This window comes from Perca fluviatilis, chromosome 24 (genome assembly GCF_010015445.1).
Source record: "Perca fluviatilis chromosome 24, GENO_Pfluv_1.0, whole genome shotgun sequence".
Lineage (NCBI taxonomy): Eukaryota > Metazoa > Chordata > Actinopteri > Perciformes > Percidae > Perca > Perca fluviatilis.
The window spans coordinates 16,119,643-16,191,484 of NC_053135.1; the positions used below are offsets into that span (position 1 = coordinate 16,119,643).

Sequence of the window (71,842 nt, forward strand, 5' to 3'; positions counted from 1 at the left end):
GGACTGTGGAGGACCAGAACCAGCCATAAAATCTGATCCAGATACACATTTACAACCAGACACTGATGCCAAGACTGGAGACACTTCTGAACCTGGGACTGATGAAAGTGATGATTGGAAGAAGACCAGAGAACCTCAGTCAGGTTTAAACACTCTGAATAATGATACATTCCCTGTTAGTGATTCAAGACGTTCTACTGGTAAGAAAGCATTTAGCTGCTCCGAGTGTGGGAAAAGATTTGGCACCAATAGAGATGTGACGAGGCATATGAGATCACATACAGGAGAGAAACCATTTAGCTGCTCAGTCTGTAAGAAAGCTTTTGCAGGGAAAGGAAGTTTACATAGACACATGAGAATCCACACAGGAGAGAAACCATTTAGCTGCTCAGTGTGTAAGAAAGCGTTTACAGAGAGTGGAAATTTACAGACACACATGAGAATCCACACAGGAGAGAAACCATTTAGCTGCTCTGAGTGTGGGAAAAGATTTTGCACTAATGGAGATGTGAAGAGTCACATGAGATCTCATACAGGAGAGAAACCATTTAGCTGCTCAGTCTGTAAGAAAGCATTTACCATGAGTGGGAGTTTACAGAAACACATGAGAATCCACACAGGAGAGAAACCATTTAGCTGCACTGAGTGTGGGAAAAGATTCAGCACCAATGGAGATATGAAGAGGCACATGAGATCTCATACAGGAAGATAAACTATTTAGCTGCTCAGTCTGCAAGAAAGATATTGGACAATCCACAAAGGAGAGAAACCATTTAGCTGCTCATTCTGTAAGAAAGATTTTGGACAGTGAAAACTTACAAGCACACATAAGAATCCACACAGGAGAGAAACCATTTAACTGCTCAGTCTGTATTAAAGCTTTTACAGAGAATGGAAATTTAAAGCGACACATGAGAACTCAACACGTGAGTGTTACAAGCTCCCCCCTTGTATTACTTCTCCCTGTCTGCTCTGCTCAGGTGATCCTGATTTGATCGTTAGTGGTTGGCTCCTCCCCCTGTACTTAAGGAAGGCTGGAGGACTCTTTCAGACAGAAGCAGCTGTGCACTAGTGTGGTTATTTTTTGGGGGATGGTGGTCTGAGGGGTATGGCACAAAACCTAAGTGATATTGTACTATAAATACAGATGTATAAATAATTGATAATGAAATAATTGAAAGAATCTATGAAATATTATACGCAATATCTCATCTGAACATTAAAAAACTCTCGACCTAGTTTAAAACTTTTACAGCCAACTTATTAAAATGTTTGGATTTAATTGGGCGTGAGTCCATTAAGTCTAAATGTATTTGAACTGTCATTTTTTCTATTAAAACGTTTTACAACACTTCCTTACATTGTACAGTGTTTAAAGCCCCTAATAGTCTTTAGAAACATGTATATTTAATACATATATTATGTTTTTAATCCTAATGTTTTTATGACTGCTCTGTCATGTCGTGTTTTGCAAAGTGCTTTGTAGCGTGTATTTTGAAAAATGCTCTATTAATGAAAAATTACATTCATTGTTATTTCAAGCTCTGCATGTATGATATTGTTGAAGTTAGATATCACTGTGAGCAGGGTTCAAACCTGCGTGGGGAGACCCATTTGTATTTCAAGTCCAACGCCCTAAGCACTTGGCCAGGAATGGGAAAAAACTGAAATGCAAAGTTCAAGTGCCTAAGCTGTGCCACTACCACTGTAGCTAAGACAAGGGGCGTTTCTCAATCTGTGTTCTATGGACTTGTGTCCCTGTGAAACGTCATCTTCTGTGGCCAAAGTACTGTCCCAATACACAAGTTTGCATTGAAAACAGTTCAAATTCCCAAGGATGCAATGGTTGGTAACTTGTATGAACTGCACGGCAGCATGCGTATCCCAACATTCATTTCGGCACTCAACGAGGGTCGGGTTTCTGGTGCATAGGACCAGCAACGGTAGAGTTTAAATTTTCGCCATCTTATTCATCACTAAATTCACTTCTGAGAATGTTTTACGCAAGCAATCAACTGTGTAGATTTAGAATATAGGCAGTCTTACGAAAATCAATGCCGTATTGACAATTGGCTCCAAAGTTTTTGGAGTTGAGAAGCTCCATAAAGCGATGTGACAGCCAGCTAGCGCCTGCCGGGCCAGTAGCTCATCTCTGGGACAGTCACGCTCTGAGACCCTACTGTAAGCTGGAGGTCTCTCAGACCGATCTCATTAATTAAGTTAAATTAAGGCTTTTTTTTTTTCGTCGATGGATTGTTTGTTTAAATATAAGAACACATGTCCATCATAAGATTAACAGGAACTTATGGTTAACTGCCTTTTATCAGATTCAAACTTCACAATCGCCTGCAGCCTAACAACCCCACTGGCCAGCAGTTACACACACACACAGACAGCGTAGCAGGCAAAGGCGGGGGAGAGAGATACCTGTTTGACTTCTATCTATATAGACTATATACATTAAATTTAGTATTTAGTTTGTACTTTTTTTGGTGTATTTGTTTTCAGCTATTTTTTTAAATTCGAAGTTAAGTCTCAATCTGTATGATAAATTAACAGTTGCTCATAAAGTGGTAACATGCTATGGCATGTTATGTAGGTTAAAGGGGAGACCCCAACGTTTTTTGTATTGCTAATTTCCTTGTTTTCCCGGGGCGTATACAGTGCACTACAATGATATAGAAATGATAATTCCACATAACAATAATAGGGACACCTAGGACATGCCAGTGTATACCCAATCAGAGAGGCATACTTATTTTCTTTTTTACTTATTTTTAACTGACTAAAACTAATACACTAATAATAGTACGGCTCACGTTCCACTCTTTTGAATAAGTAAGGGGTGTTTGAGCTAAAACATAAACAAAAAAATTAGGGTTTCTTGTCCAGAGCTTGTTTAAATATAAAGCGGTTATATTGTTGTGGTATTGTTGTGCTGCAGTGTCCTGTCTGAAATCCCCCCCACAGCCTGCGGTCTACAGAAGGTAAATTCACTTGTGTGCAGTTTTAACACTGCATCAATTTTATGGAGTTTAAATTCAATTTTATTCATAGTATCAAATCATAACAAAAGTTATCTCGAGATACTTTGCAGATAGAGTAGGTTTAGACCACACTATAATTTACGAAGCCCCAACAATTCCAGTAATTCCCCCAAGAGCAAGCATTAGCAGTAGCTATTGCAACAGTGGCGAGGAAAAACGCCACTGTTTCTTCCTAGCCTTCCTAACCTAGGCAGACCCAGACTCTTGGTAGGCGGTGTCCACAGCGACAGCTGCGCCCAAGACCCAGATCTTGGTGCCACCCTAATCCAAGGCAATATTCTGGGCGAAAAAGAAACCCAAGGACTCCGGGGAGTAAACTCCCCAGGGCTAGGTTAGTAACAAGCATTTCTGGGACAAGGATGCACACACAAGGAAACAAATGAAAAGAGAGAGGAGAGAGCAGCTCACTGTGTGTATTATTGATTATATGATAGATGAATCTGGTGACTATGAAGTGAAGCAGAGAAAAGCAGGGGTTCTGTGTCTGAAGCTATACACCCTGCCCCGCCGGTCTAGGCGTATGCTGCAACTCCTCACTCTCTTAACTATAAGCTTCATCAAAGAGGAGGGTTTTCAGTTTATTCTTAAAGTGATGGTTCGGAGTAATTCACCCTAGGGTCCTTTGCACCATGACCTCGAGCCAAACACCCCAGAAGCTTTTTTCACCTGGGTCTAACATTAGGAGAGTTAGCGTAGAGTAGCGTTATCAGCTGAATATCTTAGCGCAGGGGCTAATGGACCCACGTTTGTATCTCGTTAATTACCCCACTAATAATGCCCGAAATGATACCAAACGTCTACAAGTAGTACAAATAGGTTATGCTCTCATAAAACGATGGATTGGAAAGTTTGTAAATTACAACACCGAAAAGAGATGCAACAAAAATATTTTTTAATTTAACTTTTTTTTTTAAGTAAGTGCTGTAGTATAACTAGCAGGAGACAAGTAATAATTGAGGTAAGTTTGGAGACATTACCTTATTTAGTCATTAAATTAATAAATATTTTTGTTCTAGATATGATGGCGCTTGACCATTTAGATCTTTGTAGGTCAGGAGAAGGATTTTAAATTTTACAAAAAGCCAATGCAGAGAAGCTAATACAAGATAGATCTCTTTTCTTAGTTCTTGTTGGAACACGTGCTGCGGCATTCTGAGCTAGAGAATCTTAAGGGACTTATTTGAGAAACCTGATAGTAAGGAATAACTATTAGCATTAGTTACATCAACCTGGAAGTAAGTAATGCATGGACATGGAGGTTTGTTTTAGATGGGCGTTAAAGGGTATATCCTGGTCAAAGATAACTCCTAGATATCTGACAGTAGTGCTGGAGGCCAGGGCAATGCCATCCAGGGTAGCTATATTTTTAGATAGTGAATTTCTGAGATGTTTAGGGCCCAGCACAATAACTTCAGTTTTGTTTGAATTTAACATCAGAAAATTGTAGGTCATCCAGGATTTTATATCTTTAATACACGTTTGAAGTTTAGCTAACTGACTGGTTTCGTCTGGCTTGATTGATAAGTATAATTGGGTGACATCTGCATAACAGTGAAAGTTAATTGAGTGTTTCCTAATAATATTGCCTAGAGGAAGCATATATAAGGAAAATAGAATTGGTCCAAGCACTGAGCCTTGAGGAACACCATGGCTAACTTTAGCGTACTTAGAGGGTTCATCGTTGTAATTAACAAATTGAGACTGATCAAAAAATAGGACTTAAATCAGCTAAGTGTGATTCCTTTAATGCCAATTAACTGTTCCAGTCTCTGTAACAGGATGGTATGGTCAATAGTGTTGAATGCAGCACTAAGATCTAATAAGACAAGTATGGAGACAAGTCCTTTGTCAGCCGCAGTTAGGTCATTAGTAATTTTCACCAGTGCCGTCTTTGTGCTGTGATGTATTCTAAATCCTGACTGAAAGTCCTCAAATAGACTATTTCTATGTAGAAAGTCACGTAACTGACTACCTTCTCAAGGATCTTGGAGAGAAAAGGAAGGTTAGATATAGGTCTATAGTTGGCTAAGACCTCAGGATCGAGGGTGGGTTTTTTCAGAAGAGGTTTTATCACAGCCACTTTGAATGACTGTGACTACGTTTACAAGCTGTCAATTTTCGGGTTATGGTCGGGTTAAGGTCACTATTCGGGTTTCTGAAACATTCGGAATAACCCGTTAACATGCGTGAGCAGAGAGAGTTACTCCTACATGGAATTTGTAATCAATTGGCAATATCCCGACGTAAACGGCGACGCACGGTTAGCGTCTGGACGTAGCCTATCAATAACGTTTCGGTCACTTTCTTATAAATCTCACTATCTCGGTATTTTCTGCCGTCAACAAAAGACATTATATTCATGGTTTTCACCTTACTAATAAAGAAATTGGTTTCCTCCTCGCTCCAAAAGTGTGGTGCTGTGCTGCGTCTCGCCATGTTTACCTCTACTTCTTGTTTACTTCCGGTATACTGCGCGCAGGTTTTCTGCATTGACATATATATAACTATATTATTATAGTATATAATTATTATTATTATAACTGTGTTTTCTGGCGCATACAAGAAGTTTCTCTACTCAAAAGACCAAGATTCCTTGCAAATAGAACATGCGCAGAACAGAAAGCAATGTTCCTTTTGATGGGGATATGCCGATACGCGTTTACATGACCAAAATTTCGGGTTAGAAAAGGGGTAACCCAGGTAGCATATAAGGGTTTTTAAAAACCGGAATGGTCGTGCGCGACTGGGTTATTGCTAATATTCCGGTTTTGAACGGGTTATTGGCTGCATGTAAACGTAGTCTGTGATACATAACCTGTTAATAAGGACATATTTATCATATCTAGTAAAGAAGTGTTAACCACGAGTAACGCTTCTTTAAGTAGCCTCGTTGGGATGGGGTCTAAGAGATGGGTAGATGGCTTAGCTGAAGACACCTTAATATTAATTGTTGAAGGTCTATAGGATTAAAGCAGTTGTGACAGGATGAGGTTTGCCCCTCCCTCTTACCTGTGCATGGAAGTGCGCACCAGCACACCTGGGGCTCATCCCCTTTGATTGGGAGCAGGTGGGGGCTCTATTTAAGCCTGTGTGTAGACTTGTTCTTTTTCTGTCTTCTCCTGTTGGGTGTGGAGACGTGTCTGGGCTGGCGTGCTGCATGCTTTTTGCCACTGCCAGAGGTTGTCAGTTGCTGCATCCTTCGTGCCTTTCATTGTTTGTATTTCCGTGCGGGTGGCATTAACGAGCGTTTGTTTCGGCCGTGGACGTCCCTGTGTGGCCACATGAACACCTGGGCTGCTGGCGTTGTGTGCCTCGGTAAGTTGCATGCCTCCCTGTTTCGACCCATTTGGTCTTTATCAAAGATCTGACATAGTCTCATTTGTTATAGTTGGGTGCTGTGTGGTTGCACGGATTGCGTGCACCCCTGCTGGGGTCTGAGGGCGGCGTGTCCTGTAAAGCGGTAAGTGCCTTGTCTGCCTGTCTGCTTACAATTTAATACGCTCCTATTTTAATGGTGCGTTTTATATTACAGCTGCAAAGAGCTACAGCCTTGTGCATGCTGTTGTGGAGGCTGCCGGGGGCCACAGTTATCTAAGCGGCCAACACTCCCCGGCGCATTTCTCCTCCCACTCTTGCTGTTCTGGATATCGGCACAGGCTGTTCTGGATACTGGTACAAAAAGTGTCTGGAATTATGGGACTGTTCTGGGCGCATAGAGCTGGTTTGGATTGATACGGCTAAGCGTTTGAACACCCAGACATTGACTTTGTAAATATTGGTATTAACCTTGTATATATTGCATGTGGGTTTTTGTCCTTCTTTTCCTTGTGTTGATTTTGGTTTATTTTGTTCCTTTTAATTATGCATGCTGGTTTGTTGTTTTGAATTGTTTTGTTTATTACTTTTCCAATATTCATTGTATGCTTTCTTCTAACCTAAAAGATTCTACTATTTTAATAAATAACATTTGAAACATACTAAAATAAAATTGTATATTTTCTTATAAGTATATTATTGTCTCTGACCCCTAATTTTGGATAAACGGATCTGTGTGCTTTGAAGGTCTTGGGCCTATCCCAAGTGGCGTTGTCGGAAATCTTAAATTACCTGATGGTCATCTCAGCCACTCGTACTGCCACACAGTCTAAGTCAGGTCTTGTCGTTATTTCTAGCACTCCTGCGTTTAAAGGTGAGGGCAGAAAGTGATGAATTATATCTCTAATTGTTATAATTTTATCATTAAAGAAGCTCATGAAGTTGTCACTTCTAAGAGCTAGAGGAATAGATGGCTCAATAGATCTGTGACTATCTGTCAGCCTGGCTACAGTGCTGAAAAGAAACCTTGGGTTGTTCTTATTTTCTTCTATTAGTGATGAGTAATAGTCTGATCTAGCATTTCTGAGGGCCCTCCTATAATTCTTCAGACCGTCTTGCCAATCTACACAAGATTCTTCCAGTTTGGTGGAACACAAGTTTTTGTGAGATTTTTTTTAATTTGCGAGTTTGGGAGTTATACCAAGGTGCTAGTTTCCTTTGCTTCATCATCTTCATTTTGACAGGAGCAACCGAGTCCAAAGTTGTCCGTAGGCAGGCCGTAGCAGCATCTACAAAATTATCAATTTGGGAGGGACTAAAGTTAACATAAAGGTCCACTGTTATATTAAGGCATGACATTGAGTTAAATGCTGTTGGAATATCTTCCTTAAATTTAGCTATAGCACTGTCAGATAGGCATCCTAGTGTAGCAACTTTTATTTAATTTTGTATAGTCTGGTAGTAAGAATTCGAAAGTTAATAAAAAGTGGTCTGATAATAAAGGATTCTGCGGAAATACTATTACTTGAGTACATATTTTTGATTTAATACTTTTACTCCAATAAATTTTTTATGTGCTGCATAGTTACTTGTTACTGTTGTGAATTCCTCACGCTATGGAGACTGTGTAGGTTAGTATGTTAGTTACGTACGCTAATCGTGTCGTGTTTCTTTTCATTACGGTTACCCGTTCAGAAGTCAGAGACAATGTAAGTTTGTACTCTTTCTATTTAGCTATTGTTGCAGCAGATTAATCTATTCCTGAGTTGTTTCAGTCTGCAGTGAGTCCTGAATGTTAATCATTTGACCCTGTGATGTGAAGCTGCTAGTGTATCTGTATGTTGCTAGCTTGCTAACTTTAGTATTTGTTAATATTTGTTATTTTCAATATAATTAATATTTGTTAATTCCTTTGGCTACAGCCTTAGGCTAAACATTTGACATAATATAAACAATATGATATTCAAACTTTTGACTGCTTTCTTGAATAACTAAATAACACAATACTTGTACTTTTACTTTCAGTACTTGAGTAGTACATTTTAAAATAAACTACATGCAATACTTAAGTACAAAAAATGTTTAATACTTTAGAACTTCTACTTAAGTGGGGTGCTTAAAGAGCACTTCAACTTCTACTCAAGTCACTTTTTTAATAGAGCCCTTGTACTTTTACTCAAGTATGGGTCTCTAGTACTTTATACACCTCTGATTACCATAGACTTAAGATGGTACATAAAAACACACGAAATGCAGAGCAATTATAGATTTGTTGTGGGCATTTTTAGGCCTTTATTGACAGGACAGCTGAAGAAATGAAAGGGTAGAGAGAGGGGGGACTGACCATAGATATATACACTAGGTGTCGCCTTGAGGTTCTAAGCATGCAGCCTAAGACAGAATGGTGATCGGAAGGATCTTAAACGTAGTCCGGGACGACCTGTATGTCGATTTTGGCGGGAAATTCCGCTGCGTTTGCCGACAGCAGGCGGACGGAGAGAAGCTACAGCAGGGCAGCAGAGACTGTCTGCGGCTGCAGGATCTGGAGCTCCCTGCCCGCTTTCTGGGAGCCAAAACCGACACCACGCAGCTGGAGGCCCAGGCCGTACTGCTGAACCCGCTGGAGGGAAGAGAAGCCCGGGAGAACCCGAAGCAGGACTGAGTGGAGCGGACTGTCACAGCTTGCTGAAGTTGAAATCACAGGTTTCCTAAAGGGAGTCTGGTGGGACTCGGACTGTGGACGACGAAACATGACTTTAAGTATCGTTAAATAAATAAATACATGCAGAAATAAATAGTGGAGGAGTGAGCCTGGACATTTCAGTCTATTTAAACTTCACTTGTGAAGCAGAAAATCTAAAAAAGTTCAGAAGGGTGAAGTTTCCCTTTGGACTCAGATCTGTGAACCGATTATAGTAAATATTCTTTGTACTAACACCTTAATAAGTCTCTTTGTTTTGTATTGTATAGTTCATCTTTACTTCTTTACTTACGTGGAAGCTGTATACATTACAGGACAGAAGTTTGGACACACCTTCTCATTCAATGCGTTTTCTTTATTTTCATGACTATTTACATTGTAGATTCTCACTGAAGCCATCAAAATTATGAATGAACACATACGGAATTATGTACTTAACAAAAAAGTGTGAAATAATTGAAAACATGTCTTATATTTTAGATTCCTCAAAGTAGCCACCCTTTTTTTTGATAGCGCTGCAAACCCTTGGTGTTCTCTCAATGAGCTTCATGAGGTAATCACCTGAAATGGATTTCACTTCACAGGTGTGCCTTGTCATGGTTAATTTGTTCCCTTATTAATGGGGTTGGGACCATTAGTTGTGTTGTGCAGAAGTCAGGTTGATACACAGCCGACAGCCCTATTGGACAACTGTTAGAATTCATATTATGGCAAGAACCAATCAGCTAAGTAAAGAGAAACGACCATCATTACTTTAACAAATGAAGGTCAGTCAATCCGGAAAATTGCGAAAACTTTGAATGTGTCCTCAAGTGCAGTCCCAAAATCCATCAAGCGCTACAACGAAACTGGCTCACATGAGGACCGCCCCAGGAGAGGACGACCAAAAGTCACCTCTGCTGCTGAGGATAAGTTCATCCGAGTCACCAGCCTCAAAAATCGCAAGTTAACAGCAGCTCAGATTAGAGACCAGATGAATGCCACACAAAGTTCTAGCAGCAGACACATCTCTAGAACAACTGTTAAGAGGAGACTTTCATGGTCAAGTAGCTGCTAGGAAACCACTGCTAAGGAGAGGCAACAAGCAGAAGAGATTTGTTTGGGTCAAGAAATGCAAGGAATGGACATTAGACCAGTGGAAATCTGTGCTTTGGTCTGATGAGTCCAAATTTGAGATCTTTGGTTCCAACCGCCGTGTATTTGTGCGACGCAGAAAAGGTGAACGGATGGATTCTACATGCCTGGTTCCCACCGTGAAACATGGAGGAGGAGGTGTGATGGTGTGGGGCTGCTTTGCTGGTGACAATGTTGGGGATTTATTAAAAATTGAAGGCATACTGAACCAGCATGGCTACCACAGCATCCTGCAGCGACATGCCATCCCATCCGGTTTGCGTTTAGTTGGAACATCATTTATTTTTCAACAGGACAATGACCCCAAACAAACTTCCAGGCTGTGTAAGGACTATTTGACCAAGAAGGAGAGTGATGGAGTGCTGCGCCAGATGACCTGGCCTCCACAGTCACCGGACCTGAACCCGATCGAGATGGTTTGGGGTGAGCTGGACCGCAGAGTGAAGGCAAAAGGACCAACAAGTGCTAAGCATCTCTGGGATCTCCTTCAAGACTGTTGGAAAACCATTTCAGGTGACTACCTCTTGAAGCTCATCAAGAGAATGCCAAGAGTGTGCAAAGCAGTAATCAGAGCAAAGGGTGGCTACTTTGAGGAATCTAAAATATAAGACATGTTTTCAGGTATTTCACAATATTTTGTGAAGTACATAATTCCATATGTGTTCATTCATAGTTTTGATGCCTTCAGTGAGAATCTACAATGTAAATAGTCATGAAAATAAAGGAAACGCATTGAATGAGAAGGTGTGTCCAAACTTTTGGCCTGTACTGTATATAGCTATGAAGTGGAAGAATGTGACTACTAAACCTAGGCTTAGGCTACAAGCACTAGGCATTACATTTTGAACAAAGTAGATTATATTAATATCAAAAGCTTACATTTTCTCTGGACTCGATCATAGATACATGTCTGACCTTTGGAACGAACCACAAAAACTAGAAAATCGCTTGAGATTGACGATTTATGGTGATTTTATTTCCATTAGCCCTTTGCCTACATTGACGCTGATGCATTAAAGAGGAGTGACTCCCCTGTTCCAAGATGGCGGCTCTGTTGACGCATTCGTTCCAATGAACAGCAGTAGCCAGGCGACATCTAGTGTATATATCTATGGGGACTGACAGCAAAGGACCGCAGATTGGAGACAAACCCGGGAGACAAACCCGGGAGACAAACCCGGGCCCACTGCGTCAAGGCGTAAACCTCTATACCTGGTGCAATGCAAGTTTACGCTACAATATACACTTAGTTTATTCATCAGCCATTTCTGTTCATTTGGCCTAATTATGCTGTTTTGATAAAAACATAATTTTTTAATTTGATAATTGATTATTACCTCTCCTCCACTCTGTAAGGAAGAAACTCATATCAGGCAGTCAGCCCCTTAAATGCCTTGGCCATTAAAGTTCAAGTTTATTTCAACCCTGACACAGCATCACGTGCACCTTAAACCACACCCAACAGTGATGTCACATTACATGTCATTTAGCTGACGCTATTATCCAAAGCAACTTGCAAGTACTATATATGTCAGAGGTTGCACGCCTCTGGAGCAACTAGGAGTCAAGTGTCTTGCTCAGGGACACATTGGTTGATGTATCACTGTGGGAATCAAACCCAGGTTTCCCAAACCAAAGGCATATGTCATATCCACTGTGCCATCACCACCAACATGGTGGGCATGTTACAGGGTCCTAGTGTACACCTGGGCCACGTTTAGCCCCGACAAAATGAGCGAACAGTTTCTTTTTAACTGTAAGAGGCACTGTTGCTTAGAGGTTAAAGCGCCTGTCTCGTAAACAGGAGATCTGTTATGGCTGTATATATGGCCCAACGCACAGAGACACCTCACAGGACACAGACAATTCAAGTGTTTATTAGATGACGATAGGCAGTGGAGACGAACAACCGAGGCTGTGGTAGTAGTTTTCCGGGAGTAAACTGAAATCAGGCAGTGGCGGATCTGAAGAAGGTCCACAGCTGAAACCAGGTGAAGCAGGTGGATATGTCGGAGTTGGCGTGAGGCAGGCAGGCAGCACGGCGGAACACGGCAGGTGGGGAGCAGGTACAGCAGGATCTGCACAGAGGAATAGTAGTTTGACAAGACAAACGTAGAGTCGAGAGAGTTGCTAGCAAGGATACTGAGCCAAGTTACCACGTCAGGGTATGTAACGATCTGGCGCTGAGGAGGTGAACAGCCCGGGTTTAAATACTGCAGGTGCGAAATCAATGAATGAGCCTCAGCTGTGCCAGCGACAGAGCAGGGATGAATGGCCACGCCTCCTGACCCAGTTCCTCCCGACACGCCCCCTGCCACTCCAGGTAAAAACAGTACAGACAGACACAGAGAGGAAAAGGGAGACACAAACACACAGGAAGGGGGAACAAGGCAGCCGACCCACAACAAGATCCTAGGTTCAAATCCCAGCAGTGCCTGATTATCAGTTCATTACCTCAGTGCTTTGTTACCAGCATTTACGTACAGTTTATTGACAACAAACTTAATTTCTGATTCCCCAGAGCCCAAACATTATATGTAACATGAGGATATAAAATGTACAATATGTAATACTGACAGCTAATGTTTAAAATAGGTACCACAGTACAAATTCAAAATACTGGAGAGAGTCGTCTCCCCCACCCCCTCCTCTCCAGACTCGAAGTTCACGGACGTTGCCAGGCTGAGCCCGCAGCATTCACAACAGTGTTGCTAGATGCTTGTCTCATATAGCCAGACATTACTTCACAGCACAGCGGAGTAGCTAACGTTAGATGCTGGCTATATTGACATAAAAGCCTGTGTTCCCACGGAGCTCTGTACCCAACTGATTTGTTGGCTTAGAATTACGGTAGGAACCGCTAAAACAAACACAACAACCTCCTCGTACTCTCCACCCGATGGACAGACACACTTCCTTGGCTTAGAATCATGGTAGAAACCACTAAAAATAAAACTACCTTGCCGTCCTCTCCACCCGACTGAATATGGAGTTATATTCCTAACTATTCAAGAGCGCATTCTTTCAATGTGAGAGCATTTCTCACTGATATTACATTCAGATTTTGTAATAAACTCCCTCAAAATCTTGCTATCACACTCAAATAGTCACTGCTCGCTTCACCATTGTGAAACAATTGTTTTTCCCTCAATTGTATTTCCATCATACTAATCATCCCCCCTTTTACACATGGTTTTTAACCCGTGTCAACTTTGCAAAATTAGGAAAGAAAAAGTTGGATAGCTTTCTGTTAGGGAAAATGAGCTCTACTGCTTGTACTGAGAGATGAGATGGCAGAGGTCCAAATTGGATAGCATCAGAATTAGGTACAACAGAGAAGCCCACACGGTTCAGGCCTAGTGCTAGAGTCTCTGGAAGAAGAACTGTTAACCTAAAAACAAAATGAAATCAGGGTTACTGAGAGGTCAGGTCATGGTATTCAGACCACCTGTAGCTCTGCAACACCATTGTTTCTCTCTGTCAACTGGTGTGTGGAGAAGAAAATCAGTGCATCTATAGGGTGACATTTTGCAATCTAACAGAGTAGTAATATCTAAGGTACCTGGCCACAGATAAATAGAGTTTTTCAGACTGTGGAACAGGACGTATTTAATGCAGAGAAATTTGCAACCGGACGGAGTTTGTCGCTGTGGTGTTGCAGCAACACAGAGTCACGCAGCTTTTGTGCTTGTCAACGGTCCGCATAAACTGTTTTTAGGGATCTGGCAGTCCCAGCGTCGGGGAAGACTGCAGAGCCAGTTTCATATTCACGAACGCTTCATTAGCTTCGGCAGCAAAAAGTCTTACAGTAACATCAGGAACGTGTACAGACATTTTAGGTGACAGGCTCAAGTAAAAATCCTAATTGTTAACACTAAACTGAAAAAGTTGCTAATCTGTTCATTGTACATTCAATTCAATTCAATTCAATTTTATTTATAGTATCAAATCATAACATAGGTTATCTCGAGACACTTTACAGATAGAGTAGGTCTAGACCACACTCTATAATTTACAAAGCCCCAACAATTACAATAAGTCCCTCAAGAGCAAGCAGTGCGACAGTGGCGAGGAAAAACTCCCTCTTGGGAAGAAACCTCTGACAGACCCAGGCTCTTGAACAGTGGCAATAGTAGTCACATTAATAATGGAACAGTGACTTCATTGGTAGTTGTAGTAGTTCATGTCATATCAAGGCGCTGCAGGGCGTTACAGGATGTAGCGTGGCCCAGCAGAGCATGGATGGATGTAGCGGAAAACAGCACTTTTTTTTTCGAGGAAGAAAAAAAGCAGATGCAGCCTTGAGAGATGTAGAAAAAACACAAGCTGGGCACTAAATCAAAACAACATTGGTTGTCAGTCAAGCATGAAGCTACAACACAGTCAGTATCAGTCCAAATCAGATGTGAGGTTTGTCAAACTGTCATTTTATGTCTCTAAAGAACCGTTTTGAGCATTCTTCATCAGGCCCTGTAGTAACATGAGCTGTGTAATGCAGGTTGTCAGGTTTCATGCAGTCAGAGGCAGGGCTGATTACAGACGCCGCCTCAGTGAGGTCATTTTAGCCACACTGTAATTAACAAATGTGGTTATGTCAGATGCATCATTACGAGAAATTCTCAATCCAAAAGGTGTTGAGGTTAAACCACTGTTAAAAGTGCACATTAAATCACAAAATAAGTGGACATAAATCAGACACCAAAAACAATTTCCCATGTACATGAGAAAGGAACAGAGAATTGTTCAAACTAGCTATTAGGCTAACTGACATAAAACCATGCCGATCTCTAGGTATGATGAAGGGCATGTGGTGATGTGGGGCTATTTTAATTCAAAGGCCAAGGGAACTTTATCAGGATGCATAGTATCCTGGATCCATGAAAGAACTGGCCTTTAAAAATAAAAATCTGCCTGCCTCTATGGGTATTTAACATAGGGGTGTACTGACTTTTGTTGCCAGCGGTTTAGACATTAATGGCTGTATGTTGAGTTATTTTGAGGGGACAGCACATGTACACTGTTATACAAGCTAAACAATACTTTACATTGTAGCAAAGTGTCATTTCTTCAGTGTTGTCCCATTAAACGATATAATGAAATATTTACTAAAATGTGAGGGGTGTACTCACTTTTGTGAGATGCTGTATATGCATCTTCAGAGTGACAGCACACATGCACTTGGCTTATTATGACGCTACAATTTTTACAGGCAATCTGATACACATGAAGACAATCAGGAAAAACGCAAGAAACATCTCGGAGCCATCTCACCTCCTCCTTCCTGTACGACTTTCCCCCTTACATCTTTTCCCATTACAGCAGTTCCTTTTTTTAATTAATACAATATTTTGTTTCAGTTTCTTCTTCCAGGTGTGACTGAAGTACCCCTGTTGCAGCTGCACTTTGTGCATGGACCAGTGTTGTGCAACCACACTACTGTGTTGTTCAAGTCAGAACATTACTCCCAACTCAAAATCCTATTGGATCCCCCTGTACTCACCTGTGTGCAGAGGGCAGGCAGCAGTGGCACAAACCAAGAATGTTGACAAGTCTGATAATAATGTAATTGAAAAAAAATAAATAATGTAATTGTAAAATCATGTTACATACAGTTATCTATTATGTATCTTGCTTAAATTAACAGGGTGCACAACCAGGCCCGGGGAGAGAAAATTACTGTGGTGTCCACAAAACCAAATGATGTTAAAGAAAGCTATGTAAACCTAATATATTATGTGTTGATGTCTATGTATATCTATTTGCAGGCCAGCTGACAGTCTTGCTTGGGCCCGGGACGAGAACACCCGTGCCCAGATCTCTCCTTTTCCCTTGCTTTTCCTCTCCTCTTCTTTGCTCTTCCTCTCCTGTTCCTCTCCTCTCCCTCTCCTGTTACTCTCCTCTCCTCTTCCTCTCCTGTTTCTCTCCTCTGCTCTTCCTCTCCTCTCCTCTGCTCTTCCTTTCCGCAGCGGGCAGCGGGCCCCTCCCGCATCACTCTCTCTGTCACCTGACTGCAGCTGGATCTCTCTCCTCTCTGTCTCATCCTCTCTGACGGAGCTACCAAACTCAACTGTTTCTGTCAAAGATAACGTGTTGTGTCAGGCTTTTATACAAGCTAATGGACATTAACATTAGAGCTTGCCTGTTAGATTACGTTACAAGGCTCGTAAACTTTGGCTGCGCTGTTTCTTACCTTGCTCTACGTTGACTTTACTAGTTCCAGCTTCACTGTCACCACCTTTTTTTAAATATGTGTTTAGAAAATCTCTAAGGCCTCTATTTTCTTCTTCTCTTCTCTTTCCTTTTCTGAGCACCGGAATTGTGCTGACCGGACATTTTGAGCGTACTGAACTTCAAATCAAGTGACAACATCAAATTTTGATCAGTGGCCAAACCATTTTTGTGTTTTCTTGACCACTATTTCAAGGACAATTAGGAATGAAACAAATAAAAAGCTTTTATGTAACTCAAATATTAAATATTTTTTTGCACAAATAGGCCTATTTTAAACATCTTTTAAAAATGATTCCATAATTTAATGAGGGCCCAGTTCTGGGCCCCCCCCCTACCCTGGGCCCGGGACAACAGACCCGTTTGTCCCCCCCCCCATCAGCGGGCGTGTCTATTTGTCTTAAATAGAAGCACACTATACAAAGACAACAGTGGAGAGTTGCTGGATCTGTCGGTCCTCAAGATGCCAGAAATCTACAAGGACTTCACCCGTTTCTGAACAAACTATTGTGTTCTCTGCTTTCATGAATATGTGCCTGTAATGTCTGCCCACATAAAAAAATCAATTAATAAATGTTGATAAGTATCACTGATATTTCTTAAATAATTGTAGTTTTCCAGAGCAATACGATACAGATTATTAAAGCCATGTTCATATTTGCAACACACTAATACCCTGATCAAGGCAAATAGTTTTTTCATATTCTGTAACCTTTATAAAAAAAACAGTACAATTAAATATACCAGAGCCGACACTTGGTAAATGGCTTTAATTTACTTGTCAAAACAATGAGTAATTCATAACAAACTGCACAATATTTGACACACAAAGTGTACGGGGCTCCTGTGAAGCAGTACACTTTGCCTGTAGGATTTACCAATGCAGGAACATTGATATTGGCAAACAGATGACCCAGGTACAGGTGAGTTTGTGAGCAGGGTTATGATATGAACTAAAATAAAGATAAGATAAGCCTAGTGTTCACAAGAGGGATGATTCCGGTATTGCAACATAATAATAATCAAATATAATCAATAGCATGGAGTCATGTCAACAGTGTACACCAGAAAAATACATTATATACTGTGATTAAGTAATGATACTTAGGGCCCTATCTTGCACCCACTCACAATTGACTTTGTACGCCGACGCATGTATCATTCCTATTTTGCTGATGCACAGTGGACTTTTCCCTCCACAGACGCACATCGGTAAATTAGGAAATGTATTTGCGCTCCCGGGGGCGGTTCAGCCAAAAGAGTAGGCGCGTTCAGGCGCAAACGTTCCCTGGTGCAATTTAGAAAAGGAGCAGGTGGTGCGTTTGGAGGCCCACGCTCCATGGCTGCAGCAATCCTCTCCAGACTTGAGGAGATGCGCCCGAGAGGCCGCAGCAACATCGCCACCCGGTCCAGACGGGTATTTATTACTTTGCCGCATCCCGGACAGCTCCCGCTGGCGTGCGCCAGGCAAATCCACCGTCATAATAGCAATCCGCCATGGAACATGCGTGCCTGCTCTTAAAGGGAATGTGAGATGACGCTCTGATTGGTTTATTGCACGTTACACCCAAACCACACCTAGCTACTTCAGACCAACCCATTTTAGATTTGTGAGAACCGCCCACAAAGCTACTTGCGTTTCACATTTGATACTTGCGTTTCAGATCGTTAAAATAGGGCCCTTAGTGTTGTCTGTACTGTGAACAAAACAGAAAAATAATATAGCGTATGATGCAGTAAGGAGAACAACCGAGTCCCATATGACCCCAAGAGACTTTAAGTGCAGCGGTTGATGATGTTCACTACAAACAAAACTTTCAGATGGTTGTAGTCTGTAGCCAGCCGTACAGTAGGTAGATCTGGATCAAATGGTTGTAGTCTGTATACCAGTCATACACCATTTTACAACTTATCGCGCTGATGTGACCGAGCCCGACCCGACTCCGACCATAATTTCTAAATATCTGTCCGAACCCGGCCCGTCGGGTACCGTCGGGACCCGTCGGCCTCGGGTCGGGTATCCATGCCTTACTGGCAACCCGACTTTCTGCACAGACCTGGCTCACCTGACCTGACATTTAAATGTCAAACAGAGGCTTTAGAGAACAGAGATGCCTCATTTAGTACTGCCGGAATCTGTGCTGTGCAGTCAATCCAAGTCAAAAAGTACAATTCATTAGAAGTATAAAGTATGATAATACCTTAAAAGTACAGTACATGAGCAAATGTCAGGGCCTTGTAGAGACCTTTGGACGGGCAGGTGCTCAAAGTATAAAAGGGGCACATGGAACAAGGCTTTAAATAGGGCTGTGCTCAAAATATCAATACATCAATATATTGTGACACATTTCTTTCTGATACGTGTATCGATACGGATGCTTCTGTATTTATATGGCAGCAAATGTTATGCAGTTTTGAAAAATAATCAGAATAGAAAAGACCATTTTAAGGTCAAAAGTTTAAAAAATATTTTCTTTGCACCTATTAATAACTTTGGAATTACAAACTGAAGTGTCTTAAGTTGTCCCAATCTGAAGGCTTTTTCTTCTCTGTTATATAGAATAGTAAAGAATAGCTGTTATAGTAAACTCTGTCTAGGACATCGTCATTATTCAAAATCAACGTGGCCCGTTTCGTACAGTACAGTCTAGTTTTATTTAATGCCTTATCAGCAGGGGTTAAATTGGGATTTGTTATGTGGGGGGAAAAAAATTTGAAAAATAAACCGCTAAATGGCACTTTCTGGAGAGTTTTGTGCAAAGAAATGGAGAAATTGAGTCTTATATGATATGTGCAAAACTGCAAGGTTAAGAGCCTATACTTTGCATTGTTGTAGTATCAACAGGTATTAGGGCATTTAGCATTTACATTACTGTTAATCAGTCATCACTTGATTACACAATGTATTACCTTGTTATGATATAAGAAGTGACCCATACAATGTGCCAAACATAATGTGCTACATGAAGAGTGAAGCATATGACAGTAGCAACAGCTGAGAAGATTTGGGTCTGTGGTGACCAGGTCCACCTCACACAAACTTCCTTCTCCCATTCTCTCTCTTTACTACAACACACACACACACGTGCGTGCACACACACACACACACACACACACACACACACACACACAGCGCCGAGTGGGGCTCTCCGTGGCCGGCTCGGAGCCCTGCTGCTGGAGGAGATGCGACAGCGAGGACCGGTTCAACGGCTTGGTCAGCGACATGAACTCGTAGCAGCCGCTGGAGCTTCCAAGCACCAGGCTTCCACCGCTGCAAAAGGGTTTTTAAGCTTTAGGAGAAGTCATTTTATCTACCGACGGAGACACTTTGGCGTTATGTAGTTGACCCGCGTTGAATTGTCTGCAGTTCTGGGCGGGTTGTTGCCGTGTTCTAATTGTTCTCATCTTATCTCCGCCGAGACAAAATTGTGACATATTTAGACTGCAAGCAGGCACATCTGGACAAACGAGCAGGCTTATGTGCCGGGGCTGAGCCCCGGAGAGCCCCGGCCCGATTTAACCCCTCCACACAGCAATATAAACAACAGCTCCATGCTCTCCTCACGTCGTTCTTGTAAAATAATAATAATAATAATAATAATAATCAGTAAACATTACAAACACTCCGCTTCGCTGAGAACAGCACTTACCAGCAGCCGCGGTATTGAAGATCCTCTCCTTCTGGTAGTAGTGCGAGATATTGAAAAACGTACGTGCGGCAAATCATCCCGATCTGGATGAGGTCGTCAGGTGAGAGGTCATCATGTGGTTCATTTTATTTACGAATAAATTATTATTCATTAATTTACTAATAGTTAGATTTGGGCAGGCCTTCACAAAGGGCCTTTAATTACATTTCTTTCTTTATTTTGCCTTGACAAAAGGGCAATTTGGGCATCAAGGGGCAAAGGGGCAGGTACTCAAGTTACAGTCAACCACTCATCTTATTTAAGGACAGTGGGTAAAATCGACTCTTAAAACAATTTTATTTTGAAGGGCAGTGTGTAGCGGAAGTTGTGTTTCCGGGTCCCGCAAGACGCTACGACCTCCGTCCCATTGTTTGCATTTTAGCTCGTGATGAGGATGGCGGAGTGAAAGGCGCCAGTGTTTGGTGTCCTTCCAGAGAGAAACATCCCAAACTGCTGCATGAGATTTTAAAACCTGAAACGGAGCTACAAAGAGCAGGTCTGTTTTCTTTCTCCGACCGGAAACGCGTTTACTGCTGTTGTTGCAGGGAGTCCGCGCGCTAAGCTAACGTTAGCCGCAGCTAGCTACTGCCAACGTGTGTTATTGGATATGTTGTGAGCTTAGTATTTTTCTCGAATTACAGGTCGGGGAGAAGTTGAGGAGAGACACTTCAACATGAACTCTGAGAGGAAACTGTCAGCTGACCAGTGGAGAGGTGGGAGACGTTTACAATGTTCTATATTCTTCTTATATTTGTTCTTACTTAACGTTAACGTTACCATGTTGGGGGAGATTAATTGTTGTATGAGCTGGCTGTGGTTTATAATTCCATATAAGGTTTATTATTATCTAGTTTGAAAGTCAGTCATAACTGAAAAAAAATATATTAATAAGTAAAAGCTGCTGTCAATGCCTGAATTGGAGACAGGAGGTGCTCCACTTTTCTCCACTTTTTGCCACAGCTGATAAATTAACCACACTTAGTCCATGGCGACGCTCTGCTATGCATAGCAACTGTCTGTTATTCTTATCAACGGTCTGTTATCAAGAGTGAGCAGAATGCCGTCGAACCAATGTCAGTGAACTGTATTACAGCCTCATACAGGCTCTGTCTCCCTCCTCTCTGTCTTTTTTTGTCAACACTGAAATGGCTATCATATCTAATGTGATTAAACATCCATGGAAAGGGGAGTACTGTGTCTAAGCATCCAGTGTGGGAAACATTGAGTGATGATCGAGCCAGAGACAGAGCTCAAAACATACAAGAACTATTTGTTTTGTTGAGGTCAATAGTTATATATTTAATCAGCAATGTACAAGTCTACTAGTGCTATCTATGTAGATTGTAAAACAGTAAAGCTTTATTCCACAGGAGGAGAAAAAGAAAAGAGAAAAAGTGGCTGTGTATTGTTGTTTGGCAAACAGTAGCTGTTGCAAAAACTCCTGAGGAGACGTGCGTTTCCACATAAAAGAGGCGATGTTTGCGCCATACGACCAATCGAAAAAATGGATAAGTGTACCAGAGACGCATATTTTACATAAGAAGAGCAAACGATACATGAAGAACACAGACACGGTTTTACAGGCAGAAAGCAATACAGCCGCTGCTTCCTAACCCAGGAAGGAAAGCTGGCAAAAATAGCTGACGCTGTAAATGCATAAATGACAAGACTTATCAATATTACTGCCCCATCAGTCAGGCAAAAGATCTAACCATAATTACACTTGTGCATTCCGTAAACTTCCATTGCTGTAGCCTATGTTCTTTAGGTTGCAACCCTGGCAGTTAATTGATCGTGGGAGCAAAAAAAGTTATGTGTATATAATGTGTGTGTGTGTGTGTACATACATACATACCATACATACATACATATGTAATTCAAACCGATGGCCGTATTGGCATCATACTGCCAAGAAGCTGACAAAGATACGTAATTCCCTCCGCTTAAAATCTATCATTCATGAAGAAAACCATGGCAATTTAACCCGGTAACGTGATACACAACCTTGGGTAGAACCTGAAGTTACCTCAGTAACCCCAAATCTTGCTTCGTAGTACAGGCCTCTGGGCAGTTCAGTGCTTGTCTTTGGTGTTTTAAAACTTTCTTGTAGCAGTGACAGAGGCAGTGATGTTTACTTTTACTGTACGGGACTCGTAACGGCCACCACCCGACTCATTCTACTGCGCTGATGACATCATCACCACCTTTTTTTATTTTGTATCTCTTTCAGGGCTCTAGACTTTGACCAAATTGTTTGATTTTGGGATAGTACTGTGGCGTGAAAAGCCCCTGGGGAGAACCAGAAAAAACTGCAGCGGCCTGCGGTGAAATGTTGAGACCGAGTCAATCTGACGTCACCCTGCGGTGGCCAGTCGTGTAACTGTCGCTCAGACTTGGCAGTGTGTTTTGATGCAGCGAGAGAGTCCTGATAGTAAACATTACTGCCTCTATCGCTGCCACAAGAAAGTATAAAAAAAAAACTTACACAACAAAACAGTCTGTCTCAATCTCTCATTTCTTTCTCGGTAAATTAAAGCTGCATTCAAGTGCAGTCAGGAATTACAGTGCAGTAGGCCTACTCCACTTACCATGGAAGTTTCATTACATTAGATATGATTGCTATTTCAGTGTTAAGACAGAGAGGAGGGAGGCAGAGCCTGTATGAGGCAGAGGCAATAATACAGTAGGCCTACATGACGATAAAAATACTTTACATTTCTGAATGTGCATTTGTTAAGCACCATTAAAATAAAGTTACGTGATGTGCGCATGCGCGATAGTCACATCGCAGTACGTTGCGATGTTGGCGCTAAAACTTTTTTGCCGCTTGATAGAAAAGTCAACTTTCACAGTTTTCCTTTTACATGATTGTTAGCAGCCGACCCTTCCCTTTTTAAGACAGGTGGCATGTGGGCAACGTGTGTATGTGACGTAACGTTAGTCCAACTGTGTTTCTTATGGGAAGTGTGTAGAAAAGTACCGTAAGTGGCAGCTGCCACTGACACAGTGATGCACATCTTTTCCATGGGTAGTGAAGCTACAGTAGTCCGTGTTTTATGTTCGCTGCAAAGACAAACTAAATCATCTGATTAATGCAACTTAATCACGACATCTCCCGGCCATTTTTCACCGCAGAAAGCTGCTACCAGCCAGGCTAAAGCTAATATAGTTAGCTTAAAGAAACAAGGCGTCCGTCCCAACTAACCTTACGGTTTGGAGCCACGGCGCTGGAAACGTAGTCAACCAGTGTATTGAACTACCTAATGTCCCTCTCCAAAATCACTTCAGAAGAGTAGTCACAGCCTTACTTGCTTTGGTGTTTTGTAAAGCATTAAAGTTCAACAAAGAATGGTTCACATTAGGGATGGGCATGATTACTTGACGATCGATAATTGATTATTAAGAATTTCGTCGATCACGTTAATTTGTTATCGATTACACTAATGCTGATTGCGTTACGTAGTGTGAGTCTTGAAGCAATTACATTAATTTCACAGTGTGGCAGCAATTAAACATTTGACCACCTGGGGGCAATATTTGACTCCATACTCAGTTACCTGGCTGCGAGTTTCCGTTTCGATTTCAAAAGTAATCATGAAGAGGACACAGCCAAGTGTGGCGTGGGACCATTTAGATTTTTTTTTTTTAAACAACTTAGTTCACTGCAAACGCTGAGATGCATTGTATAAGTACAACACGGCCACAACTCAAATGATGTAGCCTACCACTAAACAAAGTACACCCAACCATGGTTAATGTTGGTGGTGGCCGCGGTGCATCCTGCTCTGTCTCAACCTAGCATAAACTTGGCGTTAGCACGGAGGAGCTGCGATGCACAACGAGCAGAGAAACTTACCCAAGGGACCTGCAAGTTCATTGACATGGATATTGGAACCAGCATATCACATTCCGTCACGACGTACCATCACCAGACTGGTGGAAACTCACTACGACGAACGGAATAAGGTTCCCCGGGCTGGCCAAGTTAGCGCGGAGGTAGGCGACCTGTGCATCCCAGCAATGCGGGTGTTTTCGGCGGCTGGACTGACGGTCACCAGGTTGCGGTCGTGTCTGACCCCAGATGATGTCAACATGCTTATCTTTCTCAACAAAAATCAGTAGACTGGTGCAGAAGTTGTATGTGAGTTAGTCTACTGTTAATTCTTTATTAGGCTTTGTCCGTGCCTTGGATAGTTTTGAGTTACATTTTGACAAAACCTGTCAGATCTAAGTATTATGTTTTTGGTTAAGTTATTATTTTGGAACAAATGAGGGACTCTGTTTAATAATGCTAGCTCGCAACTGCAGGTTCTGCTGCTTCAGAGCACCACACCGCAGCGCCTATATCTATAATCTATATCTATAACCTCCAGTTTAACTGCCACAAGTTTTTTTTCTTGTAATTAGGAAAACACGCTGTATTTTTGTATTTTCATTGCATTTTTAATTTATAAAAAGTTAAATAAATATTTAATTTTAATATAAAAATAGTAATGATTAATCGATAGTCGATCGTTAATTCTCCCGACGATCGACAAAGAAAATTGAATCGAATGCCCATCCGTAGTTCACATTAGAAGAGTTACTTTTTCATTGTTATTAGGGCCCGAGCGCCAACAGTGGCGATGGCCCTATTGAAACTGAAGGAATTCTTCCTTCTTCTGGCAAATTAATCGAGCCTGGTGAAAATTTACATATTTTAAGGGAATAGGCGCACAAAAATGGCTCGCGTGGCGGCCATTTTGAGCATTTATCGATGAACAAACAAGTTGTTGTAACTTGAGTGTACATTGTCATATCTGCCGGAAAGTCAAAGGGCCCAGAATTGACTTTTGGTAATAGCGCCCCCCTGCTGGCAACAGGAATCAGCCTTATACGACAAACATCATCCGATTTACATGAAACTTATGTGTGGTCTACTTGTGATACTGAGCCACCCCCTATATACTGTCAAATATGGTAATAAGCTACTTTCCCCTATTTAACAATTTCATTTTTAAAATCCGATGACCCCAATGTGTTCCCCATCCCAAAAAACCCAGGGAGTATCCTAAAGTCTTCACAGGTACAAAGCTAGTTTACTTGTAGTTCTTCCGGGGTGGGTGGGTTTGGCTCCTGTTTTTCTGTTGTCTGCAGTGAATGGGCTTCATTCCATTTCAGATAGCTGCCTCCCGCCGGCCGGCCGAGCAAACAATAGGGCTACATGTGACAAATAAATGAAACTGTATTTTATTATTATACGTTAGACAAAAAAATAGATATTACGAATATTATGTATTTGTATCTTTCACAGAGCGGTAATTACTACGTCACTTCCGGAATATTTCAGATTTTTAAAAAACGTTATTACGGTGCATAACTTACTGGAACCAAGCTGAGCAATGTGTTGTTGCTGGTGACAAAATCACTGATTAAATATATGTACACTGAAGCGATATTGTCGTTAAAAACCCGCTGATTGCTGTCCGATTCTCTGATATGAATGCCCAGCTCGGCTCATATCGTAGTTTTCTGTTTTACAGAATACTGTAATATTTCAATGGTAATAAGACCAAAATAATATTATTAAAATAAAGAAATGAATACCATGATAACAGCTAAATAAATATTGATAGATATAGCGCTATAGTTTTAAAAATATCAATAAACAAAACAATCCAGCTTCCTGGCCGAAATAGACCGAAATAATAACAATAAAAGAGATACATGTAAACCATGATAAGATCTGGTGAATAAATGTTGATTAAAACAGCAGTTACTGGGCTAAATATACCAATGATAGCAAAGCTGTATACAGCTTCTCTGCTGCAGCCTGACTGGCAGAAAGAATTTGTGCTGTGATCACGAAAGATGCTTCCCATTGAAATACATTAGTTTAAAATTTGTGCCGAAACACATGAAAAGACCGAGATGAACGTGTCCGTGTACACAAATCAATAGATAAAATTTCGTGACCATATCACAAACTGCCATGAGACTGGGTTGGTTGACCAAGTAAATGTTAATGCAATATACTGGGGGGCGCTGTGTAACTGGCACATTGAATTGCCAATTGAAAAAGAGACCAAAATAACATGGCAAAATGAAATGCAAGATTTCATTCTAATGTTTAGTCAAAATAGTTTTAACTGAATTGAGGATTGCATTGAAAATTTGCAAAATACATTGCCATTAAATGAAGAGATCAAAAAACTATGGCAATATGAAATGCAAGTGAATGCGCTTTCATTCAACATTTAATGCAAAATAATTTAAAAGGATTGCAGATTCTAGATATTTTAGTTCTGATACTAAGTCAGTAAACCATTCACCGACCATTCTTTCAATCGTCGATTAACGATCGCCAATCAGCACACAAAGGAAAATGGAACCACGGGTTGCTCTTATGTATGGCAGGAAACAATCACCACAAACTCCTGGGCGTTCAGTGCTTGTTTGTTTTTTACCTTCATAGTGTTAATCCTTGTGTTGTCCTTCGGGTCCCAGTGACCCGAAGGACAACACAAGGATTATGTACTTCCGTTTACTTTGTTGAGAATTGCTCTCTAAACCCTGTTTCTTGTAAAGTAAGTAAAGTTTATTTCTAGAACACATTTAAACACAGTTTAAGCTGACCAAAATGCTGTACAAACAAGAACTAAGGTGATGTATTAACCCTTGTTTAGAGAGCAATTCTCAACAAAGTAAACGGAAGTACATAATCCTTGTGTTGTCCTTCGGGTCACTGGGACCCGAAGGGCAACACAAGGGTTAAAATCTTTTTGTGGCAGCGGTAAAGGCCAAAATGTTTCATGGTAAGTTAAAAGCAGACTGACCAGAATGATTAGCAGTAACCTAATTGTCCACCATAGGGTGACTTTGGGTTGCTTTTCTCCAAAAGATGAATTTTCACAACTTTTTGTCGCAGGCATTCACAATGAATGGAAAGACCTGTGTTTTTGCCAGATTGTCTGACAAGTAACGCAGTATTTGTAAATAAATGTGTATCCAGCATTGGCAATATGCTGCTAATCGCAGCTCCTCCAAATTTTAGACATACCAGCTAGCAGGGCCGTTTCTAGCCATAAAAAGGTCCAACTTCTTATTAATTCAATTCAATTTTATTTATAATATAAAATCATAAAAAGAGTTATCTCAGGACACTTTGCAGATGGAGTAGGTCTAGACCACACTTTATAATTTACAAAGACTCAAAAATTCCAGTAATTCCCCCAAGAGCAAGCATTTAGTGCTTCTTAAGGACAACCATGTTGTTGTAGTGCTGGGTGGTATACCGGTTTGTACCACATATCAATATTAATTTCCCGTATGATATGAATTTTTCATATACCGTAATTGCATTGCATTGCCACAGAGAGCTCTCCAAGTGACTTGAGAATGGGAGCCCTGTTAACTGCTTACCCTTCTCCCTCATGGTAGTAACTTTATAACAATTAATAACCCACATCTAACTCTCTAACAGGATAAAACACCATAGCATGCAACAATTTGTGACGTAAGCTATTTCTGACACTAATAATTTTACATTTACAAATTTACACCGCCGAACGGCATGCAGGGTAACATTATAGCTGCTATCTAGCTAGCCAGGTAGCATAACAGTCTGTTGAGCTCGGAGAGGCTCCGGTCGCTACTGCAGAGAACAGAAGAAGAAAGTTAGAGGATGAAGAAAGACCGGAAATACACCAGAACAACATATACTCAAGAGTTGTTCCGAAGTTTTTTCTTTAAAAAAATCGGACATAATTTAGCCACTGTTGTTGCCTGTCGCTTTAACATTACTTTGTTGCGCTAATGTTACTCAGCCGTGCTAACGTTAAAGACATGTCACTTCAAGCATGCAGCTGAGGAACATAATGAACGCAATAACAATCCACCTACGGTCCCGCTACAGACAGTTGAGAAAGACGGGTTCAGAGTAGGGCTGCAGCTATCGATTCTTTTTGTAATCGATTAATCTAGCACTTTATCGATCGATTAATCGGATAATTTTGTTTTTGCATTTTTAAACAACCCAAACAGGCAATATTTTCGGAAAAAGCAACATTTGTATTTCCTACGTTGCTTACAATATCATCTCTCAAAAAACTAAACATTAAGTGCATTTAAGTGCCATATTACATTGTTTTTAAAGATTTTTTTTTTCCAAATATCAACCTCAAACTAAAGCATACATTAAACCTACACAAACATTACATTAAGTTGTGCAACTTAACTTTCAGAACTACAAGTTTCAACCTGAGAATCATCTGTATATACAGTAGGCCTATATGTAAATATTAGTTATACTCAACCTATTTTCATTTATATATTTGATTATAATGTCACACAGCTCTGTTACACTTATGCTATTAGATCATTGATCAGCTGTTTCTCCAGAGAGAGAGAGATGCGCAACAATCAGCTGTTTTTCCGAAGGGATAGTCAACGCGTCGGCTCATCAGATCGTGGTCACCACTACGTATTTTCTTGTCTTTGTTTTTGGTAGTTGTTGTGTTTGGTGTAGTTTCATCGTCCATATGACTCTGTGATTTACTTTAGTCAGTCCTCTTCGTGGAATGGATGATTAAGTTAGACGTCGTGCTATTATCGTGGTAAGCTAGTTTGATTTTGCAGTAGACATACTGTACAGAGTTTTAATTACGTTTGAACTGATTCCAAACTTTGGACACTTTCTGTCGTTTTCTCCAGCCTGTCTCTTCTCTTAGCCCCCCAGACTGAGTCTGTGTGACAGTAATAATGCTCCGTGCAGAAACGCCGTCCGTCAGCGATAAAACGTTGGTAACATTGATTTAACGAAGCTTCGAGGCAGTCATTTTGCATCGAGGATTTTTTGTAATCGAATTATTCGAGTTATTCGAGGAATCGTTTCAGCCCTAGTTCAGAGCAATGAATAAAACACTGGATTTAAGATGTCTTGCCTCGCTGAAATACATCCGCCAACCTACTAACATTATTCAAACAACGAAGGAGGCTGACAGCGGGAGCTATGTTCACTCGCCCACTTTTCTACAACCTAACTTACCTGTGGTCAAGGTAGTGTTTATACAACTATCTTACAACTATTTTGTTTTGAAAGGGAAAAAATGTTAAAGTTGTTTGTATGTGTATTCATTCAATTTAAGTTTATTTTACTACTTTGTATTTTAGACAATAAAAAAATTGTTAGGATTCTATAACTGTTTCATGCATTCTCCTTCATATAACGTTATATAATGTTGTGGAGCCAGGCAAACCCTTTAGTAATGAAAACTTTTACTAAACATGATAACATTGAAATGATTCATTTTATATTCTGACAGTACTGAAAACTGACAGTAAAATAAGCCATTATAAACCTATATAAAGACCCAGTCGAGCAAAAGAAAGAAAATACAGTGATATACCGTGAATATCTTAAATACCGTGATACAAATCTTTGGTCATACCACCCAGCACTGAATTTAAACAAAAAGGTTGATCATATAATCATTTCAAAACAATCAAAATTGTTAGTTATTTCTCTTTCAAAAGGCAGCTATATATAAATTAAAATCTACAGTTTTCATGTGATTTCATACATTAGCAGTGAAATAAATGCATAATAATCACGAAACAGTGATTATTTTTGAGACTATAATCGTACCAACAAAGTCTATAATTGTTGCATCCCTAGAAACAACAGAACTGGACAATCCTTATGCTTCTTTTGAGCTACCAGTGTGACGTCATTTTGCATTCCCCTGTGAGTTATGTAAACAAACATTTGTTAAAGCTTGTTGGCTCCGACTGGACTTCATGGTGCACTCAGCTGACCCTCTGTAAACTCATATTGCATGGATGTCCCCCTTATTATTGGTAGTATCAGTGCTGGAAAAAAGAATCTTTACATCGAGATTTAATTGAAAATCCTGACACACCTATTTATAAAGAGTGAATAACGCTACTTATCAAAGTATTAAGATTCACATTAATACCTGTTAGTTTTTGTTTCACTTTTACTTTCAGATGTCCAGAAAGTGATTGTTGGTGAAGAACATCAGCAGAAGTGGAGCACCAGTCTGGACCAGGAGGACACAAAGCACCCACACATTAAAGGGGAACAGGAGGAACTTCGGATCAGTCAGGATGAAGAGAAGCTTCAAGGGCCCGAGGAGGCTGATATCCCCAAGTTCACATTCACTCTGGTCCCTGTGAAGAGTGAAAATGATGAAGAGAAACCTATGTTCTCACAGCTTCATCAAAGACAAACTGAAGAGATCAAAACGGAAGCTGATGGAGAGGACTGTGGAGGACCAGAACCAGCCATGAAATCAGATCCAGATACACATATACAACCAGACACTGATGTCAAGACTGGAGACGCTTCTGAACCTGGGACTGATGACAGTGATGATTGGAAGAAGACCAGAGAACCTCAGTCAGGTTTAAACTCTCTGAATAATGATACATTCCCTGTTAGTGATTCGAGATGTACTACTGGTGAGAAAGCATTTAGCTGCTCTAAGTGTGGGAAAAGATTTGGCACCAATGGAGATGTGACGAGGCATATGAGATCTCATACAGGAGAAAAAACATTTAGCTGCTCAGTCTGTAAGAAAGCTTTTACAGTGAGTGGAAATTTACAGAAACATATGAGAATCCACACAGGAGAGAAACCATTTAGCTGTGCTGAGTGTGGGAAAGGATTTGGCACCAATGGAGATGTGAAGAGGCACATGAGAATCCACACAGGAGAGAAACCATTTAGCTGCTCAGTCTGTAAGAAAGCTTTTACAGTGAGTGGAAGTTTACAGAAACACATGAGAATTCACACAGGAGAGAAACCATTTAGCTGCTCAGTCTGTAAGAAAGCTTTTACAGAGAGTGGAAGTTTACAGACGCACATGATAATCCACACAGGAGAGAAAGCATTTAGCTGCGCTGAGTGTGGGAAAGAATTTGGCACAAATGGAGATGTGACGAGGCACATGAGATCTCATACAGGAGAGAAACCATTTAGCTGCTCAGTCTGTAAGAAAGCTTTTACAGAGAGTGGAAATTTACAGACACACATGAGAATCCACACAGGAGAGAAACCATTTAGCTGCTCTGAGTGTGGGAAAAGATTTGGCACCAATGGAGATGTGAAGAGGCACATGAGATCTCATACAGGAGAGAAACCATTTAGCTGCTCAGTTTGCCAGAAGGCTTTTACAGTGGGTGGAAATTTACAGACACACATGAGAATCCACACAGGAGAGAAACCATTTAGCTGCTCTGAGTGTGGGAAAAGATTTGGCACCAATGGAGATGTGAAGAGGCACATGAGATCGCATACAAGAAAGAAACCATTTAGCTGATCAGTCTGTTAGAAAGAGTTTGGACGGAGTGGTCATTTACCTTTGCAAAGGAGAATCCACAAAGGAAAGTAACTGTTTAGCTGCTCAATCTGTAAGAAAGATTTTAGACAGAGTGAAAAATTACAGGCACGCATGAGAAACCACACAGGAGAGGAGAGAAACCATTTAACTGCTCAGTTTGTAAGAAAGCTTTTAGAGAGAATGGAAATTTAAACTTAGTGTAGTTTTAGTTGACTAAATATCATAAGAGTTTTAGTCTTAGTCTAGTCTTAAAATAGCCTGGGTAAACCCTGACCAACTTCTGGCAAATTTGAGATTTGCTCTGCAAGTCTGTCTGGCGAAGAGCCCATTCAAACCCATTTCCAATGTCCCCAAAATTGAGGCACCGATCACAACCGCTGAGGCGGGCTTTCCACCAATCACAACCGTTGAGGCGGGCTTTCCACCAATCGCAACCGTTGAGCCGGGCTTTACGTGACGACGATAGCGCAGGGACGGCGAGCAGCTTTATGTTTACTTTCAACATGACGACTACCGAATCCGTGCTTCACCATGACCGACCACCGGCAGGTCAGCCTGACATATGCCGATTTCATGCCGGTCAATGCTACAATTAACTGACAACATAAGTTACAGTTCTCAAGGACGCACGCAACAGCACAGTCTCTTTTTCCTTTCTCTCAACTTTTCCGCCGTGTGTGGCGCGTACCCGCTCGCAGTGTGAAGCACATTGGAGTCTCATATTACACACACTCACACTGTCTGTTACATGCCCGGACGCGAGCCGGCTGCAGTGGCTGTAACCAAGACAAAATGTTTCGACACTTTCATTGTAACTAGTGTAGTTGTAACGTTACCCTTGGGACATAAAAAACCTCCACCAAAGAATCACAACTCAACTAATAGCTAGTAAGCGTGGAGAGTGAACCCCTGCAAGGTCCTCTGCCAGTGCCTCTGCGTTAGATCCACAACTCCTGCTCCATTGTCCAATATACACATTCTAAACACTTTTCTCTGGGCCAGTAGGCTATTCCGTTGTACAGTCTGGAACACTGCATTTACAACCGTGGTTCATTTGCAATATCCTTGAAAAACTTCCAAACTTTGTTCTTTCTAAAGTCCTACACAGCACAGCTCGTCTGTGAAATCCTGACAGAGCTCCAGCTAAGCGGGTCTGTGAAGGGGGATCCTAAAGTGGTTGTGTCCCTCAGGCTGTGGCAGGCAGATACATATTTAGCTGCCAGTGGAGCTGCTGTCACCTCTCCTAGGATAACTACCAGCTTCTTTTTTTGGCTATTTTTCTAAGGTGTAAATCTCTTAGTGAAGAGAGTTTTTCCCAGTGGAGGAGGAAGTGCACCTCTGTCTGACCCAGTTGGTGGTGAATATTTGGTTAGCATGTTAATTTACGGTGTGTGCCCCTAAATTTTCTGGTTGCGCCCCTAAAATTTTCAGTTGGGGGACCACTGTGCTCCTAGTGAAAAAAGTTAGTCTGGAGCCCTGCTTTGTCCAGTCATATACAACACCACAACATCTACTATAATAGTACACATTTGATTCAGTTTGAGGACATTAAATATTTATACTCCTATTAATTCAGCGAGACAATCTTCTAATCAGGCACTACCTTCAGAGGTAGTTTCCTTTAGCTTCTATTTTATTCCAAGTTTAGCTAGCGGAAACACTGTGGTTTATCTGATAAAATAACCTTAGCGTGTATGCTTAAGGCCGTTTTACAGTTGTGCGGAGCCTACATAAGTGGCCTGATGTTTATACTTGTGCGCTGGTGTGTGCGTCGAGCTGCGTGTGTGTGTGTGTGGGGGGGAGTGTGTGGTAGAGGGAGAAGTGAGAGAGTGCCGGCGATTAGCTTCGGTGCGAGTAGCAACTCTAGAGTCATAGTGAGAGAAACAAAGTGTCTCCCCTGTGTTTTCTGACCACGGTGGAAAATCTGGAGCAGTAGAAGTTAACTCTCTCCTTGATTTCACATTGTTTATGGAGAAGGAGAACCAGGAAATGAGTCGGGGGAAATGCAACGCTACCAAGCCACGGCCGAGCGACGTGCGTCACCGCGACGTGTAGTTACATTTTTCAAGAGGTGCACGTCAGGCTACGGCGTAGGGTCCGGCGTAGAAGCAGACGCAGACCCCTGTGCTGTCAATTTGACGCACAACTATAAAAAGGCCTTTACTTTTGCATCTATTTCTGGATGAGTCGTCTGTAAATGTCGCTTCAAGATTTTTGCCTCACGGCGGTCTTGATGTCCTATGTGAAGTGTGACCAGATGTCAATTCTTCGTTTTCGTCCTAGACCTAGCTCTGACATTTCTGTTGTTCATGAGACATGTCATTGCCCTCGGACTGGGTGCACTGCAAAACGTTAGCGTGTTGCTAACGAGCAAAGTCAACGGAAATCAGCCAAAGCTGTGTAACTAAGACTGTGTGCAACTAAACACAACTAAATATAATGTAAACAACCTCACTGTTGTGAAAACGTCCTCGAAACTGTGCGAAGTTCTGCAAACTCATATTTGTTTTTTCTTTCCAACTTGTCCCACTAAAAGATTAGTTCTGATTGGATCTCTTCTCCATTCATGCCTCTCTAACATTTTCGTCTCATTTTTATTCGTTGACTAAAGTGTCCGTCATCATATCTGACTTTTTATTTAGTTTTCGTCCGTGAAAAAGGTTCGTTGACGAATATTTTTCGTCATAGTCTTCGTCAACAAAATTAACACTGGTGTTACAAGCTTCTCCCTGTCGCCTTTACTCAGGTGATCCTGATTTGATTGTTAGTGGTTGGCTCCTCCCCCTGTACTTAAGGAAGGCTGCAGGACTCTTTCAGACTGAAGCAGCTGCGCACCAGTGTGGTTATATTTTTGGGGAATGGTGGTCTGAGGGGTATGGCACAAAACCAATATGATATTGTACTATACATACAGATGTATACATAGTAATTGATAATGAAATAATTGAAAGAGTCTTTGAAATGGTACACTCAAGATCTCATCTGAACAGTCAAAAACTTGACCAAGTTTAAAACTTTTACAGCCAACTTATTAAAATGTTTGATTTTAATCAAGCATGAGTCCATTAAGACTAAATGTATTTGAACTTTTCTTTTTTCTTTTAAAATGTTTTACTACACTTCCTTACATTGTACAGGGTTTAAAGCCCCTAATAGTCTTTAGATATATTATATATATATTTTTTTTAATCCTGATGTTTTTATGACTGCTCTGTCATGTTGTGTTATTTTACTGTTTTGTAAAGTGCTTTGTAGCGTGTATTTAGAAAAATGCTCTATGAATAAAAAATTACAATCATTGTTATTTCAAGCTCTGCATGTATGATATTGTTGACGTTACATATCGCTGTCAGCAGGGTTCAAACCTGCGTGGGGAGAACAAAACTGTTAAAATTCTCGGAAATGTTCTCGACGCCCATTTTACCGAGGATGCATTGGTTGGTAACTTTTATGAACTGCACGGCAGCACCCGTATCCCAACATTCATTTCAGCACTCAACGAGGGTCGGGTTTCTGGTACATAGGCGGACCAACAACGGGACAATTCAAATTTTTAACTGTAGATTTAGAATATAGGCAGTCTTACGAAAATCGATGCCGTATTGACAATTGGCTCCAAAGTTTTCGGAGTTGAGAAGCTCCATAAAGCGATGCGACAGCCGTCCTTGAAAAAAACTTTCTAAATTGTTAAATTTTTCTTCTGCACATTTTCAGCACTTATTTCTACGTCCCATTTTTTCTGATACAAAACAAAAATTTTAAACGGGTCTATGTGACCCAAAGTCAACACAAGAGTTAAACTCCACAATCACCTGCAGCCTACCTCGCTGGCCAACAGTCACACACACACAGACAGCAGGCAAAAGCGGGGGAGAGAGATACCTGTTTATCTTCTATCTATATAGACTATATACATTAGATTTAGTATTTAGTTTGTACTTTTTTTGGTGTATTTGTTTTCAGATTTTTTTTAAATTGGGAGTTTCTACGTTTCTAATTTGTATTGCTAATTTCTATCTGTTGTCCCTATATACAGTGCCCTAACTTTTTTTTACTTATTTATAACGGACTAAAACTAATACACTAATAATAGTAGGGATTGCGTTCCACTCTTTTGAATAAGTAATGGGTGTTTGAGCTAAAACATTAACAATAAAATGAGTGTTTCTTGTCCGGAGCTTGTTTAAATATAAATTTGTTATATTGTTGTGGTTTTTATTTCTAGCTGTTATTTTGGAGCACTGCAGGCTGGCCTCTGTGCTGGGGGGGTGTTGCACAATAACAGGAAGAACGCATCGTCTCAAACTGTTAACAGCGTTTTCTTTGCTTGTGAACTTGCGGGTCCATTCTATCAACAACATTTAGCAAGGTTGTTCTCCCCAAGAACACAAGTCCGTTCTTAGAATTCTTGAGATTGAGAAACGGCCAAGGATGTGGCCAGCAGGGAGTGGTTGCTACGGTGCAGCGTTGATAAGTGGATGGGTTGCAGGTGTGCAGCTGGGAGCAGGTGAACCAGCTTGGCACCAATCAGGAGCCGGGAGAGAGGGAGGGAATCACCACGGCAACAACACAGGACACACGGAGAAAGAGCGTTCCTCCCAACCGCCTCTACGTCCCTCCGAGTGTTCGCTCCCGGGTCCTCCAGTGGTGCACGCCTCCAAATTCAGCTGCCACCCAGGAATGGCCAGAACCCTGTTCCTGCTCCGCCAACGGTTCTGGTGACCCACCATGGAAAAAGACTGCCGGGACTTCGTGGCAGCTTTCAAGGTGTGCGCCCGCGAGGGAAGAGAGGGAAAGTCTGTGACATGAACACATTTCTCTGTCTCTTACCTGCAGCTTCGATCTGAAGGGAGCACTGTGTCGGTGTGCTGCGGTGTCCTTTCTGAAATCCCCCCACAGCCTCCGTAAATTTATGGATTTTATGGAGTTTCTAGACCTTGTAATGCTAATCGTGTTAGCATGTTACCGACAGGAGCTATATCTGTAACCGCGTACTTCATGGTATCACTTCAGCTAATTATGGTCCATTAGCTCTCGTTCACTCCTGTCCTGTTGCTCCGCTGTACATAAAACTACAGGAGGTGAAGATAAGCTTTTATAAAACTTTAATGTAGTAACTTCTTAGGCCACACACAATGTGTCAGTCGGCTCCACTGCTAACAATAATGACCCTCTCTAACGTTTTTTATTTAACCCTCTCCTCAATTCCCCAACTATGGCAAGAAAGAGGTTACTCCAAAATATGAATTCCCATTTACTCCAAAAAGATAATTAAGTATTAGTGGTGTCAACAATAATCGATTCGGCAATGCATTGCAATGCGGGGCATGCACGATTCAGCATCGATGCGGCAAAGTGCCATAATCGATTATGTCACTGTTTATTTTCTGGCCTTGAGTGGACAATAAAGTTGTGAAGTTTCTGGCCAGTCACTGTGGCTCTGTCTGCTGCATCAGCACACGTCATACAGAGCGGCACGAAGCGTGTGAATGTTAACATTTCACCTCAGGTAATTTATAACCAATTAATTTGGATACAAGCGTTGCATTTTGGATTTTGAACAGCGATGCTCGCGCTGCGCGCGCACACACAGCAGGGCTGAGGTGTGTGCGTTTCACGCAGCACATGTAGCTAACTGACTGAAAACGTTACTGGGGATTATTTACCGCCGATGGCGCAGATGAACTAACGCTACACTCGTTAGCCTACTGTAAGTAGCCTACAATAAACCCTCAATGATTACAGAGTCAATACTTATCAATACCCACCTACCTGTTGTACAGGCAGAAAGCGATATTTCAGTCTGCTCTGTCTGGCTGTCCACTCTCGTCCACCGCGCTGTGCAAACACAGCTCTACTCTGCAAATAGCGACTTTACAAACAAGCTAAAATGAAAGATGTCAGTTTGTAGTCTAAGTGTTTATCTTAATTCGCAACCAATCTTGAACTTTGGACAAACTTGTAAACGTAGCTGCTGTCTAAACGAACCATCCTCTCCGCTGGAGCGGTAAACCTATGGATGTATTTTAAGACCAAAACAAATACATGTAGCTACTTAATATGCACGTGAATGACGCCGCGTTCTTTATTCTTGATGATGTTGCCGGTTGTATTATTTAGCAACAACATTGTCTTATTTCAAATGAGGCATACAGGAGGAATGCTAGCCTGCTTATCAGTCCATTCATCATTACAGCTGCTGTTTTCCACAACTTTTCACTTCAGGCTCTTGACAGTGAGATGTTTACCTGACAACAGGACTTTCTTTCTGTAAGCATTTTCCACCAATCAGGACACTGATTACGTTTCAGTAATCAAGACTTTAACCATCACTCCTCAGTGAACTGCCCCCTAATCTGAGATCATTTTCTAGTTAAGTAGCCTATCTAGTTATCATTATGGATTTTCCATGTTTTTAGTGGTTTGCTTACACTAATACATGTAAAAAATATAGCATTAATTTAGTAAGAAAGTGAAAATATCAAACAAGAAGATGCGTATTAGATATAATTTTATTTTCTTTATTTGAAAGTCCGGCCCCTGGAGTGTTTGCTTAAAATAATTCTGGCCCTTGGATAAATGTAGTTTATGACCCCTGGTTTAGCTTTACTGCTTATGGCACAACATCCAGTGGCAGTGGCTAGCTGGGTGGGTTATAACCATTTTCTGAAGCTTCATGGTAGGTGCAGCGTATATTTTCCTGCTTTTTTGTCCTTTGCCAATCACACCTATGATATTTCTTTCAGGGCCAGTAAAAATGTAGAAGGGGCCAGCAAAACTCTGATCTACTGGCCCCGGGGACCAGTAGGGATTTTTTTATATATGTTGAGACCTGCTCATGACTGATGAAAAATTTGCCTTGTGTGCTGGAGAATGTTGATGCATTGCAATGCATCGTAGAATCAAATTGAATTGAATCGTTACCTGGTGAATCGTAATCGAATCGAATTGTGAGGGCAGTGCCAATGCACACCCCTATTAAATATGCCTCTCATCAAGTTTGTGGAGAAATATGAATTATTGCTCTTCCGTTGCAGTTCCTCCAAGTTGAGGCTGCTTCTTCAACTCCTCACTCAGTGAAAATGCATCATAAACGTATTAACGTGTGTTGGTATTGTCAAGTTTGCTAAGAAAGTTAAAGCTACATCAGTATGATGAACAGTAGGCTTAAATGAGATTTAGGTTTATTTAAGTAAGTAAAGAAAGGAGCATTGCTACATAGCCTTTATTTCTTACCTACTAGTAATTCAGAGGAGGTTTTTGAGAATGATGTCATATTCTAACATCCAGGCTCCGTGCTCATTGTTCTCGGGGACTTTAACAGTGCAAACCTCAGCAAAATATCAGTTATAGTAAATGGAAGAATTCATCAATCAGTCAGTATATTGTATATTATACAGCCCATACAAGGTAAAAGAGAAATTAAGACTTAACATTACAGAAGTCCTTAAGGAACACGCCGACTTATTGGGACTTTAGCTTCACAGGTTGTACAAATAACAAGGTCATATGAGATCCAGCCGTCTTCTAACCATATACAAACTGGGAACTATATTCTCAGAAAGGCGAAGCACTGCACTGTAAAAAAAATCCCATTGTTTTTACGGAAAACAACTGGCAGCTGTGGTTGCCAGAATAATTGTGTAAAAAATACAGTAGAAATGTAAATATGTTTACAGAACAACTTGTACATTTTACAGTTTAAAACCATTATTTACAAAAAAAAAATCAAACAGCTCTTTTCTGCTGAATTAGCACAATCATGCTGCTACTGAAAAAAAAATTCAGTAGGATTTACATGCAGTTGCAGCTTAATTTATCATTAAATCCCATTAAATTTAGCTGTAATTCTTTAGCTGTAAAATGTACAAGTTCTGTGAAGTTATTTACAACTGTATTGCGTTTTTTTTACAAAATTATCCTGGCAACCACAGCTGCCAGGTTTGTTCCGTAAAAATCAATGCATTTGACTGAATTTTCTTAAATGTTACCCAACATTTTTTGAATAATGTAGTGTTTTTGTGTGAAAGCAACATCTAACAACTGTAATTGAATTTTCTTTCTATTATTACTAAAAAGGCATAAAATCATGTTCTATGACTCCATTACAGGTAGAATGAATACTTTATCTGAGAGGATTCATTAAATCGGCACTGCCTTCTTATAGACGTTTGACACTTATCAGAAATGGAACATGTACACAGATTAAACATAAAACACTGTTTTAAAAACAAAGATATACCTTACCAATTGAAATATTAAAGAAATACAATAACTTGCCTTTCCAATAATTTATTGGCCTCAGAGGAAATATCAAAAACCTTAATTTGTCAACATACATATTTGTAATACAGTATGTAATTTATAAACAGAATAGAGACCTTGCAACAGATTAGTGACCATCTTACTAGAACTAAAAGAGTAAAGATGGACTTTACTCCTATTTTATGAATATATAAAAGGCATGGGGAAATAAAACCGCAATGAAACTATTGCAGTGTAACAATTGCATACAAACACCTTCAATTTCTAAAGCGTGAAGAGCTGGGCAGATAACGAGCTGAAACAAAGTTTTAAATAGTGGGTGATGCACATCATCACATGCCACAAGTCTTACTGTATTTAGTCCATGTTCAAACATCGCACCACATCAGAAAGTTCCTGAATCAAGTTAAGGACTCAAGTGAAGATGTGATGTTAGAGGAAATACAAGAGCAATAAAACTAACAATTGCATACAAACAATTTTGTGTGAAACTTTGACTTGCCCCTCAAAACATATAGAACTGGGTAAATGAGCCGAAATTGTGAATGACGTGCAACCTCACATGCCACAAGTCTCTTAGTTTAGTCCATATTCAGGCGTCACGCCACTCATGATCGGCGAGTTCCTGAATCAAGGTAAGGACTCTCGGGTTTACGTGAAGACGGGATGTCTGTGTCTTTTCCACTTTAGTGCCCTTTTCTGGGTTGATGCAGAAAAAACACCTTGGGAAATAGAAGAAAAAAAATAGTTTAATTAATGAATCAATTACTTAAATCACTTTTTTTAATTCAGGCTATAATGTTGGATAAAGCCAATCCAAAAAGACCCACCTCTGCAGAAACTCCAGGGTTGAAACCAGCTCTGATGGATAATGGATGTTGAAGCAATAATAGCTCCCAAACATCAGGCACAGGGCAGAAATGAAGGAGGGGATGTTGTTGTGCACAATGTTTCGATCCACACTCAGCATAAACTGTTTCGAAGAATAGCAGGATCGTCCTAGAAAGAAAAAAAACAAGATTTGTCTTCTTAAACATTTCACAAAACAAGCATATACTTTTTTTTTTAATTTCCAAGCTAAGTGAGACTGCTTGCCATCAGAACAAAAATTACTTAATGTACAGGCTTAGGGGAAAGAAATATAAACCGTACAGGCGTACCAGCATACAAGTTAAGCAATGTACTGCGGTGGACGGGGAAAGCAAAAAATTAAAAATCCGTTTTATCAGTTTTTGTGTTTTCGCTATTTGAATATTTACACCACTTTACCTCGCTGTCACAGTCCTTTCTAACAGGAAACAGAAGCATGCATATCTGGTTAAATTGGCTTTGGAAAGATTAAACACTATCTGACAATGAGGTAAAGCTATGAATATTTTCTAAATATAGTGTACACACGATACAGGGCTATAATACATTTTGTTGTTGCACCCGTCCACAACACTGCATTGCTTAGTTTCAGTGCTGGTACTCCTGTCTACATCTCAAATTTTTGGGTGTGCTACTGTAGGTAAAATCACTCATATATTCCCAATTCAACAATAACTTAAACAAAAAAAGCACTTTACAACATGAATGTTTCAAAAAAGACTGAAAGAAAGGGAAGAATGAAAGCAAGCAATTCATTTTTTACTTACCACAAACAACAATAGTTGGAGTCAAGTGAACTTGGTCCATCTGTACTTCTCCTGCCAGGCATGTGTCCACATAGCAGAACATCACGTCTTCCTTCTCATCAAAGTAAGACAGCAGAAGCAGCACCATCTCTTTGACGTCTTCAGAGCACCCAATCAGCTCTCCCCTCATCACTTTAAACTTTGTTACAGCCTGTAGGAACTTTTTGTTTTTGTTCATACAAACAGTATTCATGTAGTTCAGGAGCCGTTTCCCCTTAAGATCCACATTCTGTGTGAAGGTTTCTTTAAGCTCAACTCCGGTGAGTTCCTTAAAGTGGACTGCCATGCCAAGTTCATCGAACCAAAAGGGCCACTCTTGAAGGAGGTATTTTATATTCTTTCCCTGGTTGACTTGTTTACGCTGTGTGTAGAAAGTCATCTTCATCAGACGTTTGACCTCCTCTGGATTTGCATCACTTTGCTGAGACATCCTCTTCAGTTTTTCAGTCGTCTCCTGCTGGCTCTCGAGGGTCTCTCCACGGGGCAGAAATTTCAAATCCCACTTAATGCACCCATAGGTGTCCTGGATTGTTGCTCTTTGCTCTGGAGGGACTTCTTCTGTGTCAGACTCATCAGAGCGATGCTTTCGTTTTCTTATTTTTGGGGTTGTACATCGCTTCACATTCTCAATCCTATTTTGCAATTGCTTGACTAAAGAATGATAGCCGGGCCCAATCACATCTCCCTCTATAACATCCTGCAGAGATTGTGGATATGTTGCCACCATCTTTTTGGCAACGTCAGTGGAGTTTCTTTTACTAATGCAAGAATTTTTCTGCAACATCTCACAAACCACAATCCAGACCATCTCCCTTCTCATTCGTGGACTTGGTCGTTTTCCTCTCTCCAATGACTGCATCAATTCCTCTGGGAACTTCTCCCACGGGATCATAAAGGTGCCCACCCAGTCTATATCAGGGCTTTGGCAGCTGTTGGAAGAGGTTGAGGTTGAGCTTCTGGGTGAAAGAGACTGCAAGGTTGAGGAAGGTCCTGGAGAGGCACAGACAGATGCGCTGCTGGTTTCAGGACTTCTGGTCCCCCTAATTGGCTATTATAGTTTATTCCTGAGTTCTTTTGAGAAACCTTTGAGAAATATTTCATAGGCAATGCATTCACTGTATTTGTATATATTGTTATATGTAAATTATAAGACATAAATTTGTCAAATGTATCAGTGTTTTTCTGTACATAAAAAAAATCTATATGACAAAAACATAATTTAAACACACTCATGTTGTAATTTTTACTGCATTGTATTGCTTGTCATATTACAGTTTATTTGTGTTTAAACTACAGTAATATGTAAATTGTACAAATAAATGTGGTTCTTTTCACATATTCTTACTTCATAATTAACGGTTTTGTTTGGTTTAGTATTTAGCAAAATATTACTGTAACTTAAACACTGCTTCACTGTTTTTCTATTTACAGTTTCTTAATGTTGTGATTTTACAGCATTTCATTGTTAATTCCACAGACTTTTTTTACAGTGTACTTCTGCTACTTGGGCGGAGTGATTTGCTAGCAGCACCTAGTTCGCCCGAAGTTCGCTCAGAGTAATAGAGTCAACAATTACTAGATAGTAAAAGCATAGTAACCTTGTTATTTGTACACCCTGTGACTTTACAAATCACAACATGTAAACCGGAACATGTTGGCGTTATTTTGTCACTTATTCGGAGCAGTAGGCTAGTTGGAACCGGTTACCTCCAGGATCTGTGATAGGCTAAGCTAGCGCTGGGGGCGTCAGACAGAGTTACAACATGCACGGAGATGAGAAGGGTATGTTTCGACTTCTAATCTAAGCTAAGTCCCAATAAATCCACACGTTCTGGTCAAGGAGGTGCTGTGGCTTAGTTGGTTAAAGTGCCTGTCTAGTAAACAGGAGATCCTGGGTTCAAATCCCAGCAGCACCTTGTTGTTGCAGAGATTGCCTCTGTTTGCATTTCATCTGCATGTGTACCCAACCCCCATGCTACCCTGGTAGCAAACAAAAAAGGACTGAAAAGGCAGACTGTATTCCGTGGCATATTACATTTACACAGAAACACTACATTACCACATACTTAAGATGGTACATAAAAACACAATTAAAGAGTTTTTTGGGGCATTTTTAGGCCTTTATTGACAGGACAGCTGAAGAAATGAAAGGGTAGAGAGAGGGGGGGACTGACATGCAGCAAAGGACCCCAGGGGCCTGTTTCACAAAAGCAGAATATATAAATCCAGGATAACTGATAAAGCGAGGCTTGACCTAGTCTAATCTGTGCATCCTGGCTTGGTGCGTTTCACGAAGGCCAAGCCAGGCTGAGGAGGAGCGACTAGGTTGAGTCAGGCTGAAGTAATTCAGATAGATGCGCGTCCACGGCTTTCCTCAAAAGACCGCGAGGTCGATCACAGATTTACTGATGCCAACATGGAGAATACGCGTTGTACATACTTTATACAGAGTGAGCAGCAGCTTCTTGAGGAAGTATGACGACGTGAAACACATTATTTGTATAAAAAGAAAAGAAACACGGCCACTGTAATGAAACAGCGAGAGAAAGCGTGGCAGATGTTCACGGACCGACTTAATGCGTAATTGTAGCCTAAATATATACATTAACTGACCACGGCTCTGAATTGAAGCTGTCATAATCATTCCATTCAAGGATTAGGCTACTAATCATTTTCACAAATTAACAGTTGTACTCTTTGCCTTAAAAGTAAGCAGAAGATAATGTTACTCAGGAAATTTACAATGATCATTGTAAATTTTATCTATATAGATAAAATTTACAATGATCAATTTTCTACAACGCTAGAATATGATGCGTAAATATCTCTTTCACTCTGTTCCTCCCTCTCTCTCATGGGCTAAAATATAAGTTTCCTAAGTCATATTAACTTCCACTGCTCGCTTTTAATGCAAAGTGTACAATTGTTCGTTTTTGCAAATGACAGTGACTCATTGAATGGTTTCAGTTAAGAGCAGTAGTTCATAAATGTATATTTTTAGACTATCATTCAGTTGGTCCGCTATTATCTGCCACGCTTTTTCTCACGTTTCATTTTTTTTATTTTTTATAGAGGCAGAGTTTCCTTCTCTACATATTATATGCCTTGCTCCCTGTATATATGGACATAGAAAATAAAGACACTGAAGAAATTGGACTCTAAAATCTAGAAACTATGAAGATAATTAAGTGATAAATTCCATGCACACTTACATGAATGGAACAGAGTGATATTCATCAGTTATTTCCCCCCAAATATAAGGTCAAAAACCATTGAGGTGTCCTCTCCCTGTTGTTCCATGAATGTACAGTAGCCTACATCACTAGATAGTTACTGGTCCAGTGTACTAAGACTATCATTTGGGAGGATTGTACAATTAGGATATGCTCTTAAATTGTACAATCCTCCCAAATTATAGTCCCAGTTTACTGGACAACATAAATTGTGTGCTAAAAATGCCAAATACAATGCACATGGAAGTGGAACAAACATGATCCTCATTGTTAAAGAATAAAAAAAAAATTAATCAACTAAAATAATTCAAGGTGCATTGGTCAACTATAGAAATGTACAGCATTGTATGTATTGCTCTTAGTAACAGACTTCATTTAAAACACATTTGAAATGTTATCAGCCTTTTCTAATTATCTCAACAACTGCCATAATATATTCATCAAACTTCTAACAACAATATGAACATCAGTCTTCATACAGCAATATAACAGTAACAATGACTGTCACATGAATAATTATAAATAAAAAAATAATGGTCACAACTTGAAATAATAACTGTACTTAAAATAAACAGCAAAATGCACCTGTTGTATTTTAATCCAGGCTGATAATGACAATTGGGTAAAACCACTGCTGGGTGATCAGAAAAGGCTCCAGGATTAAATAAATCCTGGCTGTTAGCCTGGTCAGGAGCAGGCTAGCTGTACAGAATAAATCTCCATGGTGATTTATGTGCCTCCGCTTTCGTGAAACCGAATCGAGGCTTAATTCATCCAGGATAACTGGGAAATCCCGGCTTAATCCCTTATCTTGGTTTTGTGAAACAGGCCCCTGGTCGGAGACAAACCCGGACCCGCTGCGTCGAGGAGTAAACCTCTATATATGGGCGCCTGCTCTACCAATGGCGGCCCTCCGGGCGCCCGAGCAATGTAAGTTTAAGCTACAATATACACCTAGTTTATCCATCAGCCATTTCTGTTAATTTGGCCTAATCTGCTGTTTTGATAAAAAACAAAAAGTTTTATTTGACAATTGATTATTACCTCTCCACTCTAAGGAAGAGCTTGGAAGAAGCTCATATCAGGCACTCTGCCCCTCAAATGCCTTGGCCGTTAAAGTTCATTTCACCTCTGACACAGTCAGCATCACGTGCACCTTAAACCACACCCAACAGTGACGTCACATGTCATTTAGCTGACATTTTTATCCAAAGCAACTTACAATTACTATATATGTCAGAGGTTGCATGCCTCTGGAGCAGCTAGGGGTTAAAGTGATGGTTCGGAGTGATTCACCCTAGGGTCCTTTGCACCATGACCTCGAGCCAAACACCCCCCCAGAAGCTTTTTTCACCTGGGTCGAACATTGGGAGAGTTAGCTAGAGTAGCGTTATCAGCTGAATAGCTTAGCGCAGGGGCTAATGGACCCACGTTTGTATCTTGTAAATTACCCCACTAATAATGCCCGAAATGATACCAAACGTCTACAAGTAGTACAAATAGGTTATGCTCTCATAAAATGATGGATTGGAAAGTTTGTAAGTACACCAGAAGTTTATGAACACTTGCCTGCTCTCTTCAGCTCTCTGTTGCTGCTGCTGCTACCTGCAGTTAGACGAGTGCTTAGGGCCGTCTACAAATTACTACACCGAAAAGAGTTACAACAAAAATATTTATTAATTCAATGATTAAATAAGGTAATGTCTCCAAACTTACCTCAATTATTACTTGTCTCCTGCTAGTTATACTACAGCACTTACTTAAAAAAAAAGTTAAATTAAAAAATATTTTTGTTGCATCTCTTTCAGTGTTGTATTGTAGTTGTGTAGCTGGCCCGCACTCGTCTTACAGCAGCAACAACAACAGCAGAGAGCAGAAGCCAGCAGGCAAGTGTTATTTACATAAACTTCTGGTGTACAAACGTGGGTCCATTAGCCCCTGTGCTAAGCTATTCAGCTGATAACGCTACTCTAGCTAACTCTCCCAATGTTCGACCCAGGTGAAAAAAGCTTCTGGGGGGGTGTTTGGCTCAAGGTCATGGTGCAAAGGACCCTAGGTGAATTACTCCGAACCATCACTTTAAGTGTCTTGCTCAGGGACACATTGGTTGATGTATCACAGTGGGAATTGAACCCAGGTCTCTCTTACCAAAGGCATGTGTCATATCCACCGTGCCATCACTACCAACGTGGTGGGTATGTTACAGGGTCCTGATGTACACCTGGGCCACGTTCAGCCCCAACAAAACGAGAGAACCGTTTCTTTTAAATGTAAGAGGCGCTGTAGCTTAGTGGTTAAAGCACCTGTCTCGTAAACAGGAGATCCTGGGTTCAAATCCCAGCAGTGCCTGATTATCAGTTGATTACCTCAGTGCTTTGTTGTTACCAGCATTTACATACAGTGACCTCTTTATTGACAACAAACTTAATTTCTGATTTCCCAGAGCCCAAACGTTATATGTAACATGAGGATATTGAAAGTGCAATATGTAATACTGACAGCTAATGTTTAAAATAGGTACTGCAGTACAAATTCTAAATACTGGAGAGAGTCGTCTCCCCCACCCCCTCCTCCCCAGACTCGAAGTTCACGGACGTTGCCAGGCTGAGCCCGCAGCATCCACAACAGTGTTGCTAGATGCTTGTCTCATATAGCCAGACATTACTTCACAGCACAGCGGAGTAGCTAACGTTAGATACTGGCTAGATTGACAGTCATAAAAGCCTGTGTTCCCGCGCAGCTCTGTACCCAACTGACAGACACACTTTTTCGGCTTAGAATTACGTTAGGAACCGCTAAAACAAACACAACAACCTCGTCGTCCTCTCCACCCGACGGACAGACACACTTCCTTGGCTTAGAATTACGGCAGAAACCGCTAAAAATAACACTACCTTGCTCTCCTCTCCACCCGACTGAATATGGAGTTATATTCCTATCTTTATTCAAGAGCGCATTATTTCATTTTGAGAGCATTTCTCACTGATATTACGTTCAGATTTTGTAATCATTTCCCTCAAAACCTTGCTATCACACTCAAATAGTCACTGCTCGCGCTCGGATTTGCTCTGCTTGTGCTCAAACGTTCTGCTTGGACTCAGATATGTTGTTGAAGTGGGACATTCAAAGTTAGGTATTGGGTGGGAGACAGAAGGTACCCAAACGCCAGGCTCAGCAAAAACAGGTTTATTAGAATACGAAGGGGATAGGGAAAGAGGAGTGGGGAGGTGGACGCCAAGGACAGGAGTGAGGGCTTGTGGACTGGGATAGGATGGTGAGGGACCTCACTGGGACAGGATGGCGAGGGACTAACGGGGATAGGATGGCAAATGATTCACTGGGATAGGATGGCAAGGGATTCACTGGGATAGGATTCAGAATCAATGCCACCGACATAACCAATCACACTATGACAGACGCTCCACTTAGCACCAACTGCAATGTTTAATTTTAAATGAATGTAGCCTACTGGCAGCCTGGCACACGTGGGTGCTCAGTATTTTCCGTGGGTGCTCGATCTCCGGAGCACCCATGGTATCGGCGCCTATGGCTGGAAGCAGGAGCGGAGGCAGGATGGAGCAGAAGAGGAGGCAGGGTGACGCAGGGAGCCGTGAGGAGGGGACCGAATGGTGACAGAGAAACTGACAGCGGAAAATAAAATAGGAACGAGGAAACTAGAAAACTAAACTAAAACTCACAGCCAGCCGACCCCAACCATCACATTAGGTCCACAACTACGAGTAACATAAATTAAGCACGTAGCATGTGGTGCTAGCATATAGCCTAGCTTGATGCCCATAAACAATTAGATTTTCTTTATAGAGTTTAGTTAGATTGAACGACATATGACGGACAGTATGTGCATATGTGATGACCCCACTTCTTCCTGGGGATTTGGCTAATTTCATGTTAGAGCCAGTAGTAAAAACTAATCTGTAATATAACTGAAAGAACACAAGAAACTGGATTGTTGGTGTCAGTCACTGTTATGTGTTGTTCATCAGAGTTTAGTCTTCATTCCTTCATATAACATTAGTCTGAAAATGATGAATTAATATACGTCTGTTTAAAAAGTTGTAACGTTAAGTAAAATTTCACCACTATAACAAAAACAGATCTAGAAATGATATGCTTTCTTATTTGTTCCTTAAATAGCAGTTCCTTTTTTAATTAATACAATATTTTGTTTCAGTACCCCTGTTGAGCTGCATCACAGCTGCACTTTGTGCATGGACCAGTGTTGTGCAACCACACTACTGTGTTGTTCAAGTCAGAACATTACTCCCAACTCAAAATCCTATTGGTTCCCCCTGTACTCACCTGTGTGCAGAGGGCAGGCAGCAGTGGCACAAACCAAGAACGTTGGCAAGTCTGATATTAATGTAATTGAAAAAAAAAGAAAAATGTAATTGTAAAATCATGTTACATACAGTTGTATTATTTATCTTGCTTAATTTCACAGGGTGCACAACCAGGCCCGGGGAGAGAAAATGACTGTGGTGTCCACAAAACCAAATCAGAGAAGGTAAGGTAAGATAGTAATGATGTTAAAGAAAGCTACGTAAACCTAATATATTATGCGTTGATGTCTATGTATATCTATTTGTCTTAAATAGAAGCACACTATACAAAGACAACAGTGGAGAGTTGCTGGATCTGTCTGTCCTCAAGGTGCCAGAGATCTACAAGGACTTCACCGGTTTCTGCACCATCACTTAATCCAAGTGATAAAAGAGAGAACAAACTATTGTGTTCCCTGCTTACATGAACAGGTGCCTGTAATGTCTGCCCACATAAACAATCATTTAATAAATGCTGATAAATATCACTGAGATTTCTTAAATCATTGTAGTTTTCCAGAGCAATACGATTCAGATTATTAAAGCCATGTTCATATTTGCAACACACTAAAACCCTGATCAAGGCAAATAGTTTTTTCATATTCTGTAACCTTTATAAAAAAAACAAATTAACAATAAAACAATTAAATATACCAGAGCCGACACTTGGAAAATGGCTTTAATTTACTTTGTCAAAACAACGAGTAATTCATAACAAACTGCACAATATTTGACACACAAAGTGTATCAAATATTGCATACTGCTGTATGCTCCTGTGAAGCAGTACACTTTTCCTGTAGGATTTACTGTAGCAGGAACATTGATATTGGCAAACAGATGACCCAGGTACAGGTGAGTTTGTGAGCAGGGGTTATGTCCTTATATTAAAGAATGAAGACTAAACTTTGATGAACAACACATAACAGTGATGCAGAAACCGACACCAACAATCCAGTTTCTTGTGTTCTTTCAGTTATATTACAGTTTAGTTTTTACTACTGGCTCTAACATGGAATTAGCCAAATCCCCAGGAAGAAGTGGGGTCATCACATATACACATACCTTCCGTCATATGTCGTTCAATCTAGCTAAACTCTATAAAGAAAATCTAATTGTTTATGGACATCAATTTAGGCTATATGCTAGCGCCATATGCAACATGCTTAATTTATGTTACTCACCCTCGTAAATGTGGACCTATCTTTTAATGTCCCACTTCAAAGCTTTCTCCCATTTCATGATGGGTGCAGGTGAAAGTGCGTCGACCATTCCGAGACATTGTTGACATATACTAATAATAAAGCAATCGACGGAGGGGATAAATAAACCCGGCTGAGCAGCCGCCCGCAACAGACAGTTCAATGTAACGCGAACGCACCCTCAACGGGGCAGGGATCATTTCATTGGTCAACATGACAGCTGGCATTCTAGTGGTTGGGGGGGATTTTGAGAGCATTGTAACACAAAAAAAATCAGAGCGTGCAGGAGAAATCCGTGAGGAGAAGATTTGCAAGCGTGCAGACTCAACCTGAGTGTGAGGAGAAGGGCCAAAGCTGAGAGCAGGAAATTTGTCCAAACAACAACATATCTGAGTCCAAGCAGAAAGTTTGAGCACAATAAGAGCAAATCAAAGCGCGAGCAGTGACTATTTGAGTGTGATAGCAAGGTTTTGAGGGAAATTATTACAAAATCTGAACATAATATCAGTGAGAAATGCTCTCAAATTGAAAGAATCCGGTCTTGAATAAAGATAGGAATATAACTCCATAACTGAACACGCTTTCTTGGCTTAGAATTACGGAAACAATCGCTAAACACAGTGCAAACTCCCGGTCCTCTCTTCCTGATTTACAGTCCGCCTCCCTTGGCTTTAAATAACTCACCGTTGTCAGCTACGGCCGCTGAACATGCTCGGGGTTTGTTACGTCTCTTGTCACGCAACTGTTAGAAACATGCCGTATGTTTTAGGTCGGGTAGAATCTACTGTATCTCAGTTGATCCTGTTCATTTGTTTGCTGCTTTCATGGCTGTACTAACAATACAGGTGTAGCGCGCTGGGTTTACTATTTTACAGGTATATCTGGCAACCCGACTTTTATGGAGCTAGAACAGTGACAGTAACCTGTGGTATTGAAAATAGAAATTGGCATTGAAAAAACAAGTATTGGCACTGAAAAATTTTCAACTGAAAAAAAAAAAATCTTAAAATCTTATTATTTTATTTTATTTTTATATTTTGATGCATCATGATGGGTTTTTCAATTACAATCTTTACACATTTTGTTTTCAGATTTTTTTTTTTCAATGATAGTTTTTTTACGCTGTCAGGATTTTTACAATGTCACTGGTTTTCAGTTTCAACTTTCTGTCACTGTTTTGGCTTGAGGGGGCGTGGCTTGAGGGGAGGGACGAGGAGGGCGCGATTTAGGGATAATTTGCATACTCGTGAGAGTGACTGTGCGCGCCTACGGCGCGCCCCTCCACCTGAGTCCGTGACTGTCCGTCATCCTCACCATGCGTGGCATGACCTTAGACCGCATATCACTGCGATGACTTCGACAAGTTCACCTGCAGCTACCAAATCTCAAGTAAGTCTGTTTACAGTTTTTTTCAAATAGAAGCGGGTAGGTTTAATGTTAACTTTTAATGGACGTTGTGCTGTTTTGGCGGATGTTTGGCGAACACAAGCTAACGTTAATGATAGCTAGCTAATACCGCACGTCAGCTAATGTTGGCTAAATTGTGGCTAATGGTAATGTTGGCTATTTTCTCCCGCCCGGGATCAATCAATCTCAATCTGTCCTCTATAATCTAGTATTTTTTCATATTCTGTCTTCTAGGAGTTTGAGGCCAGTGTTATTGCTGCTGCACAAGGCCTCATAAACGTGCTAACGCAAAATATTCAGCAGCATCAACCGCCCCCCACACAGCAGAATTCAGTGCAGTTACAAGAGCAGCAAAGTCCGCAAGCACAAACGCCTAAACAAACACTTCAGGAGGAGATGACTAGGTTTTTAACTATGTTGACAATATATTGATATTGGACTTATTCAATGGGAAGTTGTATTTCATAATCTTAATAATCTCCCACATGCAGGTCCTTTCCTGGCTTCTTCTCCAAAAGAAAAGGCAAAAACCGCTTTTCTCCGTTACAAACCACTCCAGGGAAGCCTAAAGTCTGTAACGTTAACGTTAAGCCGTTCAGCATATATGTATATTTGGTTAATAAAGGCTGTACCAGCACCCCTTCTGCTGCGGAAGAGTTGGAGTTTAGCCAAGCAGGGTTAGGGAAGAGGTCCCTCACCTTGACAGACGATATGAGCCACGCAGCGGTAGTGTAACCACTTTTTTAATTTCAATAAATTGTTATTATAGACTTGACAGTACAAGTATACTGTTACCAATATGTTATTTTGAAAACATTTGACTATATTACTGTACTTTTAGATGTTGTATAATACTGTTTTTTAAGCCCCCTTTATGTGATTTTCTTAGATAAACAAACTTCTCATTGAAGAATATCCCAAGATGGAGGGGGTGGAAGGATGGCTGTTCTACAAGGCTTCAGGTGCATTACATATCATTTACTTATTTCCTTTTTGAAAATGCAGGGACATCAACATTGAAACTCTTTCTCTCACTGGCTGTATTCAGGTGGCCACGGTAGAAGGAAACTGGCTGCAGTTCCCCCTGATGTAGACGGTTATACAGGAAGACTAATTCGCACTGTTTCAGGTGCTGGGAAGACCATTTTGTATGTTGTGCCACTGCAGCAGGACCTTGATCTTACTCCATTGCCGTATGATGCACCTGAATTCCAAAAAATGCCGAAGACTGCATGTCAAGTGTGCAAAGAAAGCATGCCTCTGCATATTCTAGCATTGCACATCAAGGGTTGTATAGGGTCTCAATCTGCAACAGATGATGATGAGGAGGTGAATGAATATGTGTGAGATTGTTTTACATAGATACAATATTCATACAATGCTATTATAATATTTTGTCCTTGGCAACCATATTACAACACATGTCCTAATATCTGCAGTACTGAAGACTAAAAACTACTACTATTACCATTCCTAATTTGGCCAAATTTGTTTTTGCAAAGTCAGAATTAAACCTGCACTGTATTAGTTCATTACATCTTCAATTGATTTTGATTTTCTTTTTTTAGACAGTTTAAACACCTCATTTCAATCTAAAAAAAAGTTACGCTGGGGGAAGAAACTATTTGGCCTCAGTGATTATAGAATGTCCCAATATTGGTCCCTTTATATCTATCATATCACTATATACTTTGATATTGATTATTTGTCCCCACATTTATTTATGGATACAACTGTTGTGTGCTACTTATAGGACTGGGGTAGTGAGGTCCAGGTTCTTTCTGTCACAAATTCACCACTTGAGCACCCTAAGAAAGAGTCCAGAGATGAACAGGTGATAATTATGAACTGTAATCTGTCTAGAATTCTAAACTTTTTTCATATTTGTGCTTTTGATTTGAACTTTTACAACTGTTCACAGGATAGAAAGGAATGCCCTATATGTTGTGGTTGCTTTCCATCAGATGACATTGCTCTGCATGCAAGCTTGTGTGGTGAAAGGTTTGCTATTCTTTCATGTTAAATATGCACATCTTAACATGTTAATTTTATTTCACAAATGTTTGATTTTTCTAACTTTTTTTGTTGTAATTTTCCCGATAGAAATTCTAAATAATGCTAAAGAGTACATATGATTGAAAATGTGTTTGGTTTAAATGGATAATTATTGATACATTTTGCTGAAAAATGTATTGTTTTAATATTGATCATTCTCAGTCCACAGGATACTCCTGTCTACAATTCTGACTTCAGTCCCACTTCAGGCCCTACCAGTAGTGTCCTATGCGAGGGAAGTGTGCCTATGACTGAAATATCGAGGTGATTTTTGTGTTCTGCTTTTATTAATCCGTTTTCTTAAAATTTAAATCAAAGTTATTGTTTTATTTTTGCTTTTCTTGATAGTGAAAATGATATCCTCCAGTTGCTTGCAAATCAAGTAGATGCAAGCAAAGATTTTAAGATCTGCATCACCCGAGATGACCTTGTCCAAAGAGGCTTCATTCAGTGGCAAAGACAAAAGAAGGGCTCCCCTGTCAACAAACTCAATGTGACTTTCATTGGAGAAGCAGGAATTGACACTGGTGCATTAAGCAAAGAATTTTTGACAGATAATGTACTGGAACTTCAAAAGTACACGTTCGGTTACAGTTTGAGTTATTTCCTTAATTGTATTGTCTTCATTTATTATTTTTAGAAATGATGAATGGCATTGAGAGGCGACTGTTCGAAGGCAATGACACAAAGGGAAAGAGTCCTGTCTACTCCATAAGTGACCTAGAAAATGGTTTCTACAGGTTTGCATTGTTTCATACTAGTCCTAATTCTACAGTTTATGTATGGAAGTATGGAAAGGGAATGTACAGGTCATGTAAAATGTTTGCATTTTTTGATGATGGCATGCAGAACTGCAGGAGAAGTGTTCTCAGTCAGCCTCGCTCAGGGTGGCCCAGCACCATGCTTCTTTAGAAATTGGTGTTTCCAGTTCCTTGCAACAGGAGACTTTGACACTTTGCAGTTGACCAAAGACGATGTGGACGATCAGGAATATTCTTCAATCATAGAAAGGGTGAGTACACCTGTTGTAAGTAGCATTAGAAAACAATGAAAGAAACAAAGCAGAATGCTTTCCTTGACGTACAATAGTCCATTGCTATCCTGTAAAGAATTAGGGTTGTAATTTTAGGTGGAGGCGGCAACTGATCTGACAGAGTTGACAGAAGAAATTGTGAGCTGTGGTTACACAGGGCTTGTGAAGGTTGGCAGGAAGGACAGTATTATAAGGTGTGTAAATTGTATGTACACATACATTTAGCCGAGACAATTTATTTATATTATGCATAAAATAAAACATAAATGTTAGGTCAATTCTACTGCCTAAGCCCTTGACCAAGAAAAAAACTCCTCTACACTGTTTGTGGAAGTGCCACATTTATACTCTAAATAGTAAGTAGAGCCTAGAAATCCTCCAGAAATGTTTGTTTTGCTCCTCCACTAATCAAGACAAATATTGTTTCCAGTTCATAATAGAGCCATTGTTCTACATGCTACAATGCGTCTGACTCCTATCCTTCAGCAAATCAGAAAAGGCATGAAGGTCTACAACCTTGTGGAGTTGATTGGGAGGCACCCAGATCTCTGCTCAAACCTGTTTGTCCCCAAAGAGGATGATGACAGTAAATATGCTGGTCATTTTAACATCCACATTTGCTTTACTGTTTTTATTTGACAGGATAATACATGTTCACATGTTGTATAGCTGCATCTATTTTATGATAATTGCACCATCATCTTTTCATGGCTTGCTGGTATTCTCCGTTGCACATCGTCAGGCATACAGTATATGATGCAAACTTTTCTTCTTCTTTTTTATCTTTAGGCAGATGCTGATTACATAATGAGCATCCTAGTGCCTGAGCTGAGTGAGAGGGGAAGTCCAAGGCATCTAAGAGAAATTGCCATCATAAACTTCTTCCAGGACTTTCTGCAAGACCTCGAAATCACAGGTTTGACTTTTTCTTTTTGTCTTACAGCAAACAAAACTTAAGAGTTTTCAGCACAATTTGCCATGAAGACAGTTGTTACTTGAAAAACAACGGTTATAGTTGTATTATACTTTCATTAAGTGTATATGAAAATAAAAAAAAACAATGCAGTAGGTGCAGGCTGAATTAAAGGTGTTTTGGATACTTACATCATAGTAAAAAAATGTTTTGGTTCTTTTGTTAATCAATCATGCAGGTCAGGATGAAGACCAGGGTGTGTGTGAGCCTTTGACCCGAGAAGCACCACAAAGTCTGAATGAAGAATGTCTGGAACAGCAAATAAACTTGAGCTTGTCGGTCCCAACAGTGATGCAGTGGTTAACTGGACAAAGGCACAAGCCCCTTCTTCCCTCAGAAAGGGCAGATTTTAAAATAAATGTAAGATTTGAACACCACTGCAAAGAACAAATGCCTGGTCACCACATTTGTTACCCACTTGTGAGTGCCTGCACAAATACAATAACTCTTCCTGTTGCACATATGAATACATACAGTGAGTTCAGAGATATAATGACAGTAGCGATCAGAATGAGTAGAGGTTTCGGCAGAGTTTAGAAGCCATGTTTTACTAGTCAAAGTCAGCCAGTATTGTGCGTTTAGGCATTTTCAAGAGATGCCTTAACAGCAACATGTTTGAAAAATATGTTCAGTGAATGATTCACTATTTTGTATAAATATTCAATGGAAAATAAGTGCCTGGTTCCTCTTTAGCATGTTTTTTTTAATACTGAAATTACAAAATGTGTATTTTAGGACCAGTAACAGAATAGATGTAGTACTTCCATGTTATTCAAGTTAAATACATTTTCTGTGGAATTTTGAATTTTTTACAAGTATATTCCAATAAAATGGTCCTCAAGATTGACTAACAAATCTTGTTGTCAAATAAATCTTAATTTTATTTGGGTCTTTCTTTATGAATGTTAACTACATAAGGTAATGTGCATAGGCCAGTATAAATTAACACCGTGGTCAAAAGTGAAGTTACTTGGCTGTATTTATTTATTGAAAGTGTACAGCTTAGTCCATGTTAGTTTTTTTTTAAATTGCTAAACAGCAGGCACAACTAGAGTAACGTGCAAAACTAACTCCAGTCTGCACAGCAGCAGTTCATGTGGACCAAAGTAGTTTGTTTTTCATTGCTTGAATACAGTTTTCACAACTCTACACACCTATCCCGTCACTTTAACCACAATGTGCACAACACTGGATTCACAACACTTTGTTCAAATGCTAACACACTGCTGTCAAAACTGTTAACCACACATTCAAAACAGAATAGATTTCAGTCTGGTGCCTATCAAACACTGCTGATTGGAATTTTAGCTGAAAGCCTAAGCAGGTGTCCGTTTTAGACTAGTTAGTGAACACGTATGGTATTTATACAGAGAAAGCTCAGAAAGCCTTTTTTGTATTCAGACACCAAATAAGAATGAAACAATTAGACACTGTACCGTTTGAGAGAAACAGGTAAAAGAGATGCCAACATGTCCAGGTAAGATGTCTGAGGTTATGTACAGTTATAAAAAAAAAAATTGTGAAAAACACTATCTTTACAATAGCTAAACTGTGGACTTCCTGTTTTTTCAGAAAATAATGGAGGTCAAAGCAATGGAAACACCACATTCATTTGTATTTAGAGATGATGCAGACATCCAATGTGATGAAGAAAACTTGCTGCATGATGCTGGAGAGAGGCAGGAAAGTCACTATTCTTTGTTAGGGTTATGTACCTTTAGTTTTTGTGTTATCCTGCCATGTTTATGCGTGAATAATCACATAGTCAAGTGCAGCCTTGTAAAGGTCTCTGCCATTGTCCTGGGAGGTAACCATAGGGTTAATGGCGGTTCTTAGTTCTGCCATAGCCTGAGACTCCAGAGGGCACTGGATGGGTGGCAGAATTATGCCACTGGCAGACTCGTCTGTCATGCTGTCATGGTTGCAGTCCAAGAAAAGATCTTGTATATCCTGTAATTGACAAGTTATTTTATAAGACTGTAGATGATTTTAGGATACTTCACAAAACGATTAAACTCAAATGATTAGGTTTACATTTAATTTATATAAAAATTATCCCAAACTAAATTTTAAAAAGGTTGAAGTGAACATTTTTCAGCTGTACCTCTAAGTTCTCTGGAGCAGGCACAGGGTTCTGGAGAAGTCCTATTGTCCAAAGTTGATTGGGAGTCAGGTTTTGTTCAGTTCGCATGGCATGGTTATCCCATCCTTCTGTGAAAGTCTCAAGGTCCCTCTGGAGGCGTGGCACAAATACATAGTGTGCACAAAATAAATGCAGACTGTTGGAGGGATCTAGCAGGCAATCCTCTTCAAGACTGTGAAGTAGTTCGTAATATACACAGGTTACCGCCATCCACACATCACGCCACAAGCGCTCCACCCTACAAGATAAATACAAAAACTATCAGTGCACCATTTTATAGAATCAGTACATATTTTAAATTACAGTCATAAATACACAAATCACAGTAGACATTTTGATGGTTTTGCAATTGCAACCTCAAACTTTTGTCGCCAACACAGTTTACAATAAGTGCTCATTATCCCATTGTATCTGAATGGTTTCTAGACGAGATGATGATGTTGACATCTTTGAAAGCAATTCTGAAAAGCTGATCATCGCATTAACATACATTTCATTTGGGTAGTCACAGAAGTATATGTGGTAAGATGTCTAAATAAACGCATAGGATACTTGGGAAAATACTGTACTGTCTTGTTATTTGGTGTACCAAACCTTATACCAACAAACAAAAGTAACCCTTATTTAGATATTTACCTTTGATTATGCACACTTTTTCCAGATATGTAGCTTGCTCTGCCACAGCCACGAACAGTGAACATGAACATGCAATGCGCAATGCCAACGTTTTCTACCCCTTGGTCTCCTCTAACTCTAAATTATAACATAAGAAACACAGACATAGCGCAATGTTTTCAACCAATGCATCTTGATGAAAAAGGACAGTACTGGAGACTCTTGATACCCTATTACCTTAATGGGGAAGCCAAACTTTTCAACAGAGCTCATGAAGAAGCCAAGTGCTGTTGATGCCTTGTTGTTGTTAGAAGCACCCAGGTACATGATCTACAGCATTGAAACAAAATACTTTAGTAAATATACATTATAGAGTAACGGCGGGTCCGGTTACAATGATTTTGTTTGGAACAAAATAAAAACATCCAATTTAAATGTTTACCTTTCGTGAATAACCATCGATCCCGGCAAAGATGACAATGCCATATCTGGAGAGAAAAAAATATCAGAAAATATCACCTCTGATATTTAAATAGTTCTACGCTGTGAACACAAGATTATTTTTGTAATTTTTTAATTTTCATACCAGGTATGTCCCAGGGATTCTGGAGATTATTCAAGGAGAAATGTTAACATTATGCAAGATGACCATGTGAATATCACAGAAAAGAGTGGTGAAGTGATACCTACTGCTGGACATGAACAGCAGCTTTAAAATACATAAAACCCATATTAATTCAGTGACAGGAGAAGTGTTACTCAAACAATGGCTTTTGAATGTAGAAGCATCATGGTCAGGTGATGTAACCAGCATCTTCCATACAAATGTGACAATATACAGGAAAATGTATGTGAAATAAAAGTAATTACAAGTAAAAATTGTATTTTACACAATTTTTTGCAATATAAATGGATGCTTTACTATGGGGTATATAATATAAATAAACAATTTCTTCATTAGTTCATATTTCACACTGTTCAACTAGGATTGTGCAATCACTAGACACAAAACTTCACTGTCTTAGTATTTGAGACAATGTCCTTCAGATGGTCAGAGTTACATCTAATTATTTGTAAGGTCAGATAAAACAAACAAGACCGAAAAAGACTATTGTTACAACAGACAACAATTATGTATATGGCTCACCCATATTCTACAGAGAGCTGTACTGTACCTGATAAGTTTGTGGTTTGTGTCCACGTGGACCAGTGAGTGGGGACCCTTGACGGAATATATTCTTCTAGCGACACAGCCCAAGCCTGTAAATCTCTCAAAGATCCCTGCAGAATCCACCCTGTGCATGGACGCTGAAACCTGCTCCCATCTTACACGGTGTCCCATAGCTTGCAGTTCGCCCTTCATCATTCTGTAGCCAATATGTGGCATCCTCAATTTAACTGAACGCACAAGGCTGTCCAGTTCCTCATTTGTCAGGTTGCTGTATGATCCCTTAACTGATAGTCCCTCCTCTCGCATCCGTCGAAACACAGTCCTTTTGCAGACACCCAGTAGCTTAGCTATGCAGGGGATGGACAGCTGCATATCAATGAGGTGTTGCAGATGTTCTTTTGATACAACAAATTTTGGTTGTCCCCTACCACCCCCCACAACCTCTACATATGAAGACGCTAAAGGTCTTTGCTGCTCCTCTTGGCAAAGAAGAATTCTTAAAATATCAGACAAGGCACGAACAACATCTTGTGGCAGTTGTATTACATTAGCAAAAGAATGCACAAGTTCCATTTCATGGCTTAAAATAAAATTTAAATAATCAAAATCCACTGGCTGACGTTGGAGAACTTCCTGAAGCCTTCTTAACATTCTTTCCATGAACTGCCTAGCGATGGAAGGAGCCTGTAATTATAAAGAATATACACACAACTCACAATCAGATGAAACATTTAATAGTTATGCCTTCATCCAGAAATAAGATAAAAAATACTTTTTTGTTTACAAAAAATACATTGATGTATTGAAATATGGGATGTCCAAGTAAACTGATTAACACTATGAGTTACAAATTTACTCGACTGATATACATGTTTATAATGTTAACTGTTATGTTCTAAGACAGTTTGTTTAAGAGATGTCAGTAACTTTGTTATGTTGGCATTGTGTATGGCCTAAAGCCTGTGTTGGCGTTCTCTAATAAGTGCCAGCAAACGCAGTCACTTTCTCCCAGCTCGTTAACATTTTCCTACACGGAGATCAGGGGTCCGTTCCAGAAAGCAGGTTTAGTGAAAACTCTGAGTTTGTTAACCCTGAGATGAGTTAAACTCTGGGTTTTCTGTTTCAGAAAGAGAGGTAACTTCACCTCAGAGTCAGTTACTATGGTAACTTCACCTCAGAGTCAGTTACTATGGTAACTGAGTTTCAGAGTCACTTTCTATGGTAACAGAGCCTGTGAACCTAAGCTGGTCGGATCCAGGTTTTCTTCGCTCAATCTCCTTCTGACACAGCCCTCTTTCATTTCATCATTCATGCATTTGGTCTGTATCAGGCGCATTTTAGCACAGTTTGTTATCGGCATGAATAAAAACAAATTATGTTGGTTTATTAACCATGTTAGGCAGACTAATACGTTTTTTTTCTAAAAACATGGCATTTCCTTTTGTCGACGGTCCCATTGATGAAGAAGCTGCTTTACTTCACAGACTCTTATATATCGGGAGATGATATTGAAAACCTGACATTTTAAATTTCCAGATAACTTCCAATTTGAGCAGTATCGTTTTTCTTTCAAGTCTGTTATGTAGCCTATGCTACCCATCTATGCTCTACATCCCAGCAGAATATTTGTGTCACATATATTTTTTTTGAAAATGCCAGTTTTCTTTAAAGTAAAAGCGCCGTCAGAAGAATGTGACTCGCTTTGAAATATGTTTTAAACGTTTTTGTAGTGTTCCCTGGACACAAACCAGTAAGAGCCATTTAAAAAGGAGTTCCACAGTATTGCAGGTGAAATTAAAGATTATGGATTATAATTCTGTTAATGATGGCGCTGCAGCCTCAGGATGGGATTAGTAGGACTAGGACTTTTTCGCCCGCAGTGTTGTACCTAAATGAAATAGATTATAGGTTCAATACCATTTAACCAGTAATGTTAAGCTATACTTATGATTAAATATGATACACTAGCCTATATTGGAATATGTTCATTTACTCTAGCAGCAATTTTCTCCCACGCAAATTCTCTGTCTTTTGCAGCAGCCGCTGTGTTGTTTTTTTTAACTCGCTGTACGTGCGCATGAGTATGGACCTTTTTCACAGCAGACATGTTGACTCGTCATAGTAGGAAAAGCACAGCTGAGATTGATAACCTTAACGATGGCTCAGTTCCATCAAGTGTCCCAGTAAGATATTTCAGTGAGTCAGCATGCACAATACCAGGACCTCTCCTAAGTGGAATGCAGCCATCATTAATGGTTTTGAATACACCTGTGCTTTTCCTACTATGACATGTCAACATGTCTGCCCTGAAAAAGGTCTGTCCTCCGCCAACCATTTTTTTGTGGTTGTTACCATGGTGAATCGTAGAATCATGGCTCCATTCATGCTGCCTTTTTATTGTGGTGGTGCACGTGCGTGAATCTACTCTGAGTTGATTGAACCAACTCATACCAGCTGTTCTGGAACCGAAAACTCAGAGTTTCCCATCTCAGGGTAAATCAACTCAGACCTCAGGGTTAGATTCGGAGTTTGTTAAACCTCCTTCCTGAAACGGACCCCAGAGGCCTGTACTACGAATTAGGATTTGGCGTTAACGAGCTAACTTAAGGCTCAACCCAGGATTTTCTGTTCTACGAAGGTGGATTAGTTGTTATCGGGTTCAATCGCCGTGGTAACTCATGCTGAACACCTAACCTGGTCGGGAGCAGGTTAAGTTGGAGATCAGAGATCAACCGGTGTTAAAGCACCGCCTACTGACCAATCAATAGGTCGATTGATAACGGCGTCACCGTTTATAGAAGATCAGGCGGAGCTCGGTGCAGAGAGAGAGAGATGCGCTCATAAAAGTTAAAACATTTAGAGACCAACACCCCCGTTAACATGGGTATTTTTATGAAATATAGCCTATATATTTTAATGGGAGGGAATTACATATCGGCTTCTTGAGATATGTGTCGCCAATGCGCACATCGGTTTGAATTATGTTTTTATATTTTTTATTTGCTCTCACGGTCACTTCCCACTGCCAGGGTTGCAATTGAAATAATGGACTAAAGCAACGACACTTTATGGAAAGCACAAGTGTAATTATGGTCAGATCTTGGTCCTGACTGATGAGGAAGTGATATCAATAAGCGTTGTGATTTAAACATCTACAGCGTCGGCTATTTATTTATTTTTTTGCCAGCTTTCCTTCCTGTTTTAGGAAGCAGCGACTGTATTGCGTTTTCCCTGGAAAACCGTGTCTGTGTCCTTCATATTTCTTCTTTCACTTATTCAAGAAACTCAAGTTTTTTTCCCCGTTTCTCTCAGACGAAAGAAACTCGAGGTTTCTTGAAGAAAACCTGCTCCCGACCAGGTTAGGTTCACAGACTCAGTTACCATAGTTTTCTGGAACGGAAAACCCAGAGTTTCCCTCATCTCAGGGTTAACCAACTCAGAGTTTTCACTAAACCTGCTTTCTGGAACGGGCCTCAGGCCTCTGGTCTATTATGTGCTCATACATAGAGGGCTGCATTGGGATTGGGTCCCGCGGGACCGAACTCAAATCTCGGCTAAAAAAACAAACAAAAAAAATAAAACACCGCGGGATCGGGATGTAGCCTGGAACCCCCCCCCCACGCCAGCAGACACCATAGATATACAGATATACTGACTGAGTTTATACCGTTCTCTTAATACATCCATGGTTTATACTGTAGCCTATATCTATGACACCAGCAGCATGTCTGAGGCTCCCAGGATGAGGGAGCTCCGAGGCTCCGTCCACAGAATTTCAGCGGGAGCGGGATGAAAAAAACAGGCCCGCGCAGGGCTCTAATACACAGCACAAGCAGTTCTGAGAATTCAGTGTCTGTGCATCTCCATTGACAGCGCGACATGTGCAGCGTACACTCATTCGTTCTAGTTTAATATTAATATTTACATCGGTTAATAATAGTTAACAAGCGTCGGTTTAGAATAGATAGAATAGTTTAGAATAGATTTTTTTTTAAATGGACACCCCTAACTGCAATGTATGAACCGTGCCAACGTTATACAAATAATATCTGATGGGTTGAATAGCCCGAAGCAGCCAATGAAGCCTCTATCTTTATTTACAGATCACCATAAAAGTTCCACAATATTAGAAAGGCAAATTTGATTACCGTTATATGTTGGAGCCGCGAGTCTGCCATCTCGATCCACTTCAGCTACACCTCTTCAGGCCTGATGTAATGCTCGGTGTTTGAGCTGTACTGAGGGGCTGATACTGCTTTTGCGTTAGCACGTTTATGAGGCCTTGTGCAGCAGCAATAACACTGGCCTCAAACTCCTAGAAGACAGAATATGAAAAAATACTAGATTATAGAGGACAGATTGAGATTGATTGATCCCGGGCGGGAGAAAATAGCCAACATTACCATTAGCCACAATTTAGCCAACATTAGCTGACGTGCGGTATTAGCTAGCTATCATTAACGTTAGCTTGTGTTCGCCAAACATCCGCCAAAACAGCACAACGTCCATTAAAAGTTAACATTAAACCTACCCGCTTCTATTTGAAAAAAACTGTAAACAGACTTACTTGAGATTTGGTAGCTGCAGGTGAACTTGTCGAAGTCATCGCAGTGATATGCGGTCTAAGGTCATGCCACGCATGGTGAGGATGACGGACAGTCACGGACTCAGGTGGAGGGGCGCGTATGCGAGTATGCAAATTATCCCTAAATCGCGCCCTCCTCGTCCCTCCCCTCAAGCCACGACCCCTCAAGCCAAAACAGTGACAGAAAGTTGAAACTGAAAACCAGTGACATTGTAAAAATCCTGACAGCGTAAAAAAACTATCATTGAAAAAAAAAAATCTGAAAACAAAATGTGTAAAGATTGTAATTGAAAAACCCATCATGATGCATCAAAATATAAAAATAAAATAAAATAATAGGATTTTAAGATTTTTTTTTTTTCAGTTGAAAATTTTTCAGTGCCAATACTTTTTTATTTTCAATACCACAGGTTACTGTCACTGTTCTAGCTCCATAGACTTTCTGCACAGACCTGGCTCACCTCGAACGAGCCTATTATAGAATGCCTCAGGATCCCCTTCTGAAGCCATCTATTTAGAATAGTTCAAGTGTTCCGTATATCATTTTTTATATCACAGTAGATGTTTCCCTCATATTCATATTCTTTAAACTATGATCCTTAAATATTTAACTTCAAAGTGAAAGGTTTATTATACATAATAATCAGAAGGTAATCGTATATAGTGTATATCTTTCAATTTTTTTCATATTTAAACGTCAACCAGAGGCTTTAGAGAACAGAGATACCTCATTTAGTACTGCCGGAATCTGTGCTGTGCAGTCAATCCAAGTCAAAAAGTACAATACATTAGACGTATAAAGTATGATAATACCTTAAAAGTACAGTACATGAGAAAATGTACTAAGTTACATTCAACCACTGATCTTATCTCATCTTATTAAAGGACAGTGGGTAAAATCGACTCTCAAAACCCTTTTATTTTGAAGGGCAGTGTGTAGCGGAAGTTGTGTTTGTGTTTCCGGGTCCCGCAAGACGTTGCGACCTCCGTCCCATTGTTTGCATTTTAGCTCGTGATGAGGACGGCGGAGTAAAAGGCGCCAGTGTTTGGTGTGCTTCCAGAGAGAAACATCCCAAACTGCTGCATGAGGTTTTAAAACCTGAAACGGAGCTACAAAGAGCAGGTCTGTTTTCTTTCTCTGACCGGAAACGCGTTTACTGCTGTTGTTGCAGGGAGTCCGCGCGCTAAGCTAACGTTAGCCCGCAGCTAGCTCCTGCTAACGTGTGTTATTGGATATGTTGTGAGCTCCGTGTTTTTCCTCAAATGCAGGTCGGGGAGAAGTTGAGGAGAGACACTTCAACATGAACTCTGAGAGGAAACTGTCAGCTGGCCAGTGGATAGGTGGGAGACGTTTACAATGTTCTATATTCTTCTTATATTTGTTCTTACTTAACGTTAACGTTACCATGTTGGGGGAGATTAATTGTTGTATGAGCTGGCTCTGGTTTATAATTCCATATAACTTGTATTATTATCTAGTTTGAAAGTCAGTCATAACTGAAAAAAATATATTAATAAATAAAAGCTACTGTCAATGCCTGAATTGGAGGACAGGAGGTGCTCCACTTTTTTTTGCCACAGCTGATAAATTAACCACACTTCGTCCATGGCGACGCTCTATGCATAGCAACAGTCTGTTATTCTTATCAACGGTCTGTTATCAAGAATGAGCAGACTGCAGAATGCCGTCAAATCGATGCCAATGAACTGTATTACAGCCTCATACAGGCTCTGCCCCCCTCCTCTCTGTCTTTTTTTGTCAACACTGAGATTGCTATCATATCTAATGTGGGGGTGGCAGTAGCTCCGTCCGTATGGACTTGGGTTGGGAACCGGAGGGTCCCAGGTTCAAGTCCCAGTACGGACCAAAAGTACAGAGTGTGGATTGGTAGCTGGAGAGATGCCAGTTCACCTCCTGGACACTGCCAGGTGCTCTTGAGCAAGCCACCATACCCCCCCCCCCACCAACTGTCAACTGCTGGTCCAGCACTGGCAGCCCACTCACTCTGACATCTCTCCATTTCTGCAGGAATAGGTCCTGAGCATGTCTGTGTGCATTTCAGGCCTGTGTGTAGTGATTTCTAACAGAGTGTAAATTGTAATTTCCCCACTGGGGATCAATAAACAGTGTATCTATGTAGCACTAGTAAACTTTATATTTGACAATAAGGCCTACTGTTTTCCATCGCATCGTTTATAGATCTCAGCAGACCCGACCGCAATTGAATGGAGCTTTAATCCACGGAGGAGAAAAAGAAAAGAGACAAAGTGGCTGTGTATTGTTGTTCGGCAAACAGTAGCTGTTGCACAAACTCCTGAGGAGAAAGAGGCTGTGTTTGCGCCATATGACCAATTGAAAACATGGATAAGTCTACCAGAGCTGCACATTTTACATAAGAAGAGCAAATGATAATCCTGCAGAAATATAAAAAGAAAGAAGAAACACATACACGGTTTTACAAGCAATACAGCCGCTACTTTCTAACCCAGGAAGGAAAGCTGGCAAAAAATACCCGACGTTGTAAATGCGTAAATTACAAGACTTGTCAATATCAGTCAGGCACAAGATCTGACCATAATTACACTTGTGCATCTCATAAACTTTTGTTGCTGTAGCCTATATTCTTTCAGTTGAAACCCTGACAGTTGTATGATCGTGGGAGCAAGTTAAAAAAAAAAAAAATATATATATATATATACATACAGTGCCTTGCGAAAGTATTCGGCCCCCTTGAACGTTTCGACCTTTTGCCACATTTCAGGCCTCGAACATAAAGATATAAAACTGTAATTTTTTGTGAAGAATCAACAACAAGTGGGTCCCAATTATGAAGTGGAACGAAATTCATTGGCTATTTCAAACTTTTTTAACAAATAAAAACTGAAAAGTGGGCGTGCAAAATTATTCAGCCCCTTTACTTTCAGTGCAGCAAACTCTCTCCAGAAGTTCAGTGAGGATCTCTGAATGATCCAATGTTGACCTAAATGACTAATGATGATAAATAGAATCCAGCTGTGTGTAATCAAGTCTCCGTATAAATGCACCTGCTCTGTGATAGTCTCAGAGGTCCGTGTAAAGCGCAGAGAGCATCATGAAGAACAAGGAACACACCAGGCAGGTCCGAGATACTGTTGTGGAGAAGTTTAAAGCCGTATTTGGATACAAAAAGATTTCCCAAGCTTTAAACATCCCAAGGAGCACTGTGCAAGCGATAATATTGAAATGGAAGGAGTATCAGACCACTACAAATCTACGAAGACCCGGCCGTCCCTCTAAACTTTCAGCTCATACAATGAGAAGACTGATCAGAGATGCAGCCAAGAGGCCCATGATCACTCTGGATGAACTGCAGAGATCTACAGCTGAGGTGGGAGACTCTGTCCATAGGACAACAATCAGTCGTATACTGCACAAATCTGGCCTTTATGGAAGAGTGGCAAGAAGAAAGCCATTTCTTAACGATATCCATAAAAAGTGTCATTTAAAGTTTGCCAAAAGCCACCTGGGAGACACACCAAACATGTGGAAGAAGGTGCTGTGGTCAGATGAAACCAAAATCGAACTTTTTGGCAACAATGCAAAACGTTATGTTTGGCGTAAAAGCAACACAGCTCATCACCCTGAACACACCATCCCCACTGTCAAACATGGTGGTGGCAGCAGCATGGTTTTGGGCCTGCTTTTCTTCAGCAGGGACAGGGAAGATGGTTAAAATTGATGGGAAGATGGATGGAGCCAAATACAGGACCATTCTGGAAGAAAACCTGATGGAGTCTGCAAAAGACCTGAGACTGGGACGGAGATTTGTCTTCCAACAAGACAATGATCCAAAACATAAAGCAAAATCTACAATGGAATGGTTCACAAATAAACATATCCAGGTGTTAGAATGGCCAAGTCAAAGTCCAGACCTGAATCCAATCGAGAATCTGTGGAAAGAACTGAAAACTGCTGTTCACAAACGCTCTCCATCCAACCTCACTGAGCTCGAGCTGTTTTGCAAGGAGGAATGGGCAAAAATGTCAGTCTCTCGATGTGCAAAACTGATAGAGACATACCCCAAGCGACTTACAGCTGTAATCGCGGCAAAAGGTGGCGCTACAAAGTATTAACTTAAGGGGGCTGAATAATTTTGCACGCCCAATATTTCAGTTTTTTATTTGTTTAAAAGGTTTGAAATATCCAATAAATTTCGTTCCACTTCATGATTGTGTCCCACTTGTTGTTGATTCTTCACAAACAATTACAGTTTTATATCTTTATGTTTGAGGCCTGAAATGTGGCAAAAGGTCGAAAAGTTCAAGGGGGCCGAATACTTTCGCAAGGCACTGTATGTATATGTGTATATATATATATGTGTGTATATATATATATATATATGTATGCAAGGCAGCTTTATTTGTATAGCACATTTCAGCAACAGGGCAATTCAAAGTGCTTTACATAAAACATTAAAGAGCAGTAAGAAAACAATTAAAAACAATTTAAAAACATTAATAAACAAATTAAAAACATTAAAAGACAAGAATAAAATTGATAGTGCAGTATAAGAATAAAAGTTACAGTGCAGTATAAGAAATTAAAGTTAATAAAATTGATTTTTTAAAGAAAAGCAACATCAAAAAGATAGGTCTTTAGCTTAGATTTAAAAGAACTGAGAGTTGGAGCGGACCTACAGGTTTCTGGGAGTTTGTTCCAAATATGTGGAGCATAAAAACTGAACGCTGCTTCCCCCTGTTTAATTCTGACTCTGGGGACAACAAGTAGACCTGTCCCAGACAACCTGAGAGGTCTGGGTGGGTCATAATGTAGTAGCAGATCAGAAATGTATTTTGGCCCTAAACCGTTTAGTGATTTATAAACCAGTAAAAGTATTTTGAAATCAATTCTTTGAGGCACTGGAAGCCAGTGTAGAGACTTCAGTACTGGAGTGATGTGATCCACTTTCTTGGTCTTAGTGAGGACTCGAGCAGCAGCGTTCTGAATCAGCTGCAGCTGTCTGAGATTTTGATTTTTTGGGGAGACCTGTAAAGACACCGTTACAGTAGTCAAGTCTACTGAAGATAAAAGCATGGACAAGTTTTTCCAGATCCTGCTGAGACATAAGTCCTTTAACCCTTGATATATTTTTAAGGTGATAATAGGCTGATTTTTTTATTATGTTAATGTGGCTTTTAAAATTCAGGTCTGAGTCCATGACTGCACCAAGATTTATATGGTTTTTAGATGGCGCTTTTCTAGTCTTAACGACTACTCAAAGCGCTTTTACATAGTACAGGCTACCATTCATACACTGTGGCCGAGGCTGCCGTACAAGGTGCCATCTGCTCATCAGATAAACATTCACGCACATTTACACTCTGATGCGCAGCATACATACATACATACATACATACATACATACATACATACATACATACATACATACATATACATACATAATTAGAACCGATGGGCGCATTGGCAACATACAATAATTCCCTCTGCTTAAAATCTATATCTTTCGTAAAGAAAACCATCAGGGAATGGGGTTGTCGCTCTCTAAATGTTCTAACTTTTCTGCAGGTTAGGTGTTCTTCAGCATAACTCCTAATTTCCACTGGTTGTGGAACGGCTCCGTGCTCTGCAGTGTTTCCCACAGATTAGGAAGCAACTTGTGGCGGTGGGTGGGTATATATATACTATATACGTTAGTCCAACTGGGTTTGTTGTAACGGGAAATGAGGCTCTCTGTGTGTAGAAAAGTACCGTAAGCTGCAGCTGACACGGTGATGCGCATACTTTTCCATGGGTAGTGAAGCTACAGTAGTCAGTGTTTTATGTTCTGTGTTGTTTATGTTCAAGGCGTCTGTCCCAACTAATGTTACGGTTCGGAGCCGTGGCGCTGGAAACGTAGTCATCCAGTGTATTGATCTACCTAATGTCCCTCTCCAAAATCACTTCAGAAGAATAGTCACAGCCTTACTTGCTTTGGTGTTTGTAAAGCATTAAAGTTAAACAAAGAATGGTTCACATTAGTCATCTTCTATGTAGATGCGCTCCCCTACAAAATCACCCCAGTACTTGAGAATGATTTATTATTTCCAAATAGAGCTATTTATGTAATCTTGTAAAAATTGGTCTTTTTTCATATTGCAATATATATTGCAGAAATAAATATCGCAATGTCATTTTTTTCCAGCAGCGTGCAGGCCTATTTGGAGCCTTGTATTTGGTTACATATTTTTACTGGTGAAAGTTACAGTCGTACATATACAGTGTCATATGAAATATAATAATCAATGAAATACAATAACCATTGTTTAGTTATCATTGGCTGTCTTCTATGCTATATTCAAGAGATTATGGAGAGAAAAAAAGTCAAGTTGCTCGTCACTTCAGCTTTGCACAAGAGGATGGACAGTCCATTAAATATATGGGGGAGTTCTATTTTGCCTCCCATTATTATGAATTATTTCTACAGGTAAGGTGAAATATAATACACGGTAGGTCAGGCATAGACATTTCTCTGTTCTCAGCTGAGGTGGAAACATTAACGCTGCAGTACCATTTCACTTTACATTAGCCTAGCAGCTAGCGGAGTTGCCTTCTGCTTATTGCTTTATCCCAGTAAAACAACGTGGTTGAAATTGAGTCTGCATACATGTTTTTGTAGTCTTAAACAGAGCAGCTTATATTGGTAGGCTGAGCAACAAGTTAGCAGACTGCCGAGTCGCCCTTTCTGCTCTTCTCAGCTGCTAATTTGCCACAATGTTCTGAAGAGTAGAAGATCTGTATATGAGGCAAATATCAGCCTATTTAAAGTAATTTTAGTACATATTTATTATAATAACAGCCATCTGGTAACAAGTGTGTAGTACCTGAATATTTCCCAGCAGTGTTTACTGGGCTATTTTAAAAGCTTATTTTGCAGTTAACTAACATTAGCTAGTAATTGGTCTCACTTTGCCAGACCCTCCTCCAAAGCGCCCTAAAGGAGGGTCTGGCTACTCTAGATAGCATTTGGGGATGGGAGGAAAACATGCTCTGGTTTTATGGCATTTCTTTAAACCAATCAGAATTGTCATGGGCGGCGCTAAGCTCCCCATAGAGTCGCTGCAAAATAGTCATGCGAGAGAAGAGTCAGATTGGACAGATAGTCTAGGTAGCTGTCTCAATTTACCATTCAGAGATCTGAGGAGCAGTCAACAATAGTCCTCATTAATTCAACAAATTTAAAATTCTAACACAATGAAAGGAAGGAAACGGAAAATACATGCATCCGGCAGAATTTCCTGCGGCAAGTGGAACGTCAAGGTATTTTGCAATTGTCAATTCAATTTGCAATTTTGTCATTCAATTTGAATATGTATTTTACAATTGACAATTCAATATGCAAAGTTTCAATGCACCCTCAATTCAGTTACAATTATTTTGCAGAAAAATTTGAATGAAAGCGAATTGCATTTCATATGTTTTTGGTCTCTTTATTCAATTGGCAATTCAATGTGCCAGTGACACAGCGCCCCCAGTCTATTGCATTAACATTTACTTGGTCACCGTGCTTTTTTTGGTTCTTTATTCAATTGGCAATGCAATATGTCAGACGTTGTTTCCTTGTTTACTCGGGCTTCCACTTCACTCGGATCCAGTCGTCAAGGCCGCTTCTGTTCTCTTTATTCGGGAAGTTTAATGTTATACCTTAGATAA

The 71,842-nt window shown here is 40.3% G+C and overlaps 5 protein-coding genes, 1 long non-coding RNA gene and 2 other non-coding genes across 8 annotated transcripts in view; 7 read left to right on the forward strand and 1 right to left on the reverse strand.

Annotated features, from left to right (window-relative positions):
• The window catches only part of LOC120554250 (oocyte zinc finger protein XlCOF6.1-like), a 19,174-nt gene extending 17,808 nt beyond the window's left edge, over window positions 1-1,366 (forward strand). Inside the window, exon 3 of the mRNA XM_039793029.1 lies at window positions 1-1,366. This exon is cut by the window's left edge and continues 274 nt beyond it. Coding sequence (XP_039648963.1) covers window positions 1-712 — 712 coding nt within the window. The 3' untranslated portion in view covers window positions 713-1,366.
• A 4,452-nt stretch (window positions 1,367-5,818) lies between these two features.
• LOC120554276 lies at window positions 5,819-6,999 on the forward strand. The gene is made up of 3 exons (XR_005638350.1): window positions 5,819-6,362; window positions 6,436-6,507; window positions 6,580-6,999. It is a non-coding gene; the product is annotated as an uncharacterized LOC120554276 (long non-coding RNA).
• Window positions 7,000-20,476: 13,477 nt separating this feature from the next.
• LOC120554230 (zinc finger protein 501-like) lies at window positions 20,477-33,231 on the forward strand. The gene is made up of 3 exons (XM_039792989.1): window positions 20,477-20,610; window positions 20,756-20,827; window positions 30,102-33,231. The coding sequence occupies exons 2-3, from the start codon at window positions 20,788-20,790 to the stop codon at window positions 31,433-31,435; spliced, it is 1,374 nt and encodes a 457-aa protein (XP_039648923.1). The 5' UTR covers window positions 20,477-20,610; window positions 20,756-20,787; the 3' UTR covers window positions 31,436-33,231.
• Window positions 33,232-43,239: 10,008 nt separating this feature from the next.
• Window positions 43,240-43,313, forward strand: trnat-agu. The gene has a single exon. It is a non-coding gene; the product is annotated as a tRNA-Thr (tRNA).
• A 3,593-nt stretch (window positions 43,314-46,906) lies between these two features.
• On the forward strand, window positions 46,907-46,979 carry trnat-cgu. The gene has a single exon. It is a non-coding gene; the product is annotated as a tRNA-Thr (tRNA).
• A 4,425-nt stretch (window positions 46,980-51,404) lies between these two features.
• Window positions 51,405-56,386, forward strand: LOC120554217. Its single transcript, XM_039792964.1, has 15 exons — window positions 51,405-51,559; window positions 51,812-51,981; window positions 52,069-52,303; window positions 52,467-52,539; window positions 52,626-52,906; window positions 53,331-53,411; window positions 53,499-53,578; window positions 53,795-53,896; window positions 53,981-54,159; window positions 54,273-54,372; window positions 54,482-54,644; window positions 54,762-54,859; window positions 55,106-55,251; window positions 55,455-55,581; window positions 55,817-56,386. The coding sequence occupies exons 1-14, from the start codon at window positions 51,521-51,523 to the stop codon at window positions 55,463-55,465; spliced, it is 1,758 nt and encodes a 585-aa protein (XP_039648898.1). The 5' UTR covers window positions 51,405-51,520; the 3' UTR covers window positions 55,466-55,581; window positions 55,817-56,386.
• A 700-nt stretch (window positions 56,387-57,086) lies between these two features.
• LOC120553996 lies at window positions 57,087-64,251 on the reverse strand. Its single transcript, XM_039792545.1, has 8 exons — window positions 64,135-64,251; window positions 63,716-63,882; window positions 59,572-60,251; window positions 58,839-58,884; window positions 58,626-58,726; window positions 58,418-58,534; window positions 57,743-58,019; window positions 57,087-57,588 (listed from the first exon to the last, which is right to left on the reverse strand). The coding sequence occupies exons 2-8, from the start codon at window positions 63,743-63,745 to the stop codon at window positions 57,382-57,384; spliced, it is 1,458 nt and encodes a 485-aa protein (XP_039648479.1). The 5' UTR covers window positions 63,746-63,882; window positions 64,135-64,251; the 3' UTR covers window positions 57,087-57,381.
• LOC120553997 (zinc finger protein 771-like) overlaps window positions 64,198-71,842 on the forward strand; it is an 11,013-nt gene continuing 3,368 nt past the window's right edge. The window contains exons 1-3 of the mRNA XM_039792546.1: window positions 64,198-64,258; window positions 65,081-65,275; window positions 65,422-65,493. Coding sequence (XP_039648480.1) covers window positions 64,198-64,258; window positions 65,081-65,275; window positions 65,422-65,493 — 328 coding nt within the window. The remainder of the gene's footprint in view (window positions 64,259-65,080; window positions 65,276-65,421; window positions 65,494-71,842) is intronic.

Coding starts and splice junctions, on each gene's coding strand:
- LOC120554217 (XM_039792964.1), top strand. CDS start 51,521: ATGACTTCGACAAGTTCACCTGCAGCTACCAAATCTCAA. Junction 52,540..52,625: donor GCTGTTCTACAAGGCTTCAG/GTGCATTACATA, acceptor GGCTGTATTCAG/GTGGCCACGGTAGAAGGAAA. Junction 54,373..54,481: donor CTAGAAAATGGTTTCTACAG/GTTTGCATTGTT, acceptor GATGGCATGCAG/AACTGCAGGAGAAGTGTTCT.
- LOC120553996 (XM_039792545.1), bottom strand. CDS start 63,745: ATGGCAGACTCGCGGCTCCAACATATAACG. Junction 60,252..63,715: donor CGCGGCTCCAACATATAACG/GTAATCAAATTT, acceptor TTATAATTACAG/GCTCCTTCCATCGCTAGGCA. Junction 57,589..57,742: donor CTGCTCCAGAGAACTTAGAG/GTACAGCTGAAA, acceptor TGTCAATTACAG/GATATACAAGATCTTTTCTT.
- LOC120554230 (XM_039792989.1), top strand. CDS start 20,788: ATGAACTCTGAGAGGAAACTGTCAGCTGACCAGTGGAGAG. Junction 20,828..30,101: donor GTCAGCTGACCAGTGGAGAG/GTGGGAGACGTT, acceptor TTTTACTTTCAG/ATGTCCAGAAAGTGATTGTT.